At 37.9% G+C, this 72089-nt stretch overlaps 3 protein-coding genes and 1 pseudogene across 5 annotated transcripts; 1 reads left to right on the plus strand and 3 right to left on the minus strand.

Annotated features, from left to right (window-relative positions):
* Positions 1-9553: 9553 nt before the first annotated feature.
* Positions 9554-18021, minus strand: LOC143718540 (uncharacterized; annotated as a pseudogene).
* A 756-nt stretch (positions 18022-18777) lies between these two features.
* LOC143718366 (P2X purinoceptor 7-like) lies at positions 18778-19951 on the plus strand. 3 transcript variants are annotated; one of them, XM_077209470.1, is made up of 4 exons: positions 18778-18916; positions 19190-19259; positions 19373-19530; positions 19759-19951. In XM_077209470.1, exons 1-4 carry the CDS (start codon positions 18801-18803, stop codon positions 19913-19915), a joined length of 501 nt encoding a protein of 166 aa, XP_077065585.1. In that variant the 5' UTR covers positions 18778-18800; the 3' UTR covers positions 19916-19951. The 3 variants fall into 3 exon arrangements, with proteins under 3 accessions (XP_077065585.1, XP_077065588.1, XP_077065587.1); XM_077209473.1 differs by having other exon boundaries at positions 19373-19513; XM_077209472.1 differs by having other exon boundaries at positions 19376-19530.
* A 684-nt stretch (positions 19952-20635) lies between these two features.
* Positions 20636-25098, minus strand: LOC143718542 (uncharacterized). The gene is made up of 10 exons (XM_077209561.1): positions 24931-25098; positions 24089-24218; positions 23577-23814; positions 23019-23289; positions 22621-22878; positions 22001-22187; positions 21652-21900; positions 21297-21468; positions 21012-21160; positions 20636-20926 (listed from the first exon to the last, which is right to left on the minus strand). The coding sequence occupies exons 1-10, from the start codon at positions 25015-25017 to the stop codon at positions 20757-20759; spliced, it is 1911 nt and encodes a 636-aa protein (XP_077065676.1). The 5' UTR covers positions 25018-25098; the 3' UTR covers positions 20636-20756.
* Positions 25099-30836: 5738 nt separating this feature from the next.
* On the minus strand, positions 30837-56092 carry LOC143718358 (membrane-spanning 4-domains subfamily A member 4A-like). The gene is made up of 9 exons (XM_077209459.1): positions 55924-56092; positions 54445-54520; positions 39078-39288; positions 38000-38110; positions 37833-37901; positions 36056-36199; positions 35599-35712; positions 31416-31496; positions 30837-31226 (listed from the first exon to the last, which is right to left on the minus strand). Exons 3-9 carry the CDS (start codon positions 39261-39263, stop codon positions 31140-31142), a joined length of 792 nt encoding a protein of 263 aa, XP_077065574.1. The 5' UTR covers positions 39264-39288; positions 54445-54520; positions 55924-56092; the 3' UTR covers positions 30837-31139.
* Between the last annotated feature and the right edge of the window lie 15997 nt (positions 56093-72089).

The raw sequence follows: 72089 nt of genomic DNA on the forward strand, positions 1-72089 counted from the left end.
ACATTTTAATTGTTTATTAATAAACTAGTGTTTTCTGTGACGATGTTGACTCGCCACCTTCGCAGTATTGTGAAGGTGCCTACAGAGAGAAATGCACACTTCATACGGATTATAGGAGAGTTGTCTGTTTCTTTTCGTTTTGAATTGCTTTGTTTAAAAGTAGACATTTCAAGCTTTCTATAGATATATTTTTGAGTTTCTGTTCATTTATGAGACAAGCTCCAGTTCACGAGCAATGCAAGTTATATGGCGTTGGCGCCTCCATGTCCTGATTGTATTGTCTGCTATATGTGCTTCTTATTGATTAAATCCAGGCAATTGATTGATGAAACCTTGATTAAAATTATGATACAATTTATACAAAACGAAATTCACTTTAAAGAAAGGCTTTATACAAAACAAAACTTAATAAAGTGGTCAAAATGATGTCTCTCGATATTGCGCATCGATTAGTCTACTCATATACTGTTCACTTTTCATATAATCAACATAGATGAAATGGAAAAAATAACATATTACTTAAAAATAAATATGAAACAATCTTTACTTTAATGGCTACAACACGTAGGCTTACAGTACAGAGAAATGTAATGTCGAAGCGAACGTCGTGTCACCGTGAGCATGTGGGGCAGGGGTGCGTTTTTTGAATAATAATCAAATAATTCCCAGCGATCGTGGAATATTATTATTTTTGCTTCAAATGCCCATCCCTACAAAATACGAAATTTCTAAATCAGACAAAATACAAGCACCATAGCATAAGAAAGAAATATAAATAAATAAAGAAGTAAAATAAAAATACTTTAAAGTAGGCCTAAATAATAAATAAAGAAATAAAAGAGGCTCAGTAGCTGAACACAAGCATGTAGTCGGCAGTTGTTGTTGATATTAGGCTACTGATTTAGCGTGTCTGACTAGTTGACACGTTTAGTTTTTTTAAACTATTTCGGCTATGGGGAATCCAAAAATATGTAGCCTATATAATTAATAATAGGCTATAAAATGCATTAATAGGCTAATATAAAATTTACAGTTGTCCATGTTTGTTCGGGATTTTGACCCGTGACATCTAAATGATCGAAACGTAAGTTCTACCACTCGGCCATGAATTCACTCACTGTAATAAAAGGCAGGTGTGCTTTATTAGGATTGGAGATGAACTGTGCTGGACAATCGATCGGCAGGAGCAGGATTGGGCATTAGGCCATAGTTCAATTAGGACATTTATAAATGTACCTTAGAAAAAAAAACATTACTGTGAGCATCTTGAGACAAAACAAAGGCACTGACTTACGATCTGTCAGTGCAGGTTGTTTTCTGTTAAAAAAGCTCAAACATCCATTTTAGTCCAGAACTATACTTATGCCTCGTCTGTGAAACGGGGTGTCACGGTCGGTTGCAGGAAGGAAAACGAAGAAGACAGATAATTTCGAATACAAAGTTTTAATTACAATCTAGAAGACAGGCAAACAGGTTGATCCACACACACTTAATATAACAGTGTTTGGACAGAGAATGGATGTGAGGGACAAACTTAAATAGCAAACACAAATGAGGATGATTAATCAAACACAGCTGAACCAAATGAACTCATAATGATGGTGACCATGGTAACAAAGGAGTGGTGGGAAAACATGTGACTAATGAAAAAAAACTCTGACACCGGGGTCTTGAATGTTTAAAAATATATTTGTATGTGTATCATGTTATTGATCCTTGATCTGTTTCTCTTCATCCTACATAAATAAATAAGAGAATAAAGAGACACTGTGGCCATTTTCTTTTCCTCATATTTTCATGAACAATTCCCCAACAAAGTTTGATTTGAAGCACTTGTGGTATCATATTTATCAGTTTCACCAAGATTTCATGATTAAAAAATAATAATAATTGTGACCAGAATGTTGCAAAAACATTGTTTTATTTATCATTAGGACAGCCCATTTACCAGATTATGCATTGTGTTAAATTTTGTTTTATGGTGTGTAATTTTAAACACCTTTTTACCTTATTTTTATTATTCTCAGGTTAGGCAAAGTAAGTCAAATCTGTCCTACATAATAAGCATTTGACCTTCCATACTCACAATATTTAGATCACAGAAGACTTCTTTGTGGTCAGTTCAGCTCAATCTTTTGTAAAACAGAGACTTAAAGGCAGGGTAGGTAGAATTACCCAAAAATACTTTTTCCAAATTTGTTTAAACTGTCTCTATATATCAATGCATAATTAAAATGTAACTTTACGTACTCTGGAAAAGAAATTATAAAAATCGAGTGTCTGTAGTCCTCTCGGAACTGTAATAAACACAGCTTATTATTCCATTCGGGATTTAAAGGGTTAGTTCACCCAAAAATGAAAATTAAGTCATTAATTACTCACCCCCATGCTGTACCAACCCATGTAAGACCTTCGTTCATCTTCGGAACACAAATGAAGATATTTTTGATTAAATCTGAGAGGTGGATCACTGCTACATAGGCTGCCTGAGGGAATGAAACTTGACGGCCCAGAAAGTCATTAAAGAAAATGTTTAAATATTCCATGTGCCTACAGTGGCTCAACTATAAGTTTATCAAGCGACGAGACTACTTTTTGTGCGAAAAAAAAACATAAATAACGACTTTATTCGACTATTCCTTTTCTTCCTTGTGGGCCTGAGACGAGAGTTGAAGAGATTTCCAGAACGCATGCGCGAGAACTGAGATGAGGACGTTCTTCTTCGACTACTTCTTGTTACCGGCTGCTCACCGCTTAGGAGTATTACCGCCACCTACCGTATAAGATGACGTGTTGGAAGCGCAAAACTTTCTGTTTACAAGCAGAGGAAGACGCGTGCAAACATGTAGTTTTTTTTTAACTACATATAAGGCTGTTAAACTTCACTGATCATATGGATTATTGCTCCAAAAAGCCATGGTAATCACGAATTAACCATGGTTTTGCTATAAAAATTTGTTTATATTATATACATTTTTATTTTTAAATTATAGTATTTGTGCGTTTACATAAATGTAATCAATAACAATGGTTTTACTATAATAAACTTTAAAGGGAGCAGATCTATACATGCTCTTAACAACAAAACAAAACAAAGACTTTGTCACTTTTTTTCTTTATTACATAGCTCCAAACTGCACTTATGCATTTATGTAATTACCCCTTCTATATTAAGAATTAACTGCACTTATGCATTTATGTAATTACCCCTTCTATATTAAGAATTAACTAAGACTTCATTATACATTTCAAAGTTTAACTTTTAGTTGCATCAATTACTACATCAAAACCAGTTCATCTCTCAATTCCCATTCTGTACAAGTTTTATGAAATTAACAGAAATTCATTTCCTGCAGCAAAAAAACAGTCCTGCGAGCAAAATCCTGTACAGTGATCTTCGGAGTAAAAGCCCAGCAGTTCCCCTCGTCTTCTTCTTCCTCTATACCCTGGTGGTGTCACAGTTTGACTCTTTGTTCCCCCCTTTTCTTGAGTGTTTTGGTTTAGTCCTATTCAGTTTTCCCGCTCCTCGTTTGTCCTCAGTTTAGTCACCTGTGTTTAGTTAATTATCGTCTTTCTTGTCACCTGTCTTCAATTCATTTATGGTTATCAGTCTCTGTATTTAGGTTCCTCAGTTCATTCTGTCTTGGTCGGTTCTTGTATATGTTTAAGGCGGGCATACACTGTGCGATGTCTGTGCGATTTCAGCAAGGTATCTACTCACACTGAACGAGTAGATCGCATGCGATATAAAGCCAAAGCTCAGGATTTATGTGCTCACACTATACGGTCCGAACGTCGAGCTGCGACTTGACTGCTCACACTATACGTGTGAAATATGTGCGATAAACCCCCGTGCTGGGTTGGTAGACGATATCATGTATCCAGAGATATTGTCAAAACAAGCATCAGTTATCAATATCAAGATGATTTAGCACTTCCAATTTATGTATTAAATTATTATTAGTATTATTGTATTAGGGAAGGCTAATTTTATTATTAAATTGATCTGCTATTATAATTAATTTGCCACGCAATAATTTCACAGCACATCGCCGCAATGCGCTGAGGATAATAAAATATTACATAGAAGCTTACTCCTCGAGGAATAATAATAATATAATTATATGCCTATAATTCATTATAATCGACCTAAATGTTTTAGACAATTTTCAATGAGGATCCTCTTTGAAAATTGTCTAAAACATTTAGATCGATTAGGCTACAATGAATTATAGGCATATAATTATATTAACAGTCTATAATATGTCTGAACACTGCAATAATTAGTCATCAATGAAAATTAAAAACAGGTTTATTTCAAAAACATTGTTTAACAAATTAATAAAAGAGGCACGGTGCTACGCAGCTTAGAAGACGTGGGTAGGCCTAATAACTGGACAAACTGGAGGTAAGCAACAGTAATTTGTAGCTAGTTTGAACTACAGAACTTAAAGAGTTCCCTCTTTTCGTTTTTTTTTTTTCTGCAGATTGAAATGGTTAAACTCTGTTTTCGCGCAGGCGCAGTGAGGGATAAAACACTGAGTTTAGGGCAATCGGTTCGTAGCTCTGCTTCAACTGTGCGATATAGTCACGAGGAGCGACCAAAATTTCTGACATGCCAGAAATTCATCCGACCATCCGATTGCCGATCGGGAGAGGTTAATCGCCTCTCGTTTCCCCTTGTATACTGCACGAACACTGCACGACAAACGACGAAAATCGGCCCGACCCGAAAAAGAGTCGCACGAGTCAGAATTCAGCTCAAAATCAGACGAAATTCGCACAGTGTATGCCTGCCTTTAGAGTCTTTAGTGCATGTCCCTTCTGCCAACCTGCCTGTATCTGTTTATTCTTTTCATTATTTTTTGAGTAAATATTGGAATTAGAGCTTTTGTCTCAGCCTGCCTTCTTCTACCCGCACAACACCCGTGACAGAAGAACCGACTAATAAAGTAATGGAGGGGGACGCTATGGATGCATTTCTGTTTAATCAGAATGGTAGTTCTTTGGAGGAAATTGTTGGAGTATACTTGCATCTGTATCAGGATGTTTACTGGGAGGAGGAGTTTTTGAAGCAACGATTCCGGAGAGGACTCGAAGATCCACTAGCCCAGATACTGCTGCTCAAAGAGTTAAATCGACCTTTTATAGAGTTTATGGACAGAGCTCTTTGGGTTTGTGGTTCCTCTCTCACTGTAACACCAGCCGATCCAGAGTCAGCTGATCCAGGGCCAGTCGCCCGTCCAGCCAGCACAGAGCCTTCGCCGCTGGTCCCGTCCAGCACAGAGCCTTCGCCGCTGGTCCCGTCCAGCACAGAGCCCTCGCCGCTGGTCCCGTGCAGCCCAGAACCCTCGCCGCTGACGCCGTGCAGCCCAGAGCCCTCGCCGTGCAGCCCAGAGCCCTCGCCGCTGACGCCTGCAGCCCAGAGCCCTCGCCGCTGACGCCTGCAGCCCAGAGCCCTCGCCGCTGACGTCGTGCAGCCCGTGCACCAGCCGTGCACCAGCCGATCCAGAGTCAGCTGATCCAGGGCCAGTCGCCCGTCCAGCCAGAACAGAGCCTTCACCGCTGGTCCCGTCCAGCACAGAGCCTTCGCCGCTGGTCCGGTCCAGCACAGAGCCTTCGCCGCTGGTCCGGTCCAACACAGAGCCTTCACCGCTGGTCCGGTCCAACACAGAGCCTTCGCCGCTGGTCCGGTCCAGCACAGAGCCTTCGCCGCTGGTCCCGTCCAGCACAGAGCCTTCGCCGCTGGTCCCGTCCAGCACAGAGCCCTCGCCGCCGACGCCGTGCAGCCCAGAGCCCTCGCCGCCAACTCCGTGCAGCCCAGAGCCCTCGCCGCTGGCACTTATTCACCGCTGGTTAAGGCCAGCCCAGAGACTTCTTCACCGCTGGTTCCGGCCAGCCCAGAGACCTTAGCACTGCTGATTCCGTCCAGCCCAGAACTTTGTGCTGACCCCCACCAGAAGGGTCCTCACCGCCGTGGCCGCCCGAAGGGTCCTCACCGCCGTGGCCGCCCGAAGGGTCCTCACCGCCGTGGCCGCCAGAAGGGTCCGCTCCGCCCTGCACGTCCTGCTCCGCCCTGGCCACGCCCACATCCTGCTCCGCCCTGGCCGCCTGCACGTCCTGCTCCGCCCTGGAGGCTTCCTCCTCCAGACCACGCCCTCCTCAGCCTCCAGGGCTTTCTGAATTCTTCGCAGTAGTCATGAGAAAAAATCTTCCAGTTGACCACACCTTAAAATGTAAAGACAAAATACAGAAAAGATATAAGTGTAGAGATTCAATTTTAAATGTCACATACCTTAAATTTCAATCCAAGAAATGTGCATTGAACAGGAAAAACATCTTACTGCCTAGCCAGGCAAAGTGTGCTGTTTAACGAAAAATTTCATTTGTGACCACATCCCTAAACCATCTGCATACCAGTGAAAGGGTCAAATATGCAGAATCACCAGTTGCTAAAACAACTTCCTTGAGGATCTCGGAAGTTATTTCATGGGGAAGCTGTTGAAACAAAAAACATTTTTATTTATACTTGTATATAAAATTGTATATACAATATATTTGAAAAAATATATAAACCTTGGTTCAGACAAACCTGATATATTGTTGTCATAACTGCATGCTCTGAATAAAATAATAAATAAATTGATTAATATTCTCTTATAATGATAATATTAAAATAAATATCAATATATAGCTCCAACACGCATTAGCCGCTTTTCCACTGTCGGGCCAATGTGAGCCAGGGCTTTCAAGGGCAGTTAATAGCCTTGGACCTGTAGCACCAAGCACAAAATCACACTGCGTTTCCACCGTTGGGAGAGAAGCTCTGCGGCACTTCACTAAAGCCCTCCCTTAACATGCCTGTCTTGAACAATGACAAACTACTCCATTGTTCCACCAACAAATGCAAGTTTTACCAGAAATCTATTCAAAGAAATTGCTGGAAACTAAGTAAGATACCAAAACAAACATGCGGCCGATTGTTTGCAAATTTTTTTTTTTTGGCATTGATGTTTTACAATAAGTGATACATTGATCCCAATTATGTTGTGTCATGATTGCATTAGTGACATTCAGTAACATCTGTATATTTTTAGTCAACGAATGTAGATGTCTGCACTGACAATGGCCCTGTCCCAAATGGTACCCTTAGCAGTAGTGGTCTTCCTACGTCTTCCTTCCTCTGCACTTTCGTAACGCAATGTTGCTCTGACTGTTGGGAAAAGTCTGCTGTGGAGCTCGCATCAGTGTGGGCTCAGCAAAAGTGTGCATCAAGGGCTCACTGCTGTCTGAAAGTGTGTTGAGCTAAAATGTTTTTAAATGTCTGTAATTCTGATGTTAACTGATAGCTATATTGAAATGATTCATGGCGCTGACTCTCTGTCCAGACTCAGATAAACCGCACCTTTGCATTTGACCACTCAAGCCCTAGTTGGCCCCGCTTTGTACCAAGGTATTCAGTGGACCAGAAACCCCTGGCCGTTGGCCCCGAGGAAGCCCCAATGAGGCACGATCAAGCCCCAGAAGTGACAGTGGAAACATGGCTATTGGGCGACCAATATAGTACATAATTATCAAATTTCTTATCTGAACAACTTTGTAGCTGTAACAATTATAAAATTATTAGTTCTTAACAAATGTATGTGCACAATAAATTACCTGCTTTGTCTCCCTGAAGACATTGCCTTTGTATGGTTGAGTGCTAAAAGAACAACATGACAAGAGGTAGGTAGGTACATTGGTAGATATAGTACATATAGTAATTTTTAATGTAGTAACATGCAAACCGCTACATACATTTGCAGAGTGAATTTGTCCAGTATGAGAGCACACCATCACCTCCTGATCAGGTGCATGTCATCCTGAATTTTTTAATAATAATAATAATAAAAATAAACACAATAATTATGGATGTCTGTTTATTTAACTTGAAAGATGTAATGAGGTTATGACATACCTCTGTGAAATCAGATCGGAGCCCCAAAGCCATGTATAGAGTGTACTGTAAAATGAGCAGGGTATAACTTACAATAATTAACTACAATAACAATTAAATTTTAACCTACTATCAGTATGTAGATCCCACAGTTGTTCCCACCTGCCTGCTTCGGTATTCCCTGTGGTTTGGATTAAAACAAGTACATACATTTACCTTCACAGATTTCCATCACATCAGTACACATTATACTTTGTGTACTTTTGTTTACATTTCAAATTAATTGTTTCACTTCAAATGTAATCGCAGTTTTCTCTGTCCACTCTCGGGTGTCAATGAGTTTTGCAATGCTCCTGTAAAAAACAAACAAATAAATAAATAAATAGTCCCCATTGTTTAGAGATGTAGTCCTTAATGTCAATTAATCTATCTATATTATACTATCTTATATCTATATACTATCTTTGCAAACAAGTGTCTCATCTGTGGTTTGTTGATGCATAACTGTTTATGCACTGAAAATTCCAGTGAACACAAAATAAAAGTTAATGAACAAAATGGTGGAAATAAAAAAGATTACAGTTTAAAACAGAACCACTGTAATCTCTGAACACGTAATGAACATTTCTATAACCTGAAAGTGTCAATGTATGGTCTAAATGCTGCTTGTTGCATAGAATAGAGAAAATACATTTCTCCTGTCTTTGGTTTCATAATCTGTAAAATGCACAGGCAATGCTGTACACAAACATCTCTGTAATGGTTTTTATGTAATGAATAGTAATTCAAGTAAATTCAAAATTAAGTAAATTCAACAGCACATTGTTTAGTACACATTAGATTATCCTTTAGATTATTGGATATTGCTTAGAATTTATATGAGAACTAAGTTATCAATAAGTTGAAATGTAATACTTACACACAGCAGCCAGTGGCCAGGTACCCAAGCTGGCAGAACCACAAGGTCTGTCTGGCTGACATTATCCTAAAATTTATGTAGAAAAATATCATAGCCTAGGAACTATAAAGTTCTTTATATTCAGTTATAGTAAAATCTTTCACAAAATAAAACATTCCAGAACTCACCGGAAGGGACAACTCTGGGAAACAAGAGAGTGGCGGAAGCCAGGTCGCTACCACGTAGGAATTAGCAACATACACACTGATATCCTGTAATGAAGAAACAATTATCAGATGCATACAAATGTATCTGGTTTTCAATAAAATCTTCGAGACTGCTACCTTACCTTACAGAAAGCGATGTGCTCTATGATTCGTAGGCAACAGTTCAAAATCTATCATTTTTTTAATAAAAACAAATAAAGTCAGTTCCTTTGATATTTCTCCATCTCATTTTACAAATAAAAAATTATTTTACCGTTGCTTCAACTCCTTCTGAAAATCCAAAAGACAACAAATCGGAACGCTGCAGCACAGTGGACCCCACAGAAACAATACATTCCTTTGGGTCACTGTTAGGATCCAATACACTTACAACCAGAAAAATAAAATGAAAAAGCGTAAACAAAGATCATGTTTTAAGAATTTTAGTATGGCCACAAACTAATGACTACCATTTTCTGAAGATGTTCTGGTAATGGTTGGCCCCAAACTGCTTTATTTGGAAGCATGTCCTCCACTGCCCAGAAGGGCGTGTGGCTTGTCACACTGTGACGTGTGCTCTTCATATGGTGGCTTCAAAAAAAAGGAAAAACAACATGATTTAGCACTCCATCTCAATCAAAGATGTCTTAACTTTTTACCACAACTGCACCTTCATACCTGATTTGACTGCATGCTGCAGTATCAACAGTGTTGGAGGATTGAGGATTCACGGCCATGGTTGCACCTAAAACACGTATAAACAAACATCCCCACTCTAATAAAACATAAACACATATATAAATATATAATATTCTTAATCAAAGATGATTGATCTTCCTACCACAACAACTGCACCTTCCTACCTGATATTTGACTGCATGCTGCAGTATCAACAGTGTTGGAGGATTGAGGATTCACGGCTGCACCTAAAACACACAAGCGTATACATACACATTTATTTATATATATATATATATATATATTACACACATACACACACAAACCTACATATAAAAAAACATATACAGTGATAATACATTACCCAAAATTATCTTTCCATTGCAATCAAATTGTAATTCGGTGTTCTCATCTGTAAGTTTTCTTAACTGCTTCACAACCTTATTGTTCAGTGCAACATTTTTATGGTGCCAAATATTTCTTGCAAGGAATATGTGGGATGATGGTTTCATCATGTTGAGAAAGTAGTTCTTTTTCTTCATATCTGAAAAGAGTTGCTCAGTTGTCTGACTGTTTATTTTTCCTGCAAGCTCCGGGACAAGGTCAATCTTTCTCAATGAATCCCTAGGATCCTTACTGTTGTTCTGATGGAATACATCAGACAAGACATAATGGTCACAGGAACCAGTAACAGGATGACCATCTTGATGAGCTGGTTCTTTCTTGTGGTTAAGCCATGGCAATGTTTTCGACCCTCAAAAGGATTAAATAATTTCTTTGAACGATGGTTTTCATGCTAGCTAGTCCCCTTGGGTAGTCGTACACAGCTACATTGGGAACATGTTTCTATGAAAGCAGGAGATCAGCATAATCATGAGGGCTCTCTGCTCTGATGTTAAATTTCACATAGTACACAACCCCACAAGGGCAGGTTATAACAGCCCAGCCACCTAAAGTGAAATACATGTCAATTCATAATCCATGAATACTCAATATGTCAATCTTTATACATTTTTATAATCAGAGATCTTAAAATTGACAAAAAATCACATCGCCTCAATTTGAACAGCAAAATGATCATGTAAACAAGAACTGTTATATCAATACTTTTATGCCACCCTAATACATAACTGTCCAGTCTGACTTACCAGATGCACCCCACACTTTTTCTAAAACCTTGTTGTAGGTGACTCTATTCGACATTCTCTCCTTTAGTCGGATAATTAAATCCATTTTAGAACCTTTGTGATCTATTCCACATCCCATACAAAGGTCCCTTATTTCCTCAACCTAGCCAAAAAGAAAAATTGTAACAAAATTATTACACATCATGACAGAACAAAACATCTCAATTAATATATTGTTGTGATGAAACAAACCATACCCGGAGATTTAGCAGCTCATCTGCAAGCCTTTCTTCTGTAAGTGGTACGTCATCCTCAGATGAGTCTTGTGACACATGAAGCTTAGCGTACTCTGTGTTGAGAACGATGTTGGATGATCTGGTGTGAATACCAATCCATGGCGCCCAAAAGCTGTAGCTTGGGGGCACAACGAAGGGGTTCCTCATCCCACCTAATAATAAAAGGGAAAAAAGTTCAACTGCGGTTAAAGAAAGAAACTTAAGTAAAAGGCTGTATATCTGAAAAGTGATGCGAGACATACTTGTATAAAAACCTCGGCTTATCATCTCTACTGTTACTGCCTCCCAAAACTTCTCACTATCCACATGGCCATCATAATTTGGTGGAGGGGGGTCAATTTCACTCACTACAATCAATTAATAAAATGAAACAAAGACTATAGTATTTAAAAGTAGGATATATTTAGATTACATTAATTTACATTTCAATTTATGCATGAATGCAATTTATGCCCATGAAATGATAGGATTATGAAAATATTTTTTTAAAAGAAAAATAGTGAATGTGATTGGATAAATATATTTTGTGAATAAATTAAGAAACTATAGTTATAAATAAACATTTAAATATATCAAACTATACTGTTTAAGCATACCAGGCATGCCGAAGGCTCCCTTCTTGTGGAGATCCATGACAACTACACTTGGGTAGTGCCCGCAAGTGACACTATTGTAATGATAATCCCGTTCTGTCATGGCCTCAAAGTGCAAATAGGCTTGTAAAACAAGTTCATTTTTAGGAAATGGCCCACCTTCAATTGAATGTAATGTTTCCATTACCCTACTTACTGCTGTACTATTCTTGAATTAAACAAGTTAAAAAATACATTGAATGAATGAAATGTTGAATGAAAAAAACAGCGACTTTAAAAGTTAATAGGAAAACAATGCATTGGTATTATGACATACCTGTACTGAGTTTCTTAGGAACATGCACAAATGCAATGACACAAGAATGTGGTCATTGAAATTATGTATTCCATCTGACCACTCTTGGTACCTATATACCATTTCACAGTGTGGGCACTGTCTATAGTATGTAGATATGCCTAAATAAGTAAATAAATGCATGAATCTAAAATATCCATACAAATATTTGAAAGCACATGTCAATGTAATATTACAATAATCAACCATACCTTGGATTACACCAGAAAATGTCACTATCTTGGCATCTTTTGTGATGAGTCTTGGATCACTTAAGCTTTCAGATGTGCACTTGGTACATTTTAATTCTGTGGGCACCAGATGCCTTGGAAGGCACTGGTTGGACTTTACATCTCTGGAATGATCTTGTAATGTCTTGAGAAGCACACTGGGAAGTTATTTGTGTGCCATCATGTAGTGGATCATTTCTTTGATGTTTGAGTCAGATGGTGGATAGCTGTTGTTGTCATATTTTTTTCCTTCAGGTGATTCAGTAGGAACTTCCTCCACACTTTTCACCTTCTTGAACAACTCTTTCTGATGGTGAAAGAGATGCCACTTTGAAACAGCCTTGTGAATACAAGATTTCTTTGGCATTGAGCAAGGGCAGTACCAAGAGTTTTTCTTATCATACGAGACCATTACTCTGCCAAGTCTGCTGCAATATGAGCGCTTTTTTTCAAACACAGACACATGCAATTTGTTGAGTTGGTCTCCAATTTGAACAGACACTGACAATGGAACTCCTTCGGCCAGAGATTCCTTCTTCAGATCAATTAATTGGTGTTTCCTTGCGTCTCCAAACCACTTCTGGTCAACCATCATACACAATGTTTCTTCTGCAAGATCAGTCTGTATTTGACCAACACGTGGACAATAGGATAAAGAATGCAAGTGGTCACACTCAAATGGCAGAATACCACTTCTGTGGGCAAAGTCTCTGGTAACACAGCACTCATCCAATTCACACTCAGACCTTTGTGACTCTCCCCAGGTATTTTTCAGGACATGGATTGGAGTGGATGCACCATGGAAAGACTTTAACAGCAAAAATTCCATTTTTGGCATCAACACACTGGCATCTTAAATACCTTGTGGATATTACAGTCTCCCTGCATTCAGTGTGTCGTCTTCGGGTGTGCTTTCTTAAGTTGTTTTTTAATAATGTCATATTACAGTGCACACACACACAACTGTATTAGGCTTCACATTAGCAGTCCTCAGACATTTTTCTTCTTCTACTGGACTAGTTGCTTGAAACAACATGTTTTAAGTTCAGTCTTTACTACTGCACTTTAATGTTGTCACGATGCACACACGGGAAGCAGAGAGATCCACTTGCAGTATTTTATTGGGGTAATCCGAAATCATAAATCCAGTCCAGGCAGGGATCAAAACCAAAGAAGCAATCCAAAAAACATAAAACAATAAACAAAAGCACAAGCACAAAGCGGAACAGACCTCAAAGGTGACATGACGAATAACAAGGACTCCGTAACAAACACTAAACAGGCAGGGTATATATAACACAGAACTAACAATGATAATGGGGAACAGCTGAGTGCAATGATGATGGGGAACAGCTGAGTGCAATGATGTAGTGATGGGTACAGACAAGGATTGTGGGGAATGCAGTTCATAAAGTGGATGACACCGTGGGGAAGGAGGACATCTAGTGGACACCTGGGGAACACAAACCCAACACTGTGACATAACCCCCCTCTACGGAGCGGCTACCAGACGCTCCAAGACTGAAAAGACCACAAAACAAAACAAGAGTCCAGGATGGGAGGCAGAACAGTAAAGGCTCAGGGGGAGGGATGGGGGGCCAGGTCCGTGGAGGGGAACAAGAACAGGGGGTGATGGTTTAGCTGGTGGCCAGGGCGAAGCGGACAGTCCATCGGGCGGCCATGGCGGAGAACAAGGTCCATCGGGGGGCCAGGGCGGAGAAGACGGTCCATCGGGCAGCCAGGGCGGAGAAGACGGTCCATCAGGCGGAGAAGACGGCCCCTCGGGCGGCCAGGGCGAAGAAGACGGCCCCTCGGGCGGCCAGGGCGAAGAAGACGGCCCCTCGGGCGGCCAGGGCGAAGAAGACGGCCCCTCGGGTGGCCAGGGCGAAGAAGACGGCCCCTCGGGCGGCCAGGGCGAAGAAGACGGCCCCTCGGGCGGCCAGGGCGAAGAAGACGGCCCCTCGGGCGGCCAGGGCGGTGAAGGCCCCTCGGGCGGCCAGGGCGGTGAAGGCCCCTCGGGCGGCCAGGGCGGTGAAGGCCCCTCGGGCGGCCAGGGCGGTGAAGGCCCCTCGGGCGGCCAGGGCGGTGAAGGCTCAAGAACAGCAGGCACCGGCAGAACAGTAAAGGCTCAGGGGGAGGGATGGGGGGCCAGGTCCGTGGAGGGGAACAAGAACAGGGGGTGATGGTTTAGCTGGTGGCCAGGGCGAAGCGGACAGTCCATCGGGCGGCCATGGCAGAGAAGAAAGTCCATCGGGCGGCCAGGGCGGAGGAGACGGCCCCTCGGGCGGCCAGGGCGAAGGAGACGGCCCCTCGGGCGGCCAGGGCGAAGGAGACGGCCCCTCGGGCGGCCAGGGCGAAGGAGACGGCCCCTCGGGCGGCCAGGGCGGCGGAGAAGGCCCCTCGGGCGGCCAGGGCGGCGGAGAAGGCCCCTCGGGCGGCCAGGGCGGCGGAGAAGGCCCCTCGGGCGGCCAGGGCGGAGAAGGCCCCTCGGGCGGCCAGGGCGGTGAAGGCGAGCTGTTCCGGCTCAGGAACAGCTGGCACCGGCTCAGGTACAGCTGGCACCGGCTCAGGTACAGCTGGCACCGGCTCAGGAACAGCTGGCACCGGCTCAGGAACAGCAGACACCGGCTCAGGAACAGCAGACACCGGCTCAGGAACAGCAGACACCGGCTCAGGAACAGCAGACACCGGCTCAGGAACAGCAGACACCGGCTCAGGAACAGCAGACACCGGCTCAGGAACAGCCACAAGAACTGTAACAGTCACAAAAACAGACACAAACACAGAAACAAACACTGGCTCTGGCTCTGGAACAGGCACTGGCTCTGGAACAGGCTCTGTAACAGGCATTGGCTCTGCCTCCGGCTCTGGAACGGGCAATGGCTCTGCCTCCGGCTCTGGAACAGCAGACACTAGCTCCGGCTCTGGAACAGCAGACATGGGCATGTCCAGGATCCGAACCAGACGCTCCAGATAGTCCAGATCCAAGAAGGCAGACGGAACTGGCTCTGCCTCCGGCTCTGGAACGGGTACTGGCTCTGCCTCCGGCTCTGGAACAGGCATTGGCTCTGCCTCCGGCTCTGGAACGGCCATTGGCTCTGCCTCCGGCTCTGGAACGGCCATTGGCTCTGCCTCCGGCTCTGGAACGGCCATTGGCTCTGCCTCCGGCTCTGGAACGGCCATTGGCTCTGCCTCCGGCTCTGGAACGGCCATTGGCTCTGCCTCCGGCTCTGGAACGGCCATTGGCTCTGCCTCCGGCTCCGGCTCTGGAACAGCAGACACTGGTTCCGGCTCTGGAACAGCAGACACGGGCATGTCCAGGATCCGAGCCAGACGCTCCAGATAGTCCAGGTCCAGGAAGGCGGACGGAACGTGAACAGTCTCTCGCTGGGCAGACGTGACGTGAACCGTCTCTCGCTGGGCAGACGTGACGTGAACAGTCTCTCGCTGGGCAGACGTGACGTGAACAGTCTCTCGCTGGGCAGACGTGACGTGAACAGTCTCTCGCTGGGCAGACGTGACGTGAACAGTCTCTCGCTGGGCAGACGTGACGTGAACAGTCTCTCGCTGGGCAGACGTGACGTGAACAGTCTCTCGCTGGGCAGACGTGACGTGAACAGTCTCTCGCTGGGCAGACGTGACGTGAACAGTCTCTCGCTGGGCAGACGTGGCGTGAACAGTCTCTCGCTGGGCAGACGTGGCGTGAACAGTCTCTCGCTGGGCAGACGTGGCGTGAACAGTCTCTCGCTGGGCAGACGTGGCGTGAACAGTCTCTGGCTGGGCAGACGGGACGTGAACAGTCTCTGACTGGGCAGACGGGACGTGAACAGTCTCTGACTGGGCAGACGGGACGTGAACAGTCTCTGACTGGGCAGACGGGACGTGAACAGTCTCTGACTGGGCAGACGGGACGTGAACAGTCTCTGACTGGGCAGACGGGACGTGATACATCTCCCTTTCACCTCCTCTGCGGCGACCTCCACGGGTCCCGCGGAACTTTACCAACCGGGTCCCCTTAAACAACTCCCTTCTCTCCCGAACGGTGGCTGGGGAAGAGATGTTGCAAAACATACCGCTGGATCTCTAATGACGGAGTCCTTCTGTCACGATGCACATACGGATAGCAGAGAGATCCACTTGCAGTATTTTATTGGGGTCATCCGAAATCATAAATCCAGTCCAGGCAGGGATAAAAACCAAAGAAGCAATCCAAAAACATAAAACAATAAACAAAAGTACAAAGCGGAACAGACCTCAAAGGTGACGTGACGAATAACAAGGACTACGTAACAAACACTAAACAGGCAGGGTATATATAACACAGAACTAACAATGATAATGGGGAACAGCTGAGTGCAATGATGATGGGGAACAGCTGAGTGCAATGATGCAGTGATGGGTACAGACAAGGATTGTGGGGAATGCAGTTCATAAAGTGGATGACACCGTGGGGAAGGAGGACATCTAGTGGACACCTGGGGAACACAAACCCAACACTGTGACAAATGTGACTAATGTTTTAAGATCACTGTGCAAATATTAACATTTATACAGTATATTATATTAAGGTTGCAGCAGTATGACAGTTTCATGGTTAAAAGAGTTATATCTCACACATTTGCTTATTTACATTATGTACTATTGCTTTATATCAAATCTTAAATCCCGAGATCAATGTTTTAGCCTATGCGATTTTCAGTAGATGCCCAACAAAACACTATTTATTGCATCCCTTCCATCCATAAACTGTGAACTTTGTTTCTAGTCAAAAATAAAGCAAAAAGTCTCAAATTCTGTTACTTTTATCACACAATTAAAACAGTAAACGCAATTTTGACAATCTAGGCTAGGTGTTGTGACAGCAGAGGTGGGCAGAATATCCAAAATCTGTACTCAAGTAAAAAGTACTTATAGAAATATTTACTTAAGTATAAGTAATACTATTTATTGTTATTGGAGTAGGAGTAAAAAAATTATCCAATAACAAACCATTTTTTTTAAACATATTTAAAAATGACTCACATTTTATTGAGCAGGACCATATACGATTAAACCACGATCATTTCTGAAACTGTTTTTGTACTGTGAAAATCTCATACCAGTGCAACCCTGATTAGTACAAGTTTACAAGTCGGTTACCTGTAGAACTCTTGACATTTCCAAACTGAAGTACAGATTCAGGTGTAACTACTGGCTTGTTGCTATTATCCATTAGGTTTTTGGTCTTCATGTTTGGAAGAGATCCTTATAAAGCAATAAAGATATTACCAGATAGAACAGATCACTCTTCATTGAGAGGATTATGCCAAACAAATATGTGATATTTTGTTTTTGTCAAGAAGTCTGACCTCTGTTTGAAAAAGCGGAAGTTGTCGATGTGGGATCTTGTCTTTTTGCTGTAACAAAAAACCTCTCCACTTTCAATGCAGGGCTCTCTTTAATGCAGGATTCAGCTCCAAACCTCTGTGCTGCCGAGCTGCAGGCGCTGTACTCGTGCTGTACGCTCAGATCCACTACACAATCAACAATTATTAATAAAAGAATATTGAGAAATTATTAATTCATTCAAACTTTAACAATTCAGTAATTTATTGCTCTTGATCTCAAATAAAAAATGTAAACATATAGCTTTAAGAAAACGAAACATGTTGCTATGTGTAACAGAACAAGTTCTTCAAGATTCAATTACCTGTGTCTTTATTCATGACATTCTCAATATGCATGTCTGAAGTAACTCCTGGTTCAACACGAGGCTCATGGTGGATTAATATGTGCGTCATTAATTGTGATCTATTTATAACAGTCTTCTCACAAAAGCAGCAGTGAAAATGCGCCTTATTTCGGCACTGGTTGCTGCATTTGACAATGAAGAAATCTGAAAATGTATGAACTAAGCACATTACCAAGCGAACTTAATTTAAGATGGTTATAGTAATTATTTGATGCAAATCATCAATTTGGAAAACCAAACCTTTGTATCTGACTGCGGTCTCAAAATGTCTACGAACATGGACATGTACCATGTCCGGAATATAGTTTGTAAAGTCACAAAATGGGCAGCGTTTAAGAGTGGACTTCAAATAAAATTCATGTTTAGATCTGGTTACGACAGTGTGGTGCCCCATGTTTGTTCAAAAAGATAAGAATCTCACAAATTCTAAGAAGAAAAAACAAAACAAAGAACAATTTAATTATATAATCTGAAATACACTGGGATATGCTTAAAGTCCCACTCCGATCATATTTTTTAGCTATTTTTAAACATTCCCAGTGGTCTTTAAATTATGATTATGCCATTTTTAGCCAAAATCACAAAACCTGTGCCGTTTTCTGGGACTTCGCTTCAGCAGAGCGGCAGTAGCCCATTAGAAATTCGCCTCTGCGTTGTGGGCGGAGCCGTTGGCACGGAGGCATGGGGACGACCCTCCCCCTCCCCGTTGCTGAGAGCTCTGTCTCTCCCGCTAGCTTACATCCCCAACCTGTCAATACCGGTGCAACAAAAATGGAGAACAATATTGGAGCTATCCAGCCGTACAGTTTTGAGCCAGATGCCAGCTCGGACGAGGAACAAGAGGACGTACATAGATCTAGTCGTCTACAAGTGGATGTATCAGAATGGTAACGTTATTGTTTTTGTAATCTCTTGAATTGACTATTTCAGGCCAATAACTCCTAATAACATGTTAGTAAATAAATATGTTTGGGGACATGCTCCAAACATTTAGTCAGATTAACCTTTTTGAAGTTTTCATAGCTATCACACAAAGAATAAATCATAGTGCTGCAGAATCAAGTTTAAATTTAAGTTTACTTATAGAGCACATTGAAAACCTAAGTCTAAAGTTTAAAGATCAATTGTGCATGTATTTATTATTCCCCCTCCCCTATCAGGTGTTCTTGTGGTAAATGCATTACTATGCCCATTGCTACTGAGAATATTTGCTGCTGGGAAATACCCAAGGTAGATTATATGATGCTATAAATTACTTATTTACAATTGTATTGATAATTATTTTGTCTCCAATATAGGCCACTGTCCACATAATTGATGCTGTCTGTATTTTTCCCCTGTAGGTTGTTGTCAAACTAAGGGCTCTACTGCAGCCTCATCCTACCTGCATGAGTCTTCACCCAGGATTAGAGCCAGTGTGCCTAGATGAATATGCACTTGAAAATGCCCTCAATATTTTCAGAGCCCTCCATGGCCCTATGCTAGTAAATGTTTATAATGCGTAAGTAAAATACTGTTAAACAGTTCGTGCACATCAAAAGATGCATAGGAGAAATCACAAGATCCCACATTGTGTTGTCTCAAAAATGTCTGTATTTTGGATTTTAGTAGTACAAAATATTGAAACAAATAATGATTTACTAAAACATTAATCACATTTTATTTATATTATTATCAAAGTATAAATTTAAGTATATACAGTAGTTACAATCTTGCATTTTTTTCCCAGGCAGAGGAGGTATCTGGCCTACCGCCAGTTTGTCAGCTGGGTGTGGGGGTACTTGGGCCATGGCAATAGGATAGTGATCCCATCCTGTGTCGTGGTCAGAATCCACCAGCAGTATCCAGACCCTGAGGGAAATTATGTTGGCTTCTTACACCACTAGATGATTGCCTTTTTTCAGATGAAGAATAAAAAAATAAAAAAATAAATAAAAAGATTTTGAAAAAAATTGGACTTTACTATTCTCTTGAATTATAAAACTATAACTCTCTCTCTCTATATATATATATATATATACACACTCACCTAAAGGATTATTAGGAACACCATACTAATACTGTGTTTGACCCCCTATAAACGTTGCGTACGCACAAAAGAAGGCGTACTCCGCTCTCTACGCAATAATTGGTATTTATAAAAATATGGATGGTAATAAAATGCCATGATGCCATCACAATGCCTAATGACGCACAAGAAGTTACGTTTCTTGGCTTTCCTCTCTGTGTTTGCCATGATTTCGCAATCGATGAATATTAACTTGTGGGCGTTTCACGGAATAGAAGCCGCAAAAGCTGCGCTACATTTAGAATTGATTGTGATTTATTAAGGGAAAAATGCGTAGGATGTGCGTGCGCACGGTTTTATAAATCCAAATATTTCTGTGCGTACGCACGTCCTATGTTTCATCCGTACGCCACTTCTGACGCAAATCCTATGCAAAGTTTTATAAATGAGGCCCCAGGAGATTGTCTTGACCAGGACCACACTAATGCATTAATGAGAAATTGAACAGGTGTTCCTAATAATCCTTTAGGTGAGTATATATATATATATATACACACAGTTAATATTAATATCCTCTCTGTGTTGTCCTGACCCTGACTCCAGGCACTGTCTGTTAATGATTGAAATTAAACATCATATGAATTAAAATAATCAACCAGAATAGACTGCCATGACATTTGTGTTTGACGTCTGCCAAGACGCTAAATAAATAAAGTACATCAGTGGCTGAAGCGAGATACATAGGCAGCAACAGCCTCTTGCTTGTCTGGTCTGTGGAACTGTGAACACAGGGTGTCTGGGATATTCAGTTCCTGAAGCTCAACAGTGAATTTTGCTGGTTCATGCAGCACCTCGTCGAAGAAGACGCGCATTAGGTTGTCCACATAGGCTGGGAAGAAAAGATAATCATTAATCTGTATGTACCAAAAAAATAAATGAAAAATAAAACAATTATTGATATGTCTTTAATCTACCATATGATGGTTTTTTCTTCAGTGGCTGGATCGTGTGTTTTCCTTTCTTGTGCTTGGGGTATTTGATCTTGTATGCTGGTGTTCCGTCTCTAGACGTCAGCTGTTCCCTGTTTCCATTTTCATTAAAATGCAGCGAAGCGAGATACAACCTGAAATCACAAATATATAAAATGGCCATTCCAAAAAAAAAAAAGAATAAATTCCAACCTGGATTCAACCAAGAATATAGGTGAGAGACAGGTGTGTGCTTTTCCAAATAACAAATAAATTGACTATTCTGTTTACCTGCATAGCATTCCCCTGTAGGAGAAGACGACATTTTTGGGGGCAAATCGCAGAATGACGCTGTGGAAACCCTCAATGGCCGATGTTTGGTGCCTTGGGCTGAGTTTTGCCACACCTTTTAAGAGGTATTTGTTTGACACAATCCTCTGCAGTTTAAACAAAGCCGTTGATGCTGCAATTAAAATAGTGATAGAATTAATATTAGAATATAATTTTTCCCTACACATATCCAATATCACTTTTAGGAAAGTTGTGCAATAGCACAAACAAGTTGGCAAATTATTGTTGATATGTATTATTTATAGCAAACAAAAGCATGGATACCAGTACACTACATGATCTTGAGATTACATGCCTGATTTCAACCACTTTTTGGGGCGGCTTCCATCCAAGGCAGGGTGCAGACACTCAGGGAAGAGGACGTTGTCATGGCTGTGGATGTTCTGGACATGATTACTGAACGATGTCCACTTAGCTACAGCTTCTTCACCCGATGAGGAAGAGATGGCACACCAGTACAGATGGTTTACCAGGCTCTGCTGCCATCTCTTTAACTCATCGCAGTCCTTCATCTTTGCCAGAGCCTCCACTTTCTTCGAAACACCTGAATGGCGAGAATGAGCAAATGGAAGTCTGTTACTTGGGACCGTGTATATCACAGTTCAAGAACCATGTGAATAAAAAAAAAATTATATTTACTTCACCTTTGGCAACATGCCAAACATCATAAAAGTGCTCAATATCGTTCCTCTCAATTCTCAAAAACTTCTGGATTTGAGAGTGTCTGTCAGTGACAATTGATGCAACTTTCACAGCAGATTTTTCCAGGAAATCGAGACTCCTAATCAGGCCCTCTTTCTCCATTTTGGCACTGCCTCCACATTCGTTACTCTGTGGGGTTAGAGAAAACAATAGTGCACAAACACATGATTTTTTTTATATTTCACATCAACATTCTGTCATAGGTGAGATATTAAAATAAATGATTAATGCAGAAGGTCAAAATGTCATATTTCACCATGTTACATTTATTTTCATAGATTTATTTCAAACTATATGAATTATTCAGGTTTTGCACATGAGCATAAATGAATAAAATCTAATTCAGAAATAAATTAAATGTTTTTATTGGGCTCCTAGACTTCTGGGGGAAATCAAACTTTACCATTTATATGTGAGCATGTAGTCCAAACGGCCTCAACCCTCAAAAAGTGTGAATGGGTGCTCAATCCTCAAGCAATTAAATGACAAAAAAAAAATGCACAAAAGTACAGGACAATATCCTGTACCTTTTGTACTAAGTGGACATGTGCCATAATCTCACCTGCACCAACTGGACATCAATAATTTTTCCCGTGTTGAGGTCCATCATTGAGTAAGAGCCATATTTTGCACAGTGTCCCGGGCTGTCGGCTCTCATGTCACCCCCAAGCTCGGCTCCCCCAGGCCTACTCTTTGTTTCCTGGATCAGGTCTGCTTGGGTCCGCTTCCACACAGCGAAAACACATGGCTCCATAAATGATGAGGCATGGAGGAAATATGTGCTCTCTACTATGTTGCAGACTTTGAGTGCAGACAGAACCTGTAACACAACCAAATCTTGATAAGTTGATTATGTTTTGAAATTAGACATTAGAAGTTACACACACATACTTCCATTAATGCTGTATTTTTTTATCCACTTCTTGCTACATTTATGCACATTTATGTACTGTTACTTACTTTGCTGATCTGTCTAAATGACGTGCCAGTAAAGTGTACTGCAGCAGATAACTGCAGGTCGCCTGCTGGGGTGCTGCCGATGATCGGCTGACTTTTCCACTGCCTGGAGTAGTCACAGAAAGGACATTTCTGTCTGATTGACAAAAATGTTCCCCTGAAATACTTCTCCAGCTCACATGTCCGCTGACAGATTGGACAGTCATGGAACAGAGCAAGGAGGCAATCTTCATATACAACATATTTTACAATATCTTGTATTGGTGTTGGAGGGCTGTGGGGTGGGTGGAGGATGAAATATATTATATTACTTCATGTATCTTTTCATAAAACGTAATACAGCAATTCAACTACAAAGTAATTTAAAAAAGAATATTTAAAGAACTGTATTATAAAATAAAGGAATTCAAATCAGCAATATCAATCCATTTTCTGAGATCACAAAATGAGTAGATTGTGAATATTATTCGTATTTGTAGTTAGTGTGTAAACCAGGGAAAAAGTTTTTTTGAAAATATGTAAAAGATGCAGATTTTTGTATAATTGGCAGTGAGTGGTCACCTGACAATGGTTGAGTCACTCAAAGAAGACATGCTGGGGTGATATGTTGACTGAGAACGGTCAACTGGTTCTTCCTCAGAATCATCCAGATCCTCTGTGTCATCCAGCAATGTCTCAAGGCGTCTCCTTTTCAAAGGTGGGGGCCTTGTCTTGTCCGGTGTTGAAGTAAAGCCTCCAAACTCTGCTTTAACCTCAGTATTGGTTCCAAAGGAACTGGTGGATGGATTGACTTGGATAGCTGTAATATGCCAATTTTAAATATGAACAGACATGTATTACTATGTCTACTACATATAGTCCAGGGGTCAATACACATCCGGTGACACTATTTCATAATAATAAGTGACATTCACATATTCAATTTTAAGAAACGGTGCATACAAAGACATCACCAATATACTAAGACAACACCAATGAACACTAGCACAGATATTTTCACAGATATTTCATTCTAAAAATATTAAAGACAATAGAAATCATTAGATCATGTCATTACACAGATCAACACTAACCTTTACTTCGAATGGATTTGAGAGTATACTCTGACAGCTGGGTGGCCACAGTTGCCCTTCCCCTTTTCTGTGGCTCCCACTGACAGCCGACATCTCTTGTCTGTGTGGCAGCCGCAGAAGTGACGTTACTCTTAAGAAACAGAGAAAACAGAACACAATAAATAACTTTACCATTAATCATACACTTTTCTCAGTAAAGTAGTAGTCAATATAGAAGCATTACAGTATTATATACACGTTAATTATTATTATCCGAAGTTAATCAAAGTTATCACCGATCATTATTTCACTCAAAGACGTCGCGGTAAAAAAAAGCTCGACTTCGCCTCGATATTTCATCCCTCCTGGAGGAGGCTGGCTGCCCTCTCTCATTATGCAATGATGTAATTACTGACGGGATCAGTCGGTGTTCTCCAAACTTTAGTTTTGACGATTGATAGACGGTGAAAAGTGACTTATTTGTTACAGTATGTGTTCCAATTTCAGCGCCACTATCGGAGCTCTGTTCACAGTGACATGCAACGGCTTGTGTGTGTGTATCTGACCCTGCTGCTGAGTAAAATTAAACACAAAACACAACTTCAAAAAAGCCCCTGTGAAAAGCATTACATTACATTATAATCTACAACGCTTTAACACAGATGAAGTTAAGTTAACAGAGAGTTGCCACATTATGCAGCACTGGGGTTTTTGCCCGGTAGATAACGTTAGCTGATTTAATGAGTAAAAAGGCGGGATCGTTGAATTAGCTCCTGACAGAAAAGCGCCACTTTGGCCGCACTGTGCTAGCAAACAGGCGGGATCGTTGAACTAGCTCCCGACAGAAAAAAAAATAAACTTACCGGTAAAGACACAGGCTGTCCAGTTGATGGTGTCTTGATGGAAGGCACTGCATCCGGCTTCAAAAACAATTTAGTGACGAAGCCCATTTTCTTCTCCTGCCAGTTGGTGAAACAGTCTTCTGTAAAGTGCTGACTGCAAACCGATTTGTGGTTTTTATCATTGCCGTGACCAAGGAACGTCAACCATCTATCTCTCACAGCAACATGTTTTGGTAAAGCATGAAAGCTAATACCACTATCTCTCTTCTTAGCATTGCAACCCGCTACCGCACATAGGTGTTGATCCGCCATCGTCTTCTCTACTCCTCAGAACCTGAGCGGGCGTGGCGGGGAGTATGAGCTTGTGGCCCCGCCCAGTGGAGTTACTACGTCACAACTCCAGTCTATTTCAAACGGCATTTTTGCGTCTGCTACTGATTCACAGCCATTTGAATGTAGAAATACTCAGAAATACAACTTTGAGCCTATTTTTCTAAAGATATGTCCTCTAACATAAGAAAAATGCCACAAGAACATGTTAACACCTAGAAAAACATTATTTTCATCGGAGTGGGTCTTTAAGCAATTATTCCAGATTTGATTCTTGAACATCATGTTACATTTTTTAATATATTTATATAAATATACACAATCATTTTTACTCACCATTTGGAATCGCAATCAAAGTATCGTTCGTTCGTTGCTGCTGCTGCTGCCGCCACCGTTGCCTTTCATCGCAAACTGCCCCCTGGGGGGTCGGAGGAAAATGGCAAAGGCGGGAACAGAAAATATGGGCGGGGCGAAACGTGTCGCTCCGCCCAAAAGTGTCGCCCCGCCCCATCGTCCAGAGTGCACTCTGGGGCTACTCGTCAGTCGGGCCATCTGATCATTCTAATTGGCTTTTCAGCCAGCGAACCAGTGCACGAGAAAAAAAAAACGGAGGTGACGAAGCAAGTAAACAACAAAGTTAAGAGGGAACATACTTGGTTTTCTCATTTGTTTGCATTTCACGTGATTATTATTCGTGATTATTTAAAAAAGATATGGCTGTCTGGAACGAGGCAAGTGAAGACGCCTTGATCAGCATGATCCAGGAAAGGCCGGCCTTGTATGACATTAGGGAAAAGTCTTATGCCAACCGTGTGGTGAAAGCTGAAAAGTGGCGTGAGATCGAAAATACACTTGTCATATCAGGTAAGATTTCTTTTTTGGCAACCGAGGTCTTTAGAAAACTTGTTTATTATGGTTTAATAGTCCATAGTAAAAAAAAAACGTGTTATGTGCTGTGTGTGTGTAACAAAAATAATGTGGTTTATGGAAACAGGCAGTTATAAATATTATGTGCTAGCATCTAGTGTAAGTCCAATAGAGCAAAAATTAACATTTGTTGGCATTACAAATAGTCATGAAATTGACCAATAACTAGGCATAATGCTTACAAAATTTGACTTATCCCTCAGAGAAAGAGCTCAAGAAGCGGTGGGATTCATTGTGAACCCAGTACATGCGTTATAAGAAACATGGACCATCAGGAAGTTATGGAGCTCAGAAGACTGGCAGGCAGTAATGGATCCTGAACCGCCTGCAGTTTCTAGAGCCTCACACAAAAAGGAAGGAGAGCACTTCAAATCTAACTATAAGGGTAAATAAACAAATCTATATGTTTGTTTTTTTTAAATTTCAGAATAAAATGAAACACTTTGCCTTTTTTAAAGTGGCCACTGATTGTTCAGATCCGTTAAATTCATTTGGCCCATTATCTTCCACAATGTGCCATAAAGAGCATCTGAATAGAGCCATTTCACCAATTTGCAGGGTATTGTTTTAGCTATGCCGTTATTGTTATGGGTGATTGGTAAACAGTTGTAAGAATCTATGGTATCACATCGTTCGCATTTTGATTTTTATCTTTTTTTTAAGGAACCTTCGGCTAATACTGATTCCTCTCACTGTTCACCCTCACATGATACCAATAGTGACACCTGGATTGACACCCATGAAGAGCCCAGCTTCATTGAGGCGGAGCTACAGCCCAGTACACCCTTGACTGAATCCACGATCAGTGGAGCTGAGTCCACAGCCATGAGAAAGAAACCAAGTACTCCAAGGAAGCGCAGGAAGAGACAGGATGAATCCTCCAGTGAGGAGTCCACACACTTGATGCGCACCATCGGCAAAACTCTGGAAAAGTTGGCATCACATGAAAACACCAATGATGCCATCTCAGCTTTCTGCAAAAATCTAGAACACAGAATGCGGAATTTGCGACCAGATGTACTGCCACATTTCCAGCACGAGGTTGATGATTGCATTTTCAAATATTCAGTGGGCCACAACCATTCACTGGATGCATCTGTCAATCAGTATACAAACCTGTAATGTGTTATGTTGCAAAAGTGTAAACATGTTTTTAGCATATTGTAAGCGGTATTGTAAATATGTCATGTACAGTTGTAATTTATATTATAGTTCTTGCACAATTATATTTAGAATTTAAAGTCTCTTCTATTTTTGGACATTTTATTCCATTACCTTCTAGCTAATTTTTGGCCCAGTGTTCTGAACATTGGAAAATAAAACACTTTGAGTTTGGGTAAAAAGGAGTTTGCATTCACAATTCTTTATGTAAAATTGTTTATTTAAATGAGATCACAAAACACATAATGACCAAGGTCAATGACTGGAAACAAACAAGTTTGTCACATTATATTTTGCCCCATTGAAAGGGGACTGCACCAATGTCTGAATTAAAGTACTGGCACAGTTTATCCCTGAGCTGTTTTGCGTGTGTTGTACTGTTGGTTGTGTGTGGCAGAGAGGCCTGCTGTAGGCCAGGGTTTTGATCTAGTTCTTCCTGGTCGATTCCAGCCATGTATACTTCACAGCACTCTGTACGTAGAAAGTTGTGCAGAGCACAGCAAGCCAACACTTTGGCAGTGTTTTGAATATTAATGGTGGTTAGAAAAACTCGAAACCGAGTTGCCAGGATGCCAAATGCATTTTCAACCACCCTCCGAGATTGCGAAAGCCTGTAGTTGAATATGCGTTGCTCAACAGATAGCCTGCGGGTTCGGATATGGCTTCATGAGGTATTCCTTCAAGGGAAATGCCTCATCTGCCACAATGCAGTAGGGGGCTAGCTGGTCAGATTCAGGAAGTTATGCAGGTACAGGTATGTTGGATGTTCTTTTCTCCAAAGCATCCTGTAATGAGCATCCACCAAACACTCCACCATCTGAAATACGCCCATTGGAGCCCACATCAACATAAAGGAATCTGTAATTGCTGTCAACCAGTGCCATTAGAACAATGGAAAATGTACGCTTGTAGTTATAAAATGTCGATTCAGTTTCTGGTGGGGGACGAATGTTGATGTGCTTCCCATCCAGAGCACCCAGGCAGTTTGGGAAGTTCCACTGATCCCGGAATCCAATGGCAACTTGCTGCCACTCTTCCACTGTGTCTGGGCACTGAAATACAGTAAAATTAAAACAAAAATTATTTTAAAATAATTGTTTTATTTGTCAGACCCTTTATAACTCATAGTCATTTTTGGATGTTTCACTGTCCGAATGTGTACAAACGGCACTTTAAATGTTGAGAGAGAAAAAAAACATACATGCATACCTTCAGGTATTTCTCTTTTAAAACCTGGTGGATTGCTGCACAGGTTTCAGGAACTAATTACTGAATTGTAGACATTCCAACTCGGAACTGGTAAGAAAGGCTCTTGAAGCTTTCTCCTGCAAAGATTACAATCACATAACTTCATAATCAATTTTCCACACCTTTTCCAGAATCAATCATCAAGAATCTACCACTTTAATACAATTTCATTATATTACAATTATTGATATATTGTATATGCTGTTTCTTTTTAAGTAGGCTACAAATCATTTCTTTTCACTTTTATAAAGCTTAATAATACACCAAAATGTACACAACTGAAAAGGTGTTGTATTGCGATGTTAAAACAAAGAATAACCTTTTAGCTTGCTTACCTGTTGCCAGGAACCGTAGTGTGATCATCAGACGTTCCCCTACAGAGATACAATCCCGGTAGTTTGTGTTTCTCCTCTGTATGATTGGACTGATAAGTTCCTTTAACATGTCAAACTGAGTAGGAAAAAGCGTGTGAAATTTTAAAAATCTGAGGTTTTTATCTAGTTCCAGCTCTCTACACAGGTTCGGGAAAGCCCCTTGAGCCTGTTTCTGGCGAATCCATGGTTTCACCCATTTTGTGCGCTTTTTGCATATTTTTCGCGCCCGCTTCTTCCTTTCCTCTTCCACAAGCAAAATACCAAGGGCTGACAACGCCAGTGCCATTTGCAACGTGTCAGACATTTCTGAAATATCACAAATCCGACGTATTTGAGCGAGATTCTGATCTGCCTTTTCAGGCAACTTTGTATATATTTTGTATCCCTGTAGCTATTCCGGTTTCCCGCTTTGAGAAACTAAAACAGACTACTGCCACCTGCTGGTATGGAAAGGTATTTCCTCTTGCGCAGGAACAGAACGGACGTGCTACTTGGCCGTCGGGTGTTGAGAATCGTCTTGGTGTGTCAGGGCAACTTTGGAACCAGACGCTGCCGACGTGAGCCGACCTTGCAGTCTGCTTTCATCGCCACTAGTTCGTCGGCGTCGGCTTGGTGTGTTCCTGCCTTAAAGGGGGATCTGAGTTCCCCCTTGCTCATATATATTTCTGGCTTGGTCAGACCGAGAGGATTCTGAAGGTATCAAGAACTGCACGAAAAGGGCATAGGAATACAGCGATACTCTTAATAGGATCTCTTTGAAGCTTGGACCCAGAGAGGGGGAATGTGGGGGGTGTTCTGGTGACGCTCTAAGGGTCCATAAAAGGTGTCAATAGACGCAATTAGATGCACACTCTCTGGCGCTTGCTGATGAATTATTAGACACAAGTTAATGGTTGCCAGCTTTAGGAATCTTAGCACAAATGTGTTCATTGCGTTCAGAATGAATGAATCTGTCACATGTCTGTCCTGTCTTGGTTATGCACATGAGTGTTTTGTTATGTTGGGCCATGTGCTCTTGTTATTGTCTGGTCCCTCCCCCTTGTTATCTGATTATTGGTTTGTTTGTCCCACCTGTTATCCTCGTTACCCTCCTTATTTGCCTTCCTATTTAGTCTTCCTTTGTTTGCTGTCCTGTGCTCGTTCGTTGTATTTGTTATGTGTATTCGTCGTGTTGAGTTCTGTTCCTGCCCTGCCTTGTTTGTTCTGGAATAAGTTTGTACGTTGTAGTTTTCTTTTGTTTATTTTATGTTTTGGTCTTTATTAAATACTTCTACTCTGCACTTGAATCCACGGATTTATTCCACACCACGCACCGTGACAGAATCATGATTCTTGTTCAGGCACTACACATTTTTCTGATATTTTTGACCTTACTAAAATGAAATAGTTTGATGTTGGCCTAATCTTTTTAGACAGGGAAAAGCAATATATTTTAACATAATAACTTTTAATAAAACTACATATGCATTAACAAAACTTTTAGATAATGCTTCTCTCTGATATGTTCTTGCTCAAAGTCTTAAAAACACTATAAATCAAAGCCTCAGTAGGAACTCTAAATTCAATCTGTTTATCATATAAAGTGATCGTGTCTCTTCAGAAAATTTTGACTACCGCTCAAATCATATAGATTAGTTTTACGATCTCTTTATGAACTTTTTAAAGCGTCAAAGTTGTATAGTTGCGTAGCTGTCAAAGGAGGGACAGAAATCTCTCAGATTTCATCAATAAGATCTTAATTTTTTGTTACGAAGATGAAAGTCTGACGGGTTTGGAACGACATGAGGGGGAGAAAATTATTGAAAGAATTTTAATTTTTGGTTGAACTAACCCTTTAAATTACTTTCCTGGTTAAACATAGGTGAAAGGTAACAAAAAAGAGACATGAATAGGCCATTTTTTTATTCTGTATTCTTACACATTATATACTGTATTAAGCAATTAGTTGTTCAAAACAATCTATCCAGTTTTATTAATGATTAGGTGACTTTCTTGACTTAATTAAAGAATGAAAATCATAAAATATCTATTCTAATAGTAATTGTTTTCACATTTGTGACATGTAATTAATATCTGATTAAGTGATTTGTTTCTTTGCTTTAATATACTCTTTTGAATGAAAGCACTTTAGAGATAATGGACAGGAAATCACTGGGAAAAACCTGTGTCCCACCTCAAATCTGTTGAATTTTAATATTCAATTTTTTTAAATTCACAGTATTGAGGAGGATTTTCTGCAGGATGGTGAAACATGGCAGGGTTGTTGACCACAGATATCTGCAAGAAAAATAATACATATGATCAGTTTCCTAGCGTAAAGATGACTTATATATTTATATTATTAAACAATTAATGCACCCATTACTCATTGCTTTACACATTTCCAGTTCATATATAGTGACACTAAATTCAAATAATACATTTGTGGAATTTTTTTTTTGGGGTAGGGTTAAAAGCTTCTCTTACCTCTGAGTTGTTAAGATCCTGGAAATGATTGGGCCTGAAATCACAGGGCTGTGCGGTTATAACTTGTGGAACAGACGGCACCTTTGGAAAAATACACATGTAGAGTTTTATGTCTTCTTTACTGTGAAATGCCACACATGCAATGACACTGGCAGACAGTTTTAGTATTACATGTATCAATATACTTCGAATGGAATAGAAAAAAGCAAAAGACAGAAATCCTGAAATTAAATCAGGACTGAAATGTCCTAATGTGGAACCTTACACCTTCATCTGGATTTTTAAAAATAATTGAAAAAACTAAAATAAACAAACCCCATGACATTTCCCAGTAGATTCTAATGTTGTTGTTGTTGTTTTTGAAGCAATTAAAGGGATAGTTTACCCAAAAATTAATTATTCGTTTTTGGGTGAACTATCCCTGTAAACTTGGAGTTTTGGTATTAGTAGAGACGTTTCTGCTGCACATTGTTGAGAGACGCACACTCTCAGGTAATTATACATGCTTAATTTATCTCTGAATATCAATGGCTCAAACATCCATTACTAAAATCATGTTTTGGAGTAGTAACATTTCTAAGTAGGGAAACATTGACTCCACTGAACTATTTTGTTGGCTTAAAGCACATAGTGATACACTAGTTCAATTTCTGAGATTACAAATGCGACTACTCTGAGGGGCATTGTAGTTTTAAAGCTGTAGGAACTGTAAAAGTGGACTTCAACGATTTCTTATCCTGTTGCGCCCCCTATAGGCCATGACCAGCGACTAGTCGAACGTCAAGCTTAAAGCAGAGCATTAAAGTCAAGTCATTATGGTCAACAAAAAGACGTCCAAAATAATATACATGCTTCACAACTTATTCAGAAAAATGACACTGACTGTGTATGGGTTTAAAGACATGAAGCTTTATTTCGAAGCATTTATATTGTCGCTCCAAGCTAAATATGCTTCTTATTGCAATATTGTGCAATTTAGTAATAGGGGATTGTATGTATGTATTTAATGTATATTCAAAACCATTTCTGCTTATATTCCCGGATATACTATACAGTGTGTTCATGCATAATAGTTCCTATATAATTACGTACATAAATCTATTTTGTGTTAGTTCATTATTTGTGCAGTAGATACACCCATCTTATTTTAAATATCTCCATCCTTATCCCGAAAAGACCATAAACATTACTGCTAACGTCCGAAGCAACAATTGATGACTGATACGCTGCAAATCAGGTGATTTTAGGTCAGTGTTTTGGCTGTAAGTCAATGATGCAGTAAAATATGCAGTATTGATTCATGGGGGCATAAAATCCATCAAATGGTAGAAGTGACACATATAGTCAGTTGCGCTGCTTGTTTCAGAGTCATGCTTCTGTTTGTTTGTGGCGCTCTGTGACTGTCTGTCTACAACTCTGCACAGTCTTACAGAACACACTGATGACGAGTGATGTCTGCGCAAGCAGGTGCGAGGAGGTATGGAAACACATATGTTGACAGGTAGTGTTGAAAAGGCTCAGTAATTTACTAATTCTTGTTGGTGGGTTGTGAATTATTGACAGTCGTAACTTAGTCGCGCCCCCAGAGTTTGACGCAACTTGTTATGTTCCGCTTGAAAGTGGAGGGCTCGCATCTATTCAAGCCATAGATGAGTGTGCGTAACTTTGAAAGTAAGTTTATTTTCCACATTGCGGTCTTTAACCTTGTTTATATTGATATTTGTTGTATTGTGTTGAAACGTTCTGATGTTGAGTGTATGCGTATTTCTGTGAAGCTAATGTTAGCGGTATGACTGTGTGCATTATCTTTGCACATGTGCGCTGCATAAGTGAAATAATGATAATGATTCATATTTTCCATGTGTTTACTTTAGTGTTTACATTGTACAGATGCCATTAAGTCATATTTATGTGGATTGTGAAGATTACACTCGATTGAGATATGGTTAAGACGATAGTCACTTGTATATTAATAGTCAATTGTTTACATTTATAGTGTGTTTATTCTTTTTGAGCTAAATGTTTATCATTTATTACTGTAAACTGATTATGTATATTTCGGTTGTTATTATAGAAACCACACACACCCTTAATATCACAAACATCTGTTAATGCACTGCATTGAGTATGTTGATGGCTACTATTGATGAACCTACTATTAACAAGTGACTTTTGTGCATTCTTACCTATGCTCCGTGATGATCCCAATTAAGCCAGAATCAGTCAATACAGTCCAGAAACCTACTTAACATGCAGTTAGGTCATCGCTACATTGCATTCAGACCGGATGCAGAACTCAGTAGGTTATTTACATTAATTATTATTGTAATGCTATGTGTTTTGAGACATGAGATAATTTGACGAACATTGTTTGGTCCTGAGACTTCCACATAAAATATATGCACGTGTTTTAATATTTAGACCAATTCTATTATTGATTGCTATCAGGATGTGAGTAGAGTTTCAACCAACGTAACAACGGCCTCGTTTACACTGCAGGTCTTGATGCCCAATTCTGATATGTCGCCTATATCCGATTTTTTGGACCGTCCGTTTACAATTCTTTCAATTGTGACCAATATCCGATTAATGTGTTTACACTTGACATAGGGTACTATCTGAAACATCGCACAAACTTAACTGTGCAAACTTGCACAGATGGACGAACGCAAAATATGCTTGGTGCTAGTTCTGTGATATATGTGAAGTTCACCAAACATCAGCATGATGTTGAGGCGGAGGAGGACGAAAATGGCCATCATTGCAGCCTGCGCATGTGCTTCAGTTATTGTGTGCTAGAGAGATCTCAGGATTAGTGGGAGCATATTGTGGCATAAATATTATACTCCATAAAGTGCATTTCATATGCGCGCAAAAACAATTTTTGGTGTAAATGGCACGAGAAATAAAATTTGTGCTATAGATAGGCCCTTTCATGAGATCGTGGCGGGTTTTAACGAGGAGCAGTGGGTCCGTAATTTTAGGATGAGCAAGCCAACCTTTGATATGTTGTGTCAACACGTGTCCACATTCCTCTCCTACGACGACATGACGTTTCGTCAGGCCATCCGTCCCTTTGCAGATGCGCGTCAAGGTTTCTCTCGTCATTAGTGGAGTCGAAGCCTAATGCCTCAAAAAATCCGATCTGACAGTTTACATGACAGTCGCATTGGCACATATCTGATTTATGTCTGATTTATTTGAGCAAAAAATCGGAATTGGGTCACATTTCACTGACAGTGTAAACAAGGCAAAAAAGTGTTTATAAATCAAATTGTTTTAAGCTTAACATCAGCTAGTCGTTGATCATGTGATTTTGACACTAACAACATGGCTGCCTTGCAGAAGACCTTCAGACTGTTCTGACTTAATGTGCTAAATCTTTACTAACTGATCGGACTTAGGGACATAAGCACACACACATACAGAGAAGCATGCGTATTTATTGCAGATCACGCTTCAGGAACTTACTGTCCTGTGCAGCCTTAACAGCTTAAAAACTGAAAAGTTCTGGCATGTATCTTTCTGTTTTTTAAGTAACTAAAACCCACAGCTTCATTATTAGTATAGAGATGCAGCATTGACAGGCAGGATTAATTCAAACAGCCAATCGCTCTCTCACTAATGCATTTTAATAAATGTAATCTTTGTGTACTACTTTAGAATGAGCAGAAATCTAACGAAACATTGGCAAAAAAACTGATAAAAATGATCTGTTATGTCGGAGCAATATCCTTGAAGGCAATGCTGTCATTTAGCGCAGCTGTGCAAAAGGCCATCCAAGTTCGAGTCGAGACTCGAGGTTCAGGCTTTTGTTGCAAATTGTGACGTGTTGCAAAGCATTCCCATCTTGTGTTTTTATTAATGATGTCATCAGCGATAAGTTGACGTCGCTTAAAACAAATCTGAGGTAGTTCAACCCTTAATTCACTTAATTTACATTCACATAATTTCCAACATTTTTGTGGAGAGAATTGTAAAGCTTGAGAATTTTACATATTAAAAGTTTGTGGATTTAAAAGATACATTTAATAACTAAATATTTTTAGTGTTCGTTGGTTCTTTTAAAATGTGAACCCAAGTGTGCACACCCTTAAAAGTAACTATTTCCATTCTATATGCATATCTGAGGAGTTCAGCTGACAAACACGTTTAAAAACCCTTGACCTGACGCATCACTCACCTGAGGAGAACAGCAGCAGGCGATTTTACAGGCAAATGCTGACAGACAGATGGAGATGATAAACTGAAGGAAGGCGAATATCAACAATACACTTCTGATTCCCAAGAAGAGAGTCTGAGAGAGAATTCAACATTAGCACAAATAATAATGACAAAATAATTGATGATTAGCACTCACATCAGTACACAGGCTGTTCAGAAGTTCAGAATCTATCATCCTTGAGGTTCATATAGTAATACAACATATTTATAGGTCAAACTGGAATGAGTTTAATATTAATGTATAATGCCTTCTTGCATTGTAAATTATCAGTAATAGCAAGAGATCTATAAATTACTTCTGAAATGTTGGAAAAAAAGACTGGACAGATTATAGCTTGACTTTTGACAAGTACTGACCACACAGTAATCTTATTGTAATTACTAAATAAATGTGAGGATAAAAGTTGGCGACATACCTTGTACTTTGTATCACGATAACAATTATTACCCCAGCAGTAACTGTACATCATCGGCCCTATACCCAAATCCAATGAAATGATGATAAAGGAAGTGGCTGCAAATATAGCACTGAAAATGTTCATTACAAGTGAACCTTTCACCTATAGGTAGAAAAACAAAACAAAATGGATTAATAAATTAACAAGCACTTTAGCTTGTTAAAACATAGTTGGAAAGGTATTCTACCACACCCAGCAAAAGTATGAAGACACGTTGAAACGAGAGGAAAACATTCAAAGGCATCTGCTACAAAATCTCTGAGTATTTGGTAGGGCTTTCATATAAAGAATTAGAATTTCGATGATTCATCAAATATTCGTATCTGACGCGGTTTGTTTATGTTAGCTAATCCAGTACAGCGCAGTGCGGCTGCATTGTTAATTTGAAAAATGGTGGAAAAAGGCTTCCTGCTGACGAAAACCCTCTCAGTTGGTGGCAAAAATCATGCGATATGTATCCACATATTGCACAGATGGCAAAGACATTACGCTGTCTGTTGAAGCGTGTATTTGGACTCGTGTGAAACACTGAAATTTAGATGAATCGCATGTCATAGGTCAATTTCAAGTGATTGTGGAGTAATCATTTGCAGCTCAACATTTTCTGTATACGAAAGTATTTAACATACCCCCGGTTTCACAGACAAGGCTTAAGATAGTCCAAGACAAAAAAAAAATGTTTGCATGTCTGAGCTGTTTTAACTGAAAGCAACTTGCACTGACAGATCTTTAAAAAAGTCAGTGTTTTGTCTCAGGATGTAATGTTTTTCACACCAGTAATGTTTTTATTCAAAGGCACGTTCATGAAAGCTATTTAAATGCCCTAATTGAACTAAAGCCTAATCCTGGCTTAATCTAAGCCCTGTCTGTGAAACCAGACCGTAATGTTCTTTTTATTTGTATAATATGTGTGGCCTTCTAACCTTTTTTAAACGGTGTATTTGTGTGAACTTTTAAGCTTAAACTGTAATGTCAACACCTTAAGAAATACAATATCAGCCCAGAAGGTTACACATTTATTTTTTCCACAAAATTTGGTACACATACTAGTTTCCACACTATATATAAATATGTAAATTTTCATAAAGGTGGGCCATTCAAATTTGAGTTTATTAGTCACTGAAATGTGATCGGCTACTAGCATACATGTTTTTATATTAGCCTAGTCATATTATAAGTTTTGTTTTGACATCCAACAAAGAAGATTCATATACATTTTTTAACTTTACTGATCCTTCAGTTACAGTGTTACAATTTCTGTTGTAGCGGCTAGGTCCAACTTTGACACAATTTGGTGTAAATTCTCGATGTGTCCTGTAGTCTTTGTCTATTAAATTAAGTTTGTGTGTTGCATTCAGGAGAAAAATGTCAATTTGTGGAAAATGAGCGTTGCTTGATTCACTTATTTTGGCACTATGCTCGGATTAATCAAAATTAGTTTGCTAACTTTTTCAACGGCCTAAAAGTTAGAATTTTTTTTAGAAAATTAAAAATGGCAGAAATGTTTATAGACGGAAATAAAATCAGAGACATACATTTAAGCATTCATGGGAAAAAATAATTTTGTTTCTCGCCATTACTCAAGATGAGTTTGGGGTCTCTACGAATTATGGTCACTGATGCCCATACACTTTTTTGGCAGAAAAATAAGCAAGAAGAAATCACTACAGAAAATCAGTTCAAACACAATAGGGTTTCCAGTACCTCTGAAAAACAAGAAGTGTTGTGTACATACCAAACACATACTGGATTGTGAATTCCGTTTGTTTTCTGCAGCAATGCAGAGTGAGCCTGCGATAATGTACTGAGAGCAGAGACAAAGACAAAAGTCAAGGCTTCTGTTGGACTACGCAACTTGTGTTATAAAAGACACAACACTTGTTTTGTATAATTGTTTCTTACGATGAGAGATCCCCAGTAAGGAATACCACTAAAGACAAAGATGGAATCTGCATAAACTGTAGACACGATTCCCAACAGGAAAGTCCACAGACCAATCATTATCTGGACAGTCTGTGAAGGACAAGAGAGTCTTTTTAAGTAAAACAGTAATAAACTTTGGGGAACAATATTACATGAACAATATAAATTTATAACAGCTGTAGTTAGGTACCCTCATTGCATGAATTCACACACTGTTGTATGCTTTGTTCATGAGTGCACCAGTCCTTTTTCTGAATTTATTCATGTACTTTCCAGACCTCACTGTTACACCGGCCAGCCCGAGGGCACTCTTCCCGCTCACTCTACCGCCATCATGGACTCAATTTCCCATAGTGCTTTGTCTGTCATCTGTGTAAACATGTGCAGCTGTCTCTCATCACCTCATTACCCGGAAACGCTTCATTTTACAGTACATTAACTTACAGTGTACTTACCTAAGAAAGTACTGGGTAATAACGCTTAATTTTACAGTGCGTTAACTTGCATGTACTTACAGTGTACATACCTAAGAAAGTATTCGGTAATATAAGGTAAGTACATGGGTTAAGGTTAGGTTTAGGAGTAGGTTCAGGGTTAGTACCTAGTTATTACCAAGTTGTTGTAATTACTATAATAAGTGCATAGTATGTACATGGGGAACAGGACTGTAAAATGAAGCGTTACCATTATCCCTTCCTCTTTCTGGCTATTTAACCCAGTTCAGTTGTTTGTCTTGTGACGAAGCCTTGTGTTAACCGCATTACTGAGCGTTTTTTCCTGTTTTCTATGTTCCTGGTCTTTGATATCTGACCGTGTCCTGGTTTTCCCACTCCTGTCTTGCTCTCTGGATCTGTTTGTTTGTTTGGACTGATTTACTGTGCTCTGAGCTTCTTCCTGCTTAATGGACTATGACTTTGGGTTGTGTTATTAATAAACTGTGCTTTATTTTCAACCGTTGTTGCGGAGTACTGTCCACAACAACCAATAGCACCAAATCATAACACTCACACTGACATAAACACATAAAAATGATTTGGGTTTATGAATAATTTCTCACCCCAAGGGCTTTTGGTTGGCCTTTCAGAAATGGCTGAAGTCCATGAAGAGGTGAAACTCCTGCTAGCTGTTGTCCATAAACAGGCACAGGAACATTTGTCCCAGTTGCAGCTGCTGGTGTTTGTGTTGGTGGTTGAAACTGGATGACAAGCGTCGAGGAGGTCATGGGTATGACAGTGTGTGACATTCTTCTTTCTGAATCTGAAATCGACCTGTACAAAATCATTGTAAATCAAGACTAGATATGATTATAAAATAGGTTTTCTTTATAAAAAACTTTCCAGTTAATTTATTAAATTTTTTATTATATTTATTTATTATAAACGTAGACTTCATGTTGTTGAAACACTACCAGCTTAGTAGTTATTAACATTGGTTAAATTATTGTCATCAACTAGAATTAGACCTTAAAACCGTATCAGCAACTCTCTCTATCAACTCAGGCTTTGATCCTGAGTTTAGGTGTGACATCAGTAGTGAACAGCCAATCACATACTGAGAAACCGCGATTCACTTCTCTCTTCTGCAGAATATTGCGAGATTGAAAAATAATAATAATTTAAACAAATTTACACAACAAAGAAAAGATGTTTATGAAAGAGGACATCTAAAAGAAAGTCTTGCAAAACCTCTGCAAGTAAAAGTTATGAAGTTAGTATATATAGTTGATGTAAGTATATAGAGAGACTTGAACATTTAAGCTCACATTCAGTCATTTTTTAAAGCTTTATTAATTGACTCTAAAGCTTATTTATATTATCTTTATACATTTATATTCATTTAAAGTGCTTAATAATAATTGATAAACTAAAATTGTACTTGAGTAAAGGATTATGGGTATAATAATTATCATTTGCTATGTACTTTAATTTGGAGTAGAAACAGGGGGAGTGACTTTATTACATCAGACTTGTTTCACTTTGCTCACAGCTGATTTTTGCTCATTTTGAGATCTCTTACCTCGAACATAATATGCCTTGGATCAGGTTAACTGTGGAGTATAAGTTACTGTGGCGATGAACACTGATAAAATCTGAGCCAAACTACTTTCATGGAGCCTAAATAATCTATCTCCCTAAATCGGCTTCAGGGTCTAGGCCCGAGTTCACTCTTCTGAAATGTAAGCCGATGCATGTAAGATGTCATGTGAGTAACTGCTGATACTGTTTCCCAGAATGAAAGGTGAAGCAGGTGGAGATCAGGTGTTTATGAGGGGTGGTAATGCTGGCCCTTTCATAAGATAAGAAGTTTAAAAACCACAAAAGCAGTATTCATAAATGTGTTTTTGTTGTACTTCATAGCAAGTAATCTGCATGCTGGTTTGGAAACAGGCATGCAAAATACTGCTGAACAAAATGTGAAACAAACAACGATGATCAGTGCTGCATGATTTAAAACTCTAGTGAAATCAGGTAACAGTCTTTATTTAATAACAGATTAAACTTCTGCGACTCAGAAATGTAATAAATATGAGGCCATTAGCAGGGTCTGCAGACTTTTTTTGTGATTTCTGCGATGAATTTCTGGTAAAATCTGCGGATTTATGCGGAATAGTTTTAATAATTATATATATATATATATATATATATATATATATATATATACACAATAAAATATATTATTGTTTATAACAATAATACAAATCTTTTTTTTTCTTTTTTGTAGAAAAATCTGTGGAATTATTTTAAATGTGTCAAAAAGATCTTAGAGTATTAGAAATGAAAACATTACAAAATATTCACTTAACTTTTATTTGAGGTTCACAATACAAATGCAAATATAACTTTTATTTTGACGGGTTTCTGAGTGTATCTGACGATGAAATGCTGGAGATGAGCGCGTACTTGAGTATGTGTAGTACACGAACCTGCGGCGCTCATTTTTCCTTTCTGTTCTTGTGGCGAGCGGATCTGAGATGCTCCAGTGCCTTCTGTCGCCTCAGGTAATCAACATAGTGTTGACAGTCTTTACAAATCATAATTCCCCCATTCTCATAAAAATCTTTCGCAAATTATTTTGCTCTGTCCTGTGCTGTGATTTTTGCAGACAAGTGACGTTTCCTTAATTCCTCCACGTTCAGTTTTATTTTAGACATTTTAAACATTCACTTTCTCATTAAAAAAACGTAACATCCATCAGCAAAGCCTACTACCCCTCACAAACGCTCACGCACAGGTTGTACTTGTCAATGACGGTCGGGCACTACAATCTGCGAAAATTTGCGGAGGTTTCTGCGGAAGTCTGCGGGCGCTTATTCTGTGCGGGCCTGGCCATTAGCATGCATTGTCCTCTTGTCAAACAAATGGCATTGTGTTGTAACTGCATACCCACGTAAACACATATTCATTGTTCCAAAACAAAGTATTCACGCTCAACTGGTTTTAAACAGTTTTGAAAAAAAAGACACTTTCTTAACCTTTCAAAATAATATTAAAAATGAACAACAAATTTCTTACCTTACTCCCTCTCTAAACACCACCAAAACATTTCATACATAATAATTATACCCTGGGACGTAACACGTGGTTTGAATCCAAACTGGGTTTTCTAGATGCTTTGGAGTAGCAAATGACACACACATTTCTGAGTGACTATTATAACCGCATAGAATTTCACACTATTGTTCTTCTGTGGACTTCCAGGGAGTGTCCATGATGCACATGTTGTGTGCTCCACAGTCAGTAAAAGACTTCCACACCCGACTCCTGAATGATGTGAATCAAACAATTGATGTTTGTCAAATTACCAACAGTGACACTGAAAAAAAAATGCTTTTCTTACTTAGTATATTTGTCTTGTTTCCAGTCCAAACATCTAAACATTCTTAAATCAAGATAATTTACTAGACAAGTAAAATGACACAAGATATTATGCCTTGTTTTCTAGCATTTTATTTTAGGTTTTGCTCAAAACAAGCAAAATTATCTGCCAATGGGATAAGAAAAAAATCTTGTTTCCGTTTGTGGTGGCAATTTTAATGATATTCATTGATCTTTAGTAAAATATAGATGATTCAAATAATGTCACATGTGTGTCTCTCACTTGTAGTGAGAGAAGATTCTGTTTATGTACCTGGGGAGGCAGAAGGGGGAGACACTCCAGAGAACAGACGAACAAGGACCTCTGACCTAGATGTCAGAAGGCCATTTGGTGCAGGGGAGCTTAGTGGGCCAACTAGACGTCTATGGAAAACTACTGGGAGGAAGGCTCTGGGGGGAAGAAGGCCTTGAAACTAAGATAAAAGCTAGTTCAGTCTGTCTGGGGGTGTGTCACTCTTCTGCACAGGGTAACAACTGTGTATTAGACTGCTCCTATTCTTGCAAGAATAAATACTTCTATTTTATATAATTTGACTCTGAGTGTCTCTTACGCAGTGATGTTTGTTTGAGATGAATTTTTGCCACAACAGATTGGTGTCAGAAGTGGGATTCCTTGGAAGTGCCTTCTGGACCTGAGAGCGGACGGTGTTTGGCCACCTGGACTGAGCAGTTCCAGCTCTACCTCGTAAATTTCAGAGAGAGGGGCCGACCGCTATCAGGGCCAGGAGAAACTCCACTGGAATCAATTGAAAGAACCCGGTGGCAACAGAAGCATCTCTGGTAAGAGACAGTTCAATTTATTTTCTTTTGGGTAAGTTAATTAAATTCAGTTTAATTGGGGAGAAGAGTGAAATTGAACCATATTGGCTGAAGGCTGTTTCTGTGGTACGTAATCTGAGATTAATTGAGATCTATATAGATCAAGAAATTTCAAACAGATACGAGGGAAAATGATCTGAGATTAATTGAGGTCTGTAACAGAACAAGAAATTTCAAGCAGATAAATAATCTGGGATTAAGTGAGAACTGTAACAGATCAAGAGATTTCAAACAGATAGGTACCCTGAAAATTAGTTGTTCCACGACGGAGCAAATTGTTTTTAGGTACTGAGGCTAATTAGGGGGAACCAGAACAGTTTTTGGTAAACCTTAATTAGGAGGGCACTAATAGTGCAACCCGACCGATTTGGGTTAAAAGAAAGAATCGGGTCTGTTGGGGACGCCTAAACAGATTAGAGAAAACGCGCGTTGAAGAGAAATCCACAGGGAACAGAAAACAGCCAGTATGGGAAAATCTCAGAGTAAGCATGCCAAATTTGATACACCGGTTTTCTGTAGAACTAGTAAAGTATGGGGGGAAATGTATGTTTTAGATATTGAAGTAGGAAGAAGCAATAAGGCTGTCTGTCTGAAATAGAGGGAACTGTAAGTGAGACTTGGTGGAAGAGGGAAGTGAAAAAAACAAAAAGGTGGTGTGTGAGACATGTGTGTGTGGGGATTGTGCAAACAATCATGTACTGGTTAGATAATGAAGGAACTCGCATGTTTGAGAAAAGAAAGGAGAGGATAATGAAGGAACTGGCATGTAGGGAAAAGAAAGGAGAGGATAATGAAGGAACTGGCATGTAGGGAAAAGAAAGGAGAAATATAGTAGAAAACTATATGTGATGAAAATAGACATGGTCTGACAAAATTTATGGAAGTCAAATTAACTGTTTAAATGATATGAAAAGTTTTAGAATAAAATAAGGCATTGTATGATTGACAGGGATTAACATGATATGAAGAATGTTTTAAGCAGAATGGGGAACAATTCTAGATTTTGATAAAATAATGATTGAAATGATATATCTGCTTTATTTTATTAATGTTAAGAAAATAAGGGTATTGAAGCAAGTAGCTATAATGGTTGTCTGTGTAATTTACGGACTGAGTAATATAATCTGTTTTGGAGAAACAGTAGAGATAAGACTGAGACAATAATGATAATATTAAGTTGAATCTGCAGACTAACCATGTGATGGAAGGGAAAAGGCTTCAAACCAGTTGTAATGAAAATAATGATGTACAAATTGTTACACTTTATGAAGAGTAACTGAACAGTCCGGGAAAATAAATAAATAAATAAATAGTGAGACAGAAGAGAGCAAATGCTGTAAACAGCTCTGCTCTGAAGATCTCATTTTGAAGAGATTTGCAGATGATGTTTTGTAAAAGATAAGCTGGGATAACAGCAACAGTACTTGTAATTAGTGTTGTTGATGATAATACCAAATTAGTAAGGTAAAGACAGAAAACAAATTCGAATATTTTGAGCATTCTCTGTGCTGCTCATGAAATTATGTTCTGCCAATAATAGTGATGAAGAGTATGAGTTGGCTATTGTGATTGAATCCGCCATTGGTGGATGGTCAAAGGAATACAGAGAACTGCTTATCAGTGGGTCTGTTTACATTCCTGAATGGGACACACACTGCTTCAAGGGTGTGCAGTTAAGTTGAAGCCCTTTGGAAGCTCACAGTGATCAAACTGCAAGGTGTCTGATGCTGTAGTTGAGGCTGACACACGAACCAACCAGATGACAGAGAGTGTCTTGATTGTGGTCAGCAGGACCATTTAATATGTGACACATTTCTGATAATAATGTGGGGTTGAAAATAGATCAGTGTTTAAATGACGACAGTGACAATTTTTGGTCTGAGAAATAAGAGATAAAAAAACAAGGTCAAAAGATTGAAGTCTTAAAGTGAATCCTTTTGTGACTCCAACAAATGTGAGTTGCAAAATATGTAAAGGTAATATAGAGAGACAGATCTCAAAGATGATTTATAATAACTGCAAAAGATGCAGAGTAGCCTTGTCAAAATTAGTGTAAATCCTAATTGGAGATTGATAAACTCCAAGAGAAAACTTAAGTCAAATATTAAACTATGGTTGAGAACTTGACAATTAAAATTGAGATTGAGAAATGTGAAACGTTATTGAGAACTAGAATAATTATTTTTATGTAAGAACAAATAAGCAGAAGCAGTAGGCTACTGAATTAACAGTTGCTAAATGTAAAATGTGTTGAAAGGCATCTGATTAAACAAACAGCTTGAAAAGTTGACCATGAAAGAACTAGAAGCTGATGTTTTGCTTCCAAAAGATAAGTCTGCTATTGGCTGTAATGAAACAGTTCGCTTATCTAAATCTGATGTGTGCTGTGCCTGAAACTGCCAGTGCGACAGAGACTCAATCTGAGTGGAAATTTGTAATGTCTAAATTCCCTGAGGTAGGCAAAAGACAAATATAAATAATATGTTTATTTGAAACCGTTTGTAGTTTCTGGCAAAGATGCCTTAAGCTGGGCTAGAGTTAAAAGATGGCAGATAAAGTCTGATGTTAATTGTTTTATGAAAATGCAGTGTACCAGTCCTGAATGCCTCAGAGTCTCTCTCTGATTCAATGTCAGCTAAAAGCTGTTATCTGAGCCTGTGTCATAAGTAAAGCACAGTGTTTAAGTTGAAAATCATAGACATGGAGATGTTAAAAGAAATCATTACCATTCAGAGGGCAATTTGTATTTAAATGTTAAAAATGTTAAAAGTAAAACTGAATGACTTTAAAGAAGTATTTAAAATAATAATACAGATAGAGATGACATTTTGATTAGCTTATTTTAGGACCAGTAACTTCTTTGTCTCATTTAGTCTCCACCATTCAGGACCGATGGCTCCGGCTACAGATGAAGTACACTGAATGTACGGTTGTGATCTAAATTCACTGAGTATAATCTAAGCAGCTAGGTTTCTGCTTTTAAGATAGTTAATGGATTTAAGTGATTAAATACTGTTGTCATTGACCTGTCTCCCTGTGTGAACACTATTAGGCAATCCGAATGGCCCTGGTGACTCTTGAACGTGCCTTTCCTAAGCTCCAGAAAACAGCTGAGGTCTGTTGAAGAGAACTGATTGTGTGATTGGAAAGAGCGGTCACCAGTGGGCACGAGTGACCATCTCGATGACGGGTAAGACCTTCTTTGGCCAGACAGGGGGCAACCTAAGCCAGAGTGGATCACGTAAAGTCACTGGGCATCTCCTGAATGGAGGTGTGTTATGTGAGACAGGTATGAGGGTTGAGCAGGAGCTGTGAGGCCAGCAGCGTCCTTATGCCGTTAAGGGGAGATGACGCGGTGGCGAGTCACGGCATGTCTCCCCAATAAAGCAAAGTTCCTCTATATATACCACTCGCCAGAAGAAACCGCATTAGTTGTATGGCTTGTTTTTTTTATTGTGACAAGCGTCTGCAAATATGCCAGGGGAAAACACCCTGATGAAGATTATAGATAAAGGGCTAACAGGAGTGGGCTTTCAAGAGCCAGCTGAGGCCATGAAGTGATTCCCATTAGCTGTTGTGGAGACAGTAGCAAAACTTTTTATGTACTGGTTTGCCTTATGGGCAAGGAAAATCATAGTGTTGATTTTGAACTAATAGGTCTATGACATAGTTTTAACTCTTGAAGATCGTTAGACATGGTGGTGGCTAAAGATGAAGACAGCTTTTGATTTAAGGAAAGTCTGGATGACAAAGGTGAATGGTCAAAGGTTATTGTAATGAATACAAATTTTGTCTAAGTTACAGCCTTAGGAAGCTGGTGGAAAAATTATTTGTTATAGTGAGAGAGACTGCCTGAGTTGGAGGAAGGGATGGTAACTGTGTCTGTCTTTCTGTTATCTGCCTGCTAGAGCAAGCTGAAGCAAAATAATGATAATGAAACAAAACAACCCAGCTGACTTGTCTAAAAATCAAATGAATAATGAACAGACGTGCTTTGAAAGTGGTTAAGATACCATGTAAAATTAGGTAGAAGCTACAGGAAAATGTGAAGTTTAAAATCTTATTTAAAATTTAAATCTTTTAGCAATAATATAAAGAAAAGTGAACATTGAGAATGAGCAGTTAACATATGTGTGTCTAGTATGAGTGTGTGTGTGTGATGGTGACAGCACTTTATGTCTTGTATGTATTAGTTTGGGGCACTAATATTCCGCCTGAATGGTGTGTATATTGCGTCATTAACCTCTGGAATGAGTTTATCATTACAGATGGGTTAAGGCAAATGACAAATTTTAAAGAAGCTGATAATTCTGATGAAGAGAGAATACAGAACATGGGACAAGCTTTAAGTTGATTGGCCATCAAGCTCTGTCTGGTAGTAATACTTTTCTCATACATAATGTAGATTTGAAGATCAGTAAATTGGAATTGTGTAGTTGTAGATCACCATCTGGCATGGGCTGAGATAAATGAAAATGTTGTAGATTTGAGGGAAACAACAAAGTGACATATTGGCTAAGTCAACATGAAATTATCAAGAGAGCCCCTCACATTTATGATTATTGTGAACAAAGGGGGAGAAATGATTGACTGACATTGACCAAGTCTGCACAGCACGACCTGACCTGATAGGGAAAATTGATGACTTTGGAAATGTTTGTAGATGACTGACTTGAGAGACCAAACAACAGGCCTGAAAAGCAGAATACGCTGTGAGACTGAGGGCCGTTGCCTTTCAAATACTTCGATAAGAAGATGAGATTGTGGCTTTAAGTGAAGAATGTAATATTTTTGTTTCAGAGGCAGAGAAAGATGTCTGGAGGAAATTTGTCTGAAGGACAACGTTTGGGTTAGTGTTGATGGCAAACTTTATAAAAAACACTATGTTAAATGTTATGTTAAATTGATGCTCGAGTTGTGTCGTGCATCAAGAGGGAGATGGTATAACAATTGCCAAATATGGTTTATTAAGGGGTTCACATTTGCTGAATAAATGTTGGGAGAACACTAGGGGTAATTTGATAAAAGCCCTGAAAGAAGCCATTTTTTCTGCTTAACAAAATGGATGTCTGTGAGTGTGCCGCACACACCAATAACAAAGATTGTTTCAACAGGAAACGCCAGGGCATCGAAGGCCACGGGAGAACAGTAGACAAAAGAAACTACGTACTTTACTATCTGACAATAACCTCGAAATCTGTTTCTCTTTACAGAGAGCATGCAGGATTGGGAGACAGGGCAAAATGGGCCCAATAAAATAATGGTTATGGATGAATTTGGCTAACTGTCCTGGCCTGGGTTATTAGTGTGGCAGAAAGGTGCTACACCTGCGCAGCGCATAACTTAAAATTTTCCTTTTACAGAATGTCAGGAAGGATTGGATCAAACAGAACTAATTCTGTTCCAAATGTATAAATATTGTGTGGACATGAGGACAGGGGTTGAGTGTTTTTCAGGGGAAAAGGACCCCGAGTGCTATTAAGTGAGCAAGAAATTATCCGGAGATAATGTTTCAGGTTGTTGATTCCACAGGTCACACCAAAGGGGAGCGGTCAAGCGGTCACTAACAAAATACTTAAGGTCTCCATTCACAGGTGACAGTTCACTCCAGTGGGGGTGCGGTCGTGATTTCAGGGAAAACCTTATAAGGATCAGAAAATGGTTGGAGAGTGTGACACCTGGGTCCAAGCCTCTCACCTACACCAACAGGCCACAACCATCCCATAGTCCATGGGGCGAACGAGATGATCAACACGCCTGGAGGAGGATGTGAACCAACTAATGGTTTAAGAATGTGGTTTTGTGATTATTTTGAGGATTTGATTCGATTAAATCAAAATAGGGCTTAGTATTGATATACACTAGATCAAAAGATTTGATTGGTTACTTATTCATTAGGAAATATTTAAGGAAAATGTTTTTGGGAAGAGAAGATCTATTAATTAATGTAAATTATAGGGATAATTGTTGAAGCTTATTAAGTAGAACCACAGCATGTTTGAATTAAAAGTTAAAGGTAAAAGAACACGGAACGTCCGTGGGGCGAACGAGATGATCAACACAACTGATGGTTTAAGTTTAACAGAAGAATCTGTTTTTGTGATGATTTTGTTTGATTGAATCAAACTAGGTATTGATTTGATTGTAAATGTAGAAAATATATTGATTGTGTCCGTAATGGAAATATTAGAGTTAATATTGAACAACTGCATTGGTTAGAAGAATGGATAAAATTATAAGACTTCTCTGGTTAGATTTTGTTAAATATGGCATTAAATAGAGCTTACTAAATTGAATTAGAAGTGAACAAAATATGGTTAGGAAAACCGAGGTGAAATATGGAGATGGGCGTAGATTAATGGAAAAGGCTTAATGATGGGAGTTAGGATTGTTATTCTAATAATTTTGTTATTCATGGGGGAATACGATTGTATGAGTGACAGGTGAAACATGCTGTCTGTTCAATTTGTGAAAATGACAGTCTATCCCAAGGATGAACAAAATTATGTGACGATACAGGTAGCGGGAGCTACAGTGAGATAAGTGTTAAATGTATGTTCTGTTTGTTTTTCTTCTATTTGTTTATTTTCTGAGAAAGATTAAGGGCAAAAGATTTAAAGAAGGTTACAAGCAGCAGTCATCCGTGTTACGAGATGGCGTACAAGGACAGGGGTTGAAACTGAGGGATTTTTATTATACTTTTTCTGTTGGTTTCCTTACTATGTTATAACTACCTTTTTCCTTACTGGCGTGACTGAGGGTCTGTTTACAGGAGCGCAGGAACAGTGATTTCTCGCTTAGCCCGGCGCCGTAAAAATGTTTACTTGCTAGCTAAAATATTACGGGGCCTTTCCCCCACAAAAACAGCCTTATGCCTCTTCATTCTAAACTTTTCTTCACAGGTTCAAGGAGAGTGATCATTTATGCAAAAAATCAGAGATGAAGAGTATAAGTGTGATGATATGACTTAAAATTTGTCTTATTGTTTATTATTGTGATTATGGGTAATCAGAATGATAAAAAGTGAGGAGTTGTGGTGGCAATTTTAATGATATTCATTGATCTTTAGTAAAATATAGATGATTCAAATAATGTCACGTGTGTGTCTCTCACTTGTAGTGAGAGAAGATTCTGTTTATGTACCTGGGGAGGCAGAAGGGGGAGACACTCCAGAGAACAGACGAACAAGGACCTCTGACCTAGATGTCAGAAGGCCATTTGGTGCAGGGGAGCTTAGTGGGCCAACTAGACGTCTATGGAAAACTACTGGGAGGAAGGCTCTGGGGGGAAGAAGGCCTTGAAACTAAGATAAAAGCTAGTTCAGTCTGTCTGGGGGTGTGTCACTCTTCTGCACAGGGTAACAACTGTGTATTAGACTGCTCCTATTCTTGCAAGAATAAATACTTCTATTTTATATAATTTGACTCTGAGTGTCTCTTACGCAGTGATGTTTGTTTGAGATTAATTTTTGCCACAACACGTTTTAATTACCATGAAGTATATTCTAATCTGAACCTTCAAGGGTTAAACACTTATGTCGTTCCAAACATGTAAGACATTCATCATCATCAGGCAGCGTCATTGCAACTTTCAGGCCCATTCACCTACGCTGTTCACATTGTAAACACAGTGCACGTCAGAATGCCGGCTCATTATCAGCTATCTCCTGCGTCAGCATCACACTCATGTGTCGTGGCCCACACTTAAACAGCATCAGCCAATAGTGAGCCGGCATTCTGACTTAAAACCTGGAAGCACTGCACTGTGTTTTCTATGTGAACTGCGTAGGAGAATGATGTGGAAGAGAAGAGAGTGTTGAAAGTTTTTGCGCACAAAAAGTATTCTTGTCGCTTTATAACATTAAGGTTGAACCACTATAGTCACATGGTCTATTTAACAATGTCTTTTCCACCTTTCTGTGCATGTGCATGATGTCATCGTCTTCAGAGATCACATTTTTGTTGTTTAGACAGAGGCGTTTTCAAAAACTTGCACTTTGAAGCCCATTTTCAAAAGTTTGAGTTTTCAGGCACACAAAACGTCGTTGTCATGAAAACGTACAGCCAAAAACGCATACAAAGTTGTACGCTTTTCGTTGAAAACGTTGTCGTGTGTTTTGTATGTTTTATGAATTATCTTCAAGAAGAACAAGGAATCCTGCAACAGATGGCCCTTCAACAAATGTCCTAACAAACTTTAAAAACAAGTAAAATGTGGGCTGAAAAAACTTAAGGGATGAGGACTCCATCTCCATCAATATGATAAACGATTTGCTGGAGAAACTCCCAGGTAGAAAGACAATGCTTTCAAGAAAGCCTTAAAAACAAACCGTGTTCAACAAAGAGTCTGTTTCGATGATGAATATTCCTGAAACAATGGCGAAAGTCTGGCATGCCGTTGTCTCGTCCCAAAGGCGCAACATTTGCAAGATGTTTGAGTGGTCTGCATCTTGCAAATATTCCACCATTACCACCTGTTAATTACAGTCAGAGCTATATAACTGGCATTTCAGTTATCAAGCTTATTTGAATCTGACTTGACAGCCCAGAAAAATCTGTGCCAGTCTCAAATTGTTATGCTGGTTCGGGATTTTACATGCTGGATTGGGATCAGTTTAGGGATTTTTAACATTCACATTTTATAAGCAATTTTATTAACTGGTGATGTGTGATTCAAAGAGAACCAGAGGGGACATTGCACTGTCCCTTGAGAGGTGAAGAGGACACCTCTGCTTCGTAAAATATTTCCAAAATCTGCTCCCAAGGGTGTAAATCGCCCTAAGGGACAGGAACTTGTCCTGAACTTCCATTGAACTCTATTGGTAATGAAGAAACTTGCAACCATAGCTGGATAATGATGCTTTTGGAAAGCGCACCCCTGTTCAGACAGCCCTGGGCTGGACGGCCACCTTAGACCACTCCCCAGTACGGGACGTGTCTGTAGTTAACAACACGCACCTAGAGTGGGACCCAAGGTGAGGATCTGGGATCTGAGCCACATTGAAAGGAAATGAACCGCAGCGCATAACCCAAAAGGTCCTTGCACACAGAGTCCAACATTTTCTTATGCGTGTTTTTGTATTCGTCATCCTAAAAAATTGTCACTCACAGAAACCTTGCACACTGAGGCGATGCTTATTAATTAATGAATTAATCAGTTGTGAAAAAATCCGCAAAACAATACAAAATGCTGTCTTCAAGCGCTGAGGATGATGTTGGTGTCCTTTGTTGTTGGAAATATTGGGTCCATCCAATCCTAAAATTGCGTAGAGAAGAAGGAGAGTTCCACCTCCTTATCAAGGAGTTCCGGGATTATCCCGAGTGATTCTAAGTTAACTTCAGGATGTCAGTTGCTCACTTTGACGCTTTGCTGATATGATTTTTTTGTTTTATGACAGACGACAGTCTTGGAGGCAGTGTGTAAATGTGATTGACACAACGTGAGGGCGTACTTATTTTTTAACATGCAAAAATTTCGGACTGGAATTTCGGACTCAGTGTGCAAGGACCTTTACCATAAACATGGATTTTAGACAGTGCACGAAGCATTCAGCGCTTGACTTACCATAAACATGACTTTTTAGAAAAGGTACGAAGCTCTTTGCCTTTTTATCATGGTCTGTCTGAATATTTGATCCAGATTGGCATAAAAAAGGTTGAATCCACAGTCAGTTTAATCATCGTTCTATATTAACGCACTGCTTTCATTGAAGCACACGTACACACACACACACTATTAGTAGCGAGACGCTGCACAAATGCCGGTAATTCACAAAAAAAATGTCTTTAAATAATCTGTTGTGCCTCTTTTGTTTTTTAAACAATCGGTTATGCTTTTTTTTCTGTCAGTTGTTTAATTTTGTTTTTGGTCTCACAAAAATGTCTAAAGGCGAAAAAAAAACAAGACTGAAAAAAGAGTGGTGTTCTGGCCGGACTTGATTTGTTACATAATGCTACTTAAATTTGGAAAAATCAAGAGTGATGAGTGAGTTTTATTTTTTATAAATCCATAGAAGATATTGTGGACTTGTTCTATGATTGAAGATGAATTGTACTTCGCTCCTTGTTTATCACATTATATTTGTCTGAAAGTATACGTATTAGTGATTGAGACCCATTGTTTTGCATGTCACAAGTCTCGAGTCTTTGGATTCAAGTCTCGTGTCAAGACAGCTAAATCCAAGTCAATTTCAAATCTTAAACAATTCATTAGTACTGAGACACTAATTTAGGGAAGAAGCACTAATAAATACAGTAAATGTATATTTATTTATACATCTATTTTAGTTTCTCTTTTAACTTTCTGTACCATCTATTTTATTATTATCATTAAAGTACCATATATGTTGTAAATACCCGACAATCATGCCAATAATAATAAATACTGTTTGAGGAATCACAGACACTAATAAACTGTCAAATGAGAAATATTGATTTCACATAATTATGACAACAATGTCAGAATGTGCAGCTTTCTGTGATTCACTTACAAAGACACAACAGTTTTATCATAACAGATGTTTAAATAAAATCATCATAATTACTTTAGCACACCATTAAAGTCTCAGAATTGACACATTATAACGGGGGTACTCAATAGGCGGACCGCGGTCCGGATCCGGCCCAGACGCAATACAATTTGGACCGAAGCCAAAATCAACATTATATAATTTAGTCATGATCCAAGCGAGTTTTCATTGGTGCGTGATTTCACGCCTATATTGTTTTCCTACTAGATGTGGTTTATCTATCTTCTGTGTCTGTCCATTCCAAAGATCCAATCAGGAGCTGTAATAACTGTAATCACCATGACAACTCACTCACTCGTTGGCCGCGCTGTGTGCGTGTGTGTGTGTGTGTGTGTGTCATTCGCAAATCGCAACGCAGGCGCTAATACATCTGCGGTACCTGTTTCCTTGCTTGCGAAAATCCTGGCGTGCTCAAAACCTGACAAAAAGAGAAAAGTCGATTCTGAAAATCGCGAATTTAAGACAGAGTGGACTGACAGTTATGCATTTGTGCTGCCGGCAGGGAGCACAAAACCAATGTGTTTAATTTGCAATGAGACGGTTGCCATTGTCAAGAGTGGTACCGTGAAACGTCATTATGACTCAAAGCACGGACACTTTGACCACAATTACCCGCTTAAATCTGAGGTAAGAGCCAGAAAAATCAAACAACTGCAATCATCATACCATACAACATGCAGTGTAATAGTTAGATCAGCCACCCAACAAGAATATTCTGAAAACACCTTCTGGACTAAGATGGTCCCTGCAGCAGGTGTCCCTTCCTTGCAGAAGGTGGCCCTTCAAATTCTCACCATGTTTCCCTCAACATATTGTTGTGAGTCTGCCTTTTCAACCATGAATATGGTGAAAAACAAATACAGGAGCACCCTCAGTAATGAACACTTACATCAGTGCCTCCGCCTGGCCCTCACACCTTTTATGCCCAAGTTTAAAGAACTGGTGGCACAAAAAAGGTGTCACTTTTCACACTAATAAGGCCAGACCCCATCACCTTTTGTACATAGTTTGAACGTTTTGTGGGATTTACAACCTTTTTTGTTGGAGTTCTGTTTTTGGATTTTGACTATCACTGTTCCGGACCCTGGACGCAAGGAAAATTTGGTGAGTGGACCTTTTAGGTTTCTAATTGAGTACCCCTGCATTATAAGATGACACACATACATGAAAACAACTAAAGAAAGATCACACTCAACACTCACCTCAAATAATATTTGTTAATCTTTCTTTTTCCTCCTCTCAACAGTTGTTGAACAGCAGCTCTGATATTTTTCACTTCTACCAGACGTGAGAATGAGAAGAATGACAGTCCGACATTAAACTCTGATCTGCTTTATTCAGTCATTTCACATTAATCTTTCATTCTCAGGAATACTGCTGAACTTTATCAGAACTAGTTTTACTAGTTTGTGAAATTGTGCTTTGCATTCCAAACGTGTATGAAGTGCGTCAAGCCCTAAATATTTATAGTGTTGTGTAATGCTTAATTGGATAGTTATGTTTTCACGGTAAAAGGGGAATTTTCAAGATTATTAAAAACGGCTTAATTTTCTGTTTGTAAATATGTGACAGTTATTATTCATCATTTTTTAAAGGTTGTGCTTGTGTTCTATATCGTTACGTGATGTAAAAATGACTGTGGCTCAATTTGTTTACTTTAGGGGCTTTCTAGGAACTAGCAAACAGAGCAGTTCCCCGAGAACTTACGGTTCCCATTGCAACATTTTAATGATTGCATTCAGCCAATAGTTCTAGGAACTATTTTAGGTTCCTCTGGTGCGAAAGCTCTTCATGAGTGGTAATGCTAATAGGTAAATAATGTAATTTTAACTGATTGATTACCCACAAAATATTATTTTAAAGTATTATCAACATCAAATAGACATTACAAAAAGTAGCTTTGAAAAATAATATTCTATTTGACTCAACGTGGATTTTTTCCACTGAATGTTTATTGTTTTTTTAACAGGAATGACATAAAATAACACATTTCAAAATTATGATATTTTATTTTTTTAATTAGTCAAGTTACATGTTAAACTGCAGTATTCATGCATACACAAATGGAGACCAGATGCTAAAAGTGTCTACATTCCCTTGAGGCTAATTCTTTCAAATAAATAAGATCACATGCACTCGTGCTTTTCGGGACAAAAATAGCACTCGTTTGATTATTGCTTAAATATATCATATGATATAAATATGAGAAAGAAACTTGAATATCTTGAATTTTAGGGTGTTTCTAACTGCATTCTTTAGGCTCCATGATGCAGTGAGTTGTTGTCCTGCTTCATGTTCGTCACCATCAACTGTATATAATGTAAGATGATCTACGTAGGTCTGAGGCGGAGCGGCTGCGTTACATCATTTTAATCACGTTATTTTCATGATTGTGGAAAAGCTTTCTTATGTATAAAAATACTAATGCATTTGTCTATATCAAAAATAATCTTTCTAGACTCACCAATTGTAACTTCAGAAAAAAAAAGTGTGTTAAAAAAGATGCATTATTGTTTCTTTATTGGTGGAGGTTAAAATTCCAACATTTCACCAGCCAGTTGATCCAATGAAGAAATAAAATAGTAAATTTGCTATTGAGAATCAGATGATTCTGCTGTTTTTTGAATTTCTAGTGATTGTCATAAATTATTGCTTTAAATATGTTGATAAAAGGTACTTGCCAGATCTCTCACGGTCTCAGATCCACTCGATGCTTCCCCACTTCACCACATACATGAAACAAGTAAGGAACAAAACAGGTGCAACTGGTTTTCCTGCTTAGTAATGAGATATATGGTGTGAAGAATGAGCCAGTCATCTAAACACACACAGAAACACAACAACCGAGTCAGACTGTAGTTCCGGGTTGATGACGCCGAAGTAACACGTCAGACTCATATAGAACCGAATGAGCCGGTTTAACCAGTTTGCAGAGGAGTCTGAGGAGCGAGTCTGATGAGTGACATTACTTATGTAAGCCTGAGACACATACTGGAAGTATGCTTATTATGACTATTAAATTACATTTTATTAAAACCAAGGAGTTTATAAAACTGGTTTATTCGTTCTATATACTATAGTCTATAGAACATATCCGCGTTTGTGCACCAATATCTGTGTATCTGTGTTATGTCTTTTATTTTGAAATTTGTAATTCATGTGTTTATGTTCATTTGTAGTTCTGTCCATGGTCTTTGCAGTTCTTTTGCTCTTTGTAATTAGTTCCAGGTGTTCCTGGTTATCATTGTGTCCGTTAGCTATTTGATCTTGGCTGTGTCCGAAATCACCTCCTATACCCTTAAATATGGCACTATTTGAGGGCACAGCCATTTATAGTGTGTCCGAAATCATAGTGGAAGATATTGAGGGCACTCATTCAATCCCACAATGCACTTCAATAATGAGTATACAACTGATGAACGTTTACCGGCTAGAGAATACCCATAATGCACTATGAGAGTTGCTCGTCGAATGAATTCCCGTGTCTGACCAGAAGATGGAGCCTGAAGCTGAATCATCCATATATCCATTTTCCAATCCGCTATGTGGCTACAGCGTAATAGCATACAGGTATAAATGCCTTTTCAATTGATTATTAAATTACGACGTTTCCATGGCAGAGTTCAAGATAAATCTTTTCATTAATACTGGAGCTGCCAGTTGGCTATGTTTTAATTAATTGTTAAACAACAAGCACAAGCTATGCAAAATCGGCAACCCTTCCGTTACTCAAGTGTCCGGATTCACTCTCTCGTTTTCATTCATTCCTTCAAGTGAATTATATTTGTGGAGTAATGAAGGGAAAATGAATGAGGGTATAGGGGGCGATTTCGAACATGGCACTTGTGTCTAACTTTACCCTTTGTTAGAGATGGGGAGCAACTAAGCTTTCATTTGAACCAATTGCTTCGCAAAATGACTATATAACATCTATTTTGTCTTGTTTCCAGTCCTGTTGTTTTGTCTACTAAAGTCTATGTTTTGTTTACTAAAATAGTAAAATGCAACAGGATATTATGTCTTGTTTTCTGGGAAAATAACTAAAAATTAAGCGAGTTTTTGCTTAAAACAAACAAATTTAATGTTTAATTCAAACAGAAACCAGATTATTTTTCTTACCCCATTGGCAGAAAATTTAGCTTTTTTTAAGCAAAAACTCACTCAATTTTTTGTTATTTCCTCAGAAAACAAGACATAATATCTTATGTCATTTTACTCAGTGTATGTTTGCGATTGAATCTCATGCTAAGGTTATAAATATCTGAAAGTGGACACTTACTGCCTGTGATGCTGCTGTCAGGAGGATTTGATGAGAGTATATTGCTCCATTTCTCTTTGTCTGCGGTGATCGGAGTCCAGTAGCTCTTTAGACTACCCTCACATCTATGTGCTGTCACGGTCATAATCTCTCTGGTTTCCAGTCTAGCGCATGAGAGGAGTTGCACAGCCGTGCTTCTCAAGCTGTGGTTCGTGTATCGGCATGAGAGTCCAGCTGCTTCGCTAATTTTTCTAGTTTTGTCATAGTGGATGACGATAAAAAAGCGCTTGCATTCGGTGGACAGAGGTCCAGGTATTTTTTTGAAACTAGCAACGGGGCACTGTGGGTTCTGCAAAGACGCAACCCCTGTGATTTTCCTTACATGGATCTTTCAGGTCTCTATGGTTCTTGGTCTCCGCATTATGTGACAGAGTAATGTACTCTGTACCGTTGTGGTCGGACTTTATTTGTGGAGCGGCCTTTCAAAACGGCTTTGGCCGCGACTCTGGAAGACTTGGAGTTAAGCTTTTCTTTGAGAAAAGAACAAAGAACGGCACTGAAGTCCGTCGCTCTGACAACGTCACCTTCTTCGTTGCTCTGGTTGGTTGTAGCGCTATCCTATTGCATGCAGAGGGAATTTGAAAGACAACCGTTTATCCCGCCCCTCGGATTGAGCCCTGCCAATGGTGTGTTCACAGACCCAATATCTTGATGTGGGTCAGGCTTGCAGGAAATAGGAAAAATATGAATTTTTATTAATTCATCTTTTAGAAGATTAGAGAATCTCTCACTGTTGGGGTACACTTTTTAAACCTTATACAGTAGGTGGACAACCAGAATAACACTTTTACCGCCGCCGTTCTGCCGCGGCGGTAAAATTTGGGGTGTATTTGCTGCCTTTTAACGCTAAGAGGCGCTACAATCACAGACTTTGAATAGTATCCGTTTATTCTCTCTATTGCGTAATCTGCCGCCGCGCTGCGGCTCATTCAGAGTGATTGAAAGCTGGTAGCAGATGAATTCAAGTGAAACGTAATTAAAATAATTCATAATCACAATACTGAAACTAGAAAAAAAAGTTTGATGAGACAAACTTTAAGTTGGCTTGAGAAAGCCGGACCAGAGAGTTTGAATAAGTTTAAAGTAGTTTGAAGTTTAAAGTAGTTTGAAGTTTGATAGATGGATTAGTCAGAAAGAAAGAATAGTTAGAAAGAAAGAAAACGATTGGTTAGAAAGATAGATGAATAATATATAGATAGAAAGATTAGTTTCAATGAAAGAAAGATTAGTTAGAAAGAAAGATTAGTTAGAAAGAAAGATTAGTTAGAAAGAAAGATTAGTTAGAAAGAAAGATTAGTTAGAAAGATAGATAGATAGAAAGAAAGATTAGTTAGAAAGAAAGATAGATAGAAAGAAAGATTAGTTAGAAAGACAGAAAGATCGATTTGAAAGAAAGATCAGTAAGAAAGAAAGAAAGAAAGAAAGATAGAGTAGTTAAGAAAGAAAGATAGATTAGTTAGAAAACTTAGTTAGAAAGAAAAAAGATAGATTAGTTAGAAAGAAAGAAAGAAAGAAAGATTAGTTAGATAGAAAGAAAAATAGATTAGTTAGAAAGAAAGAAAGGATTAGTTAGAAAAAAAAGAAAGAAAGGATTAGTTAGAAAGAAAGATGGATTTGTTTGAAAGAAAGAAAGGATTAGTTAGAAAGAAAGATAGATTAGTTAGAAAGAAAGAAATATTAGTTAGAAAGATAGATTAGTTAGAAAGAAAGATAGATAGATTAGTTAGAAAGAAAGAAAGATTAGTTAGAAAGAAAGATTAGTTAGAAAGAAAGAAAGATTAGTAAGAAAGAAATAAAGAAAGATAGATAGATTAGTTAGAAAGAAAAAAGATAGATTAGTTAGAAAGAAAGAAAGATTAATTAGAAAGAAAGAAAGATAGATTAGTTAGAAAGAAAGAGATAGATTTGTTAGAATGAAAGAAAGAAAGACCGATTAGAAAGAAAGAAAGAGATTAGTTAGAAAGAAAAAAGATAGATTAGTTAGAAAGAAAGATAGATAGATTAGTTAGAAAGAAAGAAAGATAGATTAGTTAGAAAGAAAGATGTATAGATAGATTAGTTAGAAAGAAAGAAATATTAGTTAGAAATAAAGATAGATTAGTTAGAAAGAAAGATAGATAGATTAGTTAGAAAGAAAGAAAGATTAGTTAGAAAGAAAGATTAGTTAGAAAGAAAGAAAGATTAGTAAGAAAGAAATAAAGAAAGATAGATAGATTAGTTAGAAAGAAAGAAAGATTAGTTAGAAAGAAAGAAAGATAGATTTGTTGGAATGAAAGAAAGATAGATTAGTGAGAAAGAAAGAAAGAAAGACCGATTAGAAAGAAAGAAAGAGATTAGTTAGATAGAAAAAAGATAGATTAGTTAGAAAGAAAGATAGATAGATTAGTTAGAAAGAAAGAAATATAGATTAGTTAGAAAGAAAGAAAGATAGATTAGTTAGAAAGAAAGATGTATAGATAGATTAGTTAGAAAGAAAGATAGATAGATTAGTTAGAAAGAAAGAACGATAGATTAGTTAGAAAGAAAGAACGATAGATTAGTTAGAAAGAAAGATAGATAGATTAGTTAGAAAGAAAAAAGATAGATTAGTTAGAAAGATAGATAGATTAGTTAGAAAGAAAAAATATAGATTAGTTAGAAAGGAAAAAGATAGATTAGTTAGAAAGAAAGAAAGAACGATTAATTAGAAAGCAAGATAGATTAGTTAGAGAAAGATAGATAGATTTGTTAGAATGAAAGAAAGACAGATTAGTTAGAAAGAAAAAAGATAGATTAGTTAGAAAGAAAGATTAGTTAGAAAGAAAGAAAGATAGATTTGTTAGAATGAAAGAAAGATAGATTAGAAAGAAAGATCAGTTAGAAAGATAGATCGAAAGAAAGATTAGTTAGAAAGAAAGATAGATAGAAAGATTAGTTAGAAAGACAGAAAGATCAATTTGAAAGAAAGATCAGTAAGAAAGAAAGAAAGAAAGAAAGATAGAGTAGTTAAGAAAGAAAGATAGATTAGTTAGAAAGAAAAAAAGATAGATTAGTTAGAAAGAAAGAAAGATAGATTAGTTAGATAGAAAGAAAAATAGATTAGTTAGAAAGAAAGAAATGATTAGTTAGAAAGAAAGAAGGAAAGGATTAGTTAGAAAGAAATATGGATTTGTTAGAAAGAAAGAAAGAAAGGATTAGTTAGAAAGAAAGAAAGGATTATTTAGAAAGAAAGATGGATTTGTTAGAAAGAAAGATAGATAGATTAGTTAGAAAGAAAGAAAGATAGATAGATTAGTTAGAAAGAAAGAAATATTAGTTAGAAAGAAAGAAAGATTAGTTAGAAAGAAAGATAGATTAGTTAGAAAGAAAGATAGATAGATTAGTTAGAAAGAAAGATTAGTGAGAAAGAAAGAAAGATTAGTAAGAAATAAAGAAAGAAAGATAGATAGATTAGTTAGAAAGAAAAAAGCTAGATTAGTTAGAAATATAGATAGATTAGTTAAAAAGAAAAAATATAGATTAGTTAGAAAGAAAAAAGATAGATTAGTTAGAAAAGAAAGATTAATTGGAAAGAAAGAAAGAAAGATAGATTAGTTAGAAAAAAAGATAGATAGATTTGTTAGAATGAAAGAAAGACAGATTAGTTAGAAAGAAAGATAGATTTGTTAGAATGAAAGAAAGATAGATTAGTGAGAAAAAAAGAAAGAAAGACAGATTTGTTAGAAAGAAAGAAAGAGATTAGTTAGAAAGAAAAAAGATAGATTAGTTAGAAAGAAAGATAGATAGATTAGTTAGAAAGAAAGATAGATTAGTTAGAAAAAAGAAAGATAGATTAGTTAGAAAGCACGATATATTAGTTAAAAAGAAAGAACGATAGATTAGTTAGAAAGAAAGATAGATTAGTTAGAAAGAAAAAATATAGATTAGTTAGAAAGAAAAAAGATAGATTAGTTAGAAAGAAAGAAAGATTAATTAGAAAGAAAGATAGATTAGTTAGAAAGAAAGATAGATGGATTTGTTAGATTGAAAGAAAGACAGATTAGTTAGAATGAAAAAAGATAGATTAGTTATAAAGATAGATTATTTAGAAAGAAAGAAAGATAGATAGATTAGAAAGAAAGAAAGATTAGTTAGAAAGAAAGATACATAGATTAGAAAGAAAGAAAGATAGATTCGTTAGAAAGATAGATAGATTATTTAGAAAGAAAGAAAGATAGATAGATTAGAAAGAAAGATTAGTTAGAAAGAAAGATACATAGATTAGAAAGAAAGAAAGATAGATTCGTTAGAAAGAAAGAAAGATTAGTTAGAAAGAAAGATGGATTTGTTAGAAAGAAAGATGGATTATTTAGAAAGAAAGATTAGTTAGAAAGAAAGAAAGATGGATTAGTAAGAAAGAAAGATGGATTAGTTAGAAAGAAAGAAAGAAAGAAAGAAAGAAAGATGGATTAGTTAGAAAGAAAGAAAGAAAATTTAGAAAGAAAAAATTATTAGGTAGAAAGATAGATAGATTAGTTAGAAAGACGAAAGATAGATTAAGTAGAAAGAAAGAAAGAAAGATTAGTTAGAAAGAAAGAAAGATGGATTAGTTAGACAAAGAAAGATGATTAGTTAGAAAGAAAGAAAGATTAGTCAGAAAGAAAGAACGATAGATTAGTTAGAAAGAAAGAAAGATAGATAGATTAGTTGGAAAGAAAGATAGATTAGTTAGAAAGAAAGAAAGATAGATTAGTTAGAAAGAAAGAAAAATTAGTTAGAAAGAAAGATGGATTTGTTAGACAAAAATAAAGATTAGTTAGAAAGAAAAATAGATTAGTTAGAAAGATAGACAGATGGATTAGTTAGAAAGACAGAAAGATGGATTAGTTAGAAAGAAAGATGGATTAGTTAGAAAGAAAGAAAGATAGATAGATTAGTTAGAAAGAAAGATAGATTAGTTAGAAAGAAAGAAAGATAGATTAGTTAGAAAGAAAGAAATATAGATTAGTTAGAAAGAAAGAAAGATTAGTTAGAAAGAAAGAAAGGTAACACTTTACGGTAAGGGTACATGAATTATCATGAATTCATGTATAAATTAATGCATGAATTCTGCATTCATTCATGCATTAATATCTCATGAATCATCAGGGACTAACACAAGTTCAACGTTTTTCATTCATGATTTCATGGATAAACAACACCTTAATTAAAACATTAACTAAGATGAGCACATCATCATTAATTATGATTTATTACGCATGATCATTATGTTTTCTTTGTTCTTTGTCTAGGTCAGTGACCTAGTCACCACTTTAGTTGAGGGGCCACACACATGATGAAGTCATTGGTAGATAATGCTTAGTTAATAATGACTACTGTATTGGACAGACCCCAAAATAGACCAAATTCTGTTGACATTCAAATACAGTAGTCATCATTAACTAAGCATTATCTATCAATGACTTCATCATTCGTGTGGCCCCTCAACTAAAGTGGTGACTAGTCCTTTGAAACACTGATGAACAATGTGCTATTAATGGTGGCATAACTGTGAATAAAGAAAACATCATGATCATGCGAAATAAATCATAATTCATGATGATGTGCTCATTTTAGTTAATGTTTTAATTAAGGTGTTGTTCATCCATGAAGTCATGAATGAAAAACGTTGAACTTGTATTAGTTCCTGATGATTCATGAGATATTAATGCATGAATGAATGCATAATTCATGCATGAATTTATATATGAATTCATGATAATTCATGTACCCTTACCGTAAAGTGTTACCGAAAGAAAGATTAGTTTAAAACAAAGAAAGATAGATATATTAGTTAGAAAGAAAGAAAGATTAGTTAGAAGGAAAGAAAGAGAAAGAAAGATAGCTTAAGAAAGATTAGTTAGAAAGAAAGGAAGATAGATAAGTTAGAAAGAAAAAAGAGAAAGACAGATAGATTAATTAGAAAGAAAGATTGATAGATTAGTTAGAAAGAAAGATAGATTAAGTAGAAAGAAAGAAAGAAAGATTAGTTAGAAAGAAAGAAAGATAGATTAGTTAGAAAGAAAGATAGATTAGTTAGAAAGAAAGAAAGATAGATTGGTTAGAAAGAAAGATTAGTTAGAAAGAAAGATAGATAGATTAGTTAAAAAGAAAGAAAGATTAGTTAGAAATAAATAAAGATTAGTTAGAAAGAAAGATGGATTTGTTAGAAAAAAGAAAGATTAGTTAGAAAGAAAGAAAGATAGATTGGTTAGAAAGATAGATTAGTTAGAAAGAAAGATGGATTAGTTAGAAAGAAAGAAAGAAAGAATGATGGATTAGTTAGAAAGAAAGATTAGTTAGAAAGAAAGAGAAAGAAAAATAGATAGATTAGTTAGAAAGAAAGATGGATTAGTTAGAAAGAAAGGAAGATAGATAAGTTAGAAAGAAAGAGGAAGAAAGATAGATTAGTTAGAAAGAAAGATAGATAGATAGATAGATAGATAGATAGATAGATAGATAGATAGATAGATAGATAGATAGATTAAGTAGAAAGAAAGAAAGAAAGAAAGAAATATTAGTTAGAAAGAAAGAAAGATAGATTGGTTAGAAAGAAAGAAAGATTAGTTAGAAAGAAAGATAGATAGATTAGTTAGAAAGAAAGAAAGATTAGTTAGAAAGAAAGATAGATAGATTAGTTAAAAAAAAGAAAGATTAGTTAGAAAGAAATAAAGATAGATTAGTTAGAAAGAAAGATGGATTTGTTAGAAAAAAGAAATATTAGTTAGAAAGAAAGATAGATTATTTAGAAAGAAAGATGGATTAGTTGAAAGCAGAAAGAAAGAAAGAAAGATGGATTAGTTAGAAAGAAAGATTAGTTAGAAAGAAAGAAAGAGAAAGAAAGATAGCTTAGTTAGAAAGAAAGATAGATTAAGTAGAAAGAAAGAAAGAAAGAAAGAAAGAAAGAAAGAAAAATGAGTTAGAAAGAAAGAAAGATAGATTAGTTAGAAAGAAAAAAGATTAGTTAGAAAGAAAGAAAGATTATTAGATAGATAGATAGATAGATAGATAGATAGATAGATAGATAGATAGATAAGTTCAATAGTACATATAGAATGGTTGTTTAATTGAATCTATGGCTTCAGGGAGTTTAGATTTGAGTTTTTGTGTTGTACACTACTGGGCCACCGTAGCCTTGGCTCAATTTGAACTGTTGCAATGAAAGTCAATGGGATTTTTATGGTTTTTAATATTAATTTTTAAGAAAACTGAAAGTCAAATCAGTCTGAAAAGATATAGCAAATAGAGTCAGAACAATCTGAAGATCTGACCCGAGTTTGGAGTTTGTAGAGTTAAAACTCTAGGAGGAGTTAGAGTCAGAAAATTTTGGTTAAGAAAAAGAAGAAGAAGAAGAAGAAGAAGAAGAAGAGGAAGAAGATGAAGAAGAAGAAGAAGAAGAAGAAGAAGAAGTTTAAATAGGATTTCAGTAAGTTGGTTTTCACAAGCCAACTTAATTAAATTGAATAAATAATTATTTAAAACATTGCAATAGAAACATATTAAGCTACATCAATGAGGCTTTGCAAGAGCGTAAGACATTGATCGAACAGTGTTCTGACAGTCGCTCAGTGGTCAACGCAACGACATGAGCCTCTCGGAGCTTCAAGCGACCCGAGATTCAAAAACTTTGTAGCATACATGCTGTTGGCCGACAGTGTTAATGTTTTACCGTTCTTGATGCTTAACTGTTTATTAGCGAGTTTATTGACTGTTTATTTATTTAAAGTCAAACGTTTTGTTTAATTAGCAATGGCAAATTACAACATAAATTTGCTACATTTCTGTAGAGCAGCTGAACAAACAAAAAGCGAACGCTATCAACAAAACTGATAAAGGAAGATTCAGCCGATCGCGTCAGAAAATGAAAATGCTTGTCTTTAGTCTGCTAAATTACTGTGTAAAAAAACACTAAAATTACTTAAGTTTGAAACCTCATCGAACATTTCAAGGTGTAAATAAAGTGTCGGGAAAGTTTTTATTTATTTAAAACAGCTGCATCGAGTTTAGAGTTTCCTTTGCGATGCAAAATAAAAAACACAGAATCTTATTCTTGCGACATTTCAAATGTGTACTGCCAAATAAATTGCAGATAAATTAAACAATTAAAACAGTACAAAAAGAAAATAGTCCAAAGCAACATAAATTAAAACATGCGTTTTTCTTTCCCTCTCTCTCTCGCGCTGGATCTCTTTTTAGCAAGTTTTAGTCTCTCTTGTTGCGCGCGCTGGGTCTCTGTCGAAATTAAACATTTCAGGGTAAAAACACATCATACAGCTGATAATACTGTATATGTCGCTGCGTGTCATCCATACAAATCACGAAAAAAATACAGTAACCAATTATTTAGCCTTTGTTGCTTCAAAGACACAGCATGCCTTGTTGAATTCACCTTACAATAAAACGAGGTTGATTGCGAATTAAAGAGCTCTGTATCTGCTGATCACTCCCATTCGTTTCTTGGCATGAACGCGTTTCGGCAACAGTTCATGTTTAGATAATGCCAGATTGTTGACAATCATAAACACTGCTCAAACATTCTAAAACTCTACAAAACCAGTTGAATAAACTGGATTGAACACTTCAATTTAAATTTTGTGTAATTTAAAAAAAAAAAAAAATGCTACAATAAATAAACTACAATATTTATAATTTAATAAGATATGGGGCCTACATTTGGACACATCGAGAGATTTATCCTTAAAATAATTTTGCCTTTGCTCATCAGGCTGGCTATCCGACACTCTCCATATGAAAGAGGAACATTAACACGTATTGTCCTGCACACACTGAACTGTCCCTCCAAACCCCCCACCCCACACACACCCCCACAGGCTATCTGAGTTTGAGATTGACTCAAAACAAAGTTGTAAGCGCAATTCACGCTTAAATCGATATTCTAGAAATTAGCATTAGGCTATTAAAGTGTTGATAATGAAGGAATTAAATGATTTAAGGTAGTAATATTTCTGTCATAAAAGTTTATTACTAAATATTTAATTATTTCAATAATTAAAAAATAAAACTGGTTTGGGCCAGCTTTTTCCAAGCAAAACTATAATGTTCAAACGCATGCTCTCATGAATTCTCATTTGTTGTCATGAACAAAATGTTCAACTCAATATTAAATTCTACAGGGATCCTTACATCCTTACAACCAGGGAGCATGCAATTTGTGAATTAAGTTTTTATTATTATTATTATTCAAATAAATCTCGAACCACGGTGGTACTGCTGCTAAACTAAATAATATTTATAGAATAATTATGAACTTAAATGAAAGAATATCGCAACATTTTGACGAATAAATTATTTGATCTGTTTGACATTTTAATTCAGGGCGATTTAGCCTACATTTAATTAGAGCGAGATTTTCACCCTTGGCATTTTCTCATTGGGAAGCGCTTACATGATAGCTAAACTAGTACCTCTCGTTTTCATATGGATTACATAATCAGATAACATTTATTAGCCTAAATATTTAGACATTTAAAGGCTTTAGACATAGCCGATTTCTTATCGTGACTGAGCTGAGGCAAGTGGCTTTCGGTTCATATTTGTGACCCACAGTTCCCGGAGACAGAGACGACAGATACACTTTTATCGTTAGCCTAATATGAATAAAAGTTTACAGTTTTGAACGATGTAGGCTACTCTACTCTTATCTGTATGACCAAAAAACCACGGAGTCGCCTATTAAGTTATTTTAGCTGTAATGAGAAAAATAAATCCAAATGAACGCGGCGCCACGTTTGTCGAACACTAATTCAACATGCCAGAATAAAACCCGACTGCATAGCGCCACTCGGTGTGGTGTGCCAAAACACTTAATTATAAACTTCAATATTTAATTCAAAATAATCTCAAAACGCTTTGTGACATTTTGTAAAGCTGTGCATGCATTAAGGCCACTGGAACTAATGAACAACTGAAACGCTGGTTTTGGTTTTATTGTTTGTCGTTTAAACGTGCCTGTTGCATAGGCTATCTTTATTTTATATGTTTATGGTCTATTGGTGAAGTAGCCTATAGCATTGATTACTGTGGAGGGAGGGGTGTGGGGATTAAAATAATTCAGCAGAAGCAGGGATGTTTAGACCAGAAGGAAATCCCCGTCCCCCCTGCAAATCGGACTTTACTTAAAACCATAAAAATCAAAGGCTATATATATATATATATGATTATTATTATTATTAGGCTATTATTATTATTTTATTTTTATTTTTACAGAACTGCTTTTGAAATTACGATTGGTATTATTATACAGATGTAAAGTCGTTCTGTTGGATACTATTTGTTCTACCACTCGGCCGTGTCTTAACTCACTGAGAAACGCCCAAACGTTTGTTTCTCCAGTGTGTGTTCGCTCACATGAGTGAGAAAACGTTTTGTCGTTAGCCTATTGTGAGTGTAGGCCAACTTTACATGAAAAAAAGTACACCTTTTACAGTTTTAAAAGATTATTTTATTTTAGCTGTTATGAGAAAAATCAATTCAAGTGAACGCGCCGCTGCGTTTGTCGAACTGTAATTCAATGCCAGAATAAAACCCGATTTTAGAATACGCAATCGGCGTGGTGTGTCAAAATACTTAATTATAAACTTCAATATTTCGTTCAAAACCACCTCAAAACACTTTGTGACATTTTAAAAAGCCGTGAATCAATGTATTAAGGCCACTGGAACCAGGATCGTAACTGAAACGCGCTGCATGTTATCTCTCAATACAGGAGCAGAAGCGCTGGTTCAGATTTTATTGTTTGTTGTTTAAACGTGCGTGTTGCATATTTAAAAAAAATATATATATTTGATATGGTCTATTTAGAATAATTATAGCATTGATTACTGTGGAGGGGTTGAAATCCCCCACCGGCAAATCGCACCTTGCTTATGTTTTTAAAAAATTCTTTCTGCATGGAACCTGAAGCTTTCATGAAGCTTTATTTTCTATTTTTTTAACAGAACTGCTTTTGAAGACGTAAATTCAGTCAATCTGTTGGATGAGATTTGTTCCTTAGTGTAAAATGGAAATGCATGGTAGTTTATTCGGGATTTGAAACAGTGTCATCGAAAGGATTGAAACCTAAGTTCTACCACTCGACCACAACTTTTCTCACTGAGAAATGCCCAGAAGTTCGGTTGTTCAGCAGTCAGTGTTCGCGCGCGAGAGAAGCGCTCTTCAATCTTCTCATTCATCAATAGTTTAGCGACATTGATTGCACCCAATTTATTTTCACTGACTGCGAGATAGGCCCATTTTAACTTTTGATTCATAAAATGTTGTGCTCTAAAAGTTTGCTATGTTCTATTTAAAATGTAGGTTACTTTTACATAATTACGTTTTGCTTTCGCTAAATGTCCCTTTGCGCCACCTGGTGGTCATTTCGCGAACGACTTTGAAATACGACTGGTTTATTTTTGCCGTGGTGGATTTGCCGTCTTTCTTTGCCGCGGATTTACCGCGGCGGTAATAGGTAATTCTGGTTGTCCACCTACATTACACACTCACACGCACATGTCTCCAGAGAGTCTATCCTAGTGAAGGATCCCCTGTGGCGAATATACTGTATGTGTTGGGTTTTAAGAGAGGACATCCGACCATATGTTTCTAGTCATAAAATCAGATATCAGATTCCCTACCACATGGTGTGATGAAAGGATTCTTTGAAACTGAATAAGCGGGAAAAAAGGTGTTTTGAAATCGCGTAGGCCAATCGGTTTAATAACCGTCCCATCCATAGACTTTGAATCATTTTGTGGTTTTTGTTCATTTAAATGTAAATGTTACAATGTAGATCTGTGTAACAGAGTTTGTAGTTCAGGGAAGGAGGAGGCGGCAACCGGCGAACATTTAAACATTTAATGATAAAATAAAACAAATACAAAAACAAAAGGATCCGCCAGCAGCCCCTCGCGGACGAAACAGAAATAAACCACAACATAAAATCAGGCCTGTCCTCTCTCGATCATCAGTGTCGTCGCTCCTCCTTTTATGCTTCCGCTCCTCAGTGAGAGATGCGAGACCGGTGCGTCTCACAGGTGACGTTCATAAACACTCACGCCACAATCTGCACTACAGATTAAAATATCTGTAGATATTCAGTTGGGGATTCCCTCTCTTCACTCAGCCTACAGAAGACTATTTGTTTTTGTGAATAAAAAAAAAATACACATAGTTGGATCAGATGACCAGTAATGATATATGATCTACTGTAGAATAGTTATATTCACCGTAGGTTATACAGGAGACTGAGGGAAATATGTTGTTGTGAATTTATATAAAGTTACATTTAGATATTAACCATATTTAGCCCATTAGACATAGTACCGTGTAATCATATGGATCCTCGATGAAATATCTGCTTTACTATTCTCAGTTGGTCGTCAACAGCTACAAAACAGTGTCCTGCATAGCATTTTCTGAATACAAAGACAATTTATCCCTTTTCTAAAATTCCAAGGGCCATTTAGAAGAAAGACAATATTGTTGTTCACAGAAAAAAAACCTTTATTAACAGCATTTAAGAAGTATGATGACTCTCGTAGATGACTCCCCTATGGCTTGCCACTGTTCTTTAAATGTTTTTCTATCCTCCTGTCAAAGTGCTCCTGCTCACTGATAAAAAAAATTAAACATTAAAAATATTTAAAATATTTGAATTTGATCTAGTCACTGTGTGTGTGTGGGTGTGCTGCCCAGAATTGATGTCAGTCGAGTGTGGATTGCATCAATTTTCTTCTGATCTTCAAAGTACAAAGAGCTGTAAAGCTGCAAAGAGCTCTTGTAAAGAGCTGCTACAATAAACAAGGGAGACCAGGTAATACCATGATGTTTCATAGAATTCCAATCAAAAACGCTGACCTGATGAATCAATGGCTAACTTACTTGCTCTGGATATCGATCCAAACACACCTAAAGAGATCATCAAGCACCATCGTGTTTGCTCAGTACATTTCATTGAGGACGACTACTTTGAGAAAATGGAATTTGCCACACGGACCTTGAAACGTGTGCTAAAGGATACGGCCATCCCATCGATAGCACAGACGGCACAAAGTGGATCACCTGTGGCTGCGGTAAGTGTTCCGTTATGTTTTTAGATGACTAGACTACTGTAACAGTGCCATTAGCTAGATCTAATGTAATGTTAGTGACACTATTATATGAATAGGGTGGTAACTACTATTGCAGTTGTTCCCAGGCTCCATGTATCCCCTGTAATGTTAGTATTGTGTTGTCACGAACACGCTCTATCGTCCCAGTAACAAATGAGCGGAGCTAGAGGTAAACTCATGACTGTAGCCTTCACCCTGCTAATGAATCGGAGGGGGAGGGGCAGTTTTCTTTTTTTTTGAGAAACAGTGACCTTGTCCAGTACGGGTAGGCTACTGTCTGTTTGTTCATTGTGCAAAAACTATTTGCCTTGTGCTATTACTTTCCCCTTACTCTAGCCTATTGTAACGGTGCGTCTCAGATGCTTCGGTTATCACTCCGCCTGTCACGGCACGCACAGGTAAGATCCAATTGCAGCTTTATTTGGGTAATCCGTAAATCATAATCCAGAAACAGGCAAAAGGTCGATATCCATGTAAGCAGTCCAAAACACGAACAAACAAATAAACAAAGCAATGATGAAAACTCTGGGAAGCGGGTGACATAATACAAGGACTCCGTAACTAGCACTAAACAGGCAGGGTGTATAAAACAGAACTAACAATGATAATGGGGAACAGCTGAGTTCAATGATGATGGGGAACAGCTGAGTGCAATGATGCAGTGATGGGTACAGACAAGGATTGTGGGGAATGCAGTTCATAATGTGGATGACACCGTGTGGAAGAGGACCTCTAGTGGACACCAGGGAACACAAACCCAACACTGTGACACCGCCCAAGTAGCAGTGCTTCGCCTTCTGAGAATATAGTTCCCAGTATTTATACTGTTAAAAGATGCCTGTGTCTCATATGACCTTGTTATTTGTACATTCTGTGACTATACAAATCACAACATGTAAATAGGAAAATGTTTCCGTTATTTTGTCACTTATTGGGATTAGTATTGTTATGGAATATGCTATTATTCTATTATAATTATGTCTTTTGGGTATAAAAGTACTTATGTGACGTAGTTAATTACATTGGTAACTTTATATAATGAAAGTGTTTTTTATAAAGCAAAACACCAGTTGTTGTAAAACCAGTTATTAAGAAAGACACTTATAATGAACATCGTAACCATTTATTAAGAATATGGTTTATAGAGAAATAAGAAGACACAACGAATATTGTAACCATTTATTGAGAAAGTGATTAATGAAGTAAAACACTGCAACTGTTGTTGTAAAAGCATTTATTAAGAATGTGGTTTAGAAAGAAAGACACTTCAACTGTTGTTGTAAAAGCATTTATTAATAATGTTGTTTATAAAGAAAGAATACACCACACTGAATGTTGTAAGCATTTATTAAGCAAATGGCAGGGTAGAGAGAAATTTAAAAATGTATTAGAAAGAGCTTTGCTAAAGAAAGAGGAAAAT

The sequence above is a fragment of the Siphateles boraxobius genome, unplaced genomic scaffold, assembly GCF_051911475.1.
Source record: "Siphateles boraxobius isolate OS27281-9 unplaced genomic scaffold, OSU_SipBor_1 61, whole genome shotgun sequence".
Lineage (NCBI taxonomy): Eukaryota > Metazoa > Chordata > Actinopteri > Cypriniformes > Leuciscidae > Siphateles > Siphateles boraxobius.

Coding starts and splice junctions, on each gene's coding strand:
- LOC143718542 (XM_077209561.1), bottom strand. CDS start 25,017: ATGGGCTTCGTCACTAAATTGTTTTTGAAGCCGGATGCAGTGCCTTCC. Junction 21,901..22,000: donor TGTTTGGCATGTTGCCAAAG/GTGAAGTAAATA, acceptor CTCGCCATTCAG/GTGTTTCGAAGAAAGTGGAG. Junction 20,927..21,011: donor GAAGAAAAAACCATCATATG/GTAGATTAAAGA, acceptor TTTTCTTCCCAG/CCTATGTGGACAACCTAATG.
- LOC143718358 (XM_077209459.1), bottom strand. CDS start 39,263: ATGTCACACACTGTCATACCCATGACCTCCTCGACGCTTGTCATCCAG. Junction 38,111..39,077: donor GCCAACCAAAAGCCCTTGGG/GTGAGAAATTAT, acceptor TGTCCTTCACAG/ACTGTCCAGATAATGATTGG. Junction 35,713..36,055: donor ATCGTGATACAAAGTACAAG/GTATGTCGCCAA, acceptor ATTCTCTCTCAG/ACTCTCTTCTTGGGAATCAG.
- LOC143718366 (XM_077209470.1), top strand. CDS start 18,801: ATGGAGAACAATATTGGAGCTATCCAGCCGTACAGTTTTGAGCCAGAT. Junction 18,917..19,189: donor CAAGTGGATGTATCAGAATG/GTAACGTTATTG, acceptor CTCCCCTATCAG/GTGTTCTTGTGGTAAATGCA. Junction 19,531..19,758: donor CTAGTAAATGTTTATAATGC/GTAAGTAAAATA, acceptor TTTTTTTCCCAG/GCAGAGGAGGTATCTGGCCT.